This window comes from Tamandua tetradactyla, chromosome 20, assembly GCF_023851605.1.
Source record: "Tamandua tetradactyla isolate mTamTet1 chromosome 20, mTamTet1.pri, whole genome shotgun sequence".
Taxonomy (NCBI): Eukaryota; Metazoa; Chordata; class Mammalia; order Pilosa; family Myrmecophagidae; genus Tamandua; species Tamandua tetradactyla.
This window is the reverse complement of record NC_135346.1, coordinates 61,343,717-61,415,805: the sequence shown is the minus strand read 5'-3', so window position 1 is coordinate 61,415,805 and position 72,089 is coordinate 61,343,717. Positions and strand designations below refer to the sequence as shown.

Genomic DNA, 72,089 nt, shown 5'->3' with positions numbered 1-72,089 from the left:
AACGTAGCACTGCTAAGCAGCTCAGCATTCCCCATCTCAGCACCAGCAGCTCAGCCCAGGCCTTTGGAAATGCAGGAAGAAGTCACCCCAGGGAAAGTTGTTGGAACCCAGGGGCCTGGAGAGAAGACCAGCAGAGACCATCCTGTGCCTTCCACGTAAGGAAGAACCTCAGTGGAAAGTTAGCTGCCTTTCCTCTGAAGAACCAACAAAATAAATCCCCTTTTATTAAAAGTCAATCCGTCTCTGGTGTGTTGCATTCCGGCAGCTAGCAAACTAGAACAGATTTGGTACCAGAGAGTGGGGAGCTGCTGCGGTTTGCAAATACCAGACATGTTGGAACAGTTTTTGGATGGCTAAAGGGAAGATTTTGGAGGAACCGTGAAGAGAATGATGGAGAAGTCCTGGAGGGTTTGAAGAGACTGTTGGTGTAAATGGGACCACTGCCAATCTTGGCAAAGGAGGACACAAACGGGAAAAATTGGAGTTTGCAGAGTAAGAACGATGGAAGCTCGGGTCTGAAGCCAAGAAACCTCGGCCAGGAGAGTGGACCCACCCATATACATGGAGAGGGTGAGTTTACCCTGAAGGGCGAGGATGATTCTCCCCTCTCATTGCAGTGGAAGAGTTGTGCAGCCTCAGGCCTTGGAAAAGGCATAGCATGCTCCTTGGGGGACTGGGAGAGCCTGGCTGCCACCATGTGGAGGGGTTGAGCGTGTGCCCCAAAAATGGCATAGAGCCCAGGGGTGGCCCTGATGCCTGGAGAGAGTGGAGCCCAGAGGTGGTCTCCTCGATGTTCCCCGAGGTTGATTTGGAAAGAGGCCGGCCACTGCATATGCCCTTGGAAGGGGTGGGACTGCCACTTTCTATAGCCGAAGGATGAATGACTTTCAGACTTTGAGATCCCACGGCGCTTGCCCTGCAGGTTTTACATCTGTGTTCCAGTTTCTCCCTATGGAAATGACAATCTATATCCTGTGAATATCCTCCTTTGCATCTTGGCACTAGACAACTTGTTTTGAGATTCACAGGTCCACAGCAAGAGAATTTTTTACATCTGTGTAAGGTGATGCTTGAAGTTGCCAAGTTGACAAGGGGTGGACATGTGTTAGTTAGATTCAGTTGTCAACTTGGCCAGGTGAGCATACCTAGTCTTGTTGCTGCGGACATAAACCAATGGTACGTGAACCTCATCTGTTGCCAATTACATCTGCAGTCAGCTAGGAGGCGTGTCTGCTGCAATGGGTGATGTTTGACTTAATTGGCTGGTGCTTAAATGTGAGATTGCAACGTAGCACTGCTAAGCAGCTCAGCATTCCCCATCTCAGCACTAGCAGCTCAGCCCAGGCCTTTGGAAATGCAGAAAGAAGTCACCCCAGGGAAAGTTTTTGGAACCCAGGGGCCTGGAGAGAAGACCAGCAGAGACCATCCTGTGCCTTCCACGTAAGGAAGAACCTCAGTGGAAAGTTAGCTGCCTTTCCTCTGAAGAACCAACAAAATAAATCCCCTTTTATTAAAAGCCAATCCATCTCTGGTGTGTTGCATTCCGGCAGCTAGCAAACTAGAACACACACTCAGCATAATGTCCTTAAGGTCCATTCATGTTGTTACATACTTCATAACTTTATTCTGTCTTACAGCGGCATAATATTCCATCTTATGTAAATGTCACAGTTTGTTTAGTCAACTGTCTGTTGATGGACATTTTGGCTGTTTCCATGTCTTGGTAATTGTTAATAATGCTGCTATAAACATTGGTGTGTAAATGTTCATTTGTGTCCTTGGCCTCATGTCCTTTGAGTAGAGACAGCATATAGATGGGTCCTGTTTTTGAATCCATTCTGCCTTTTGATTGTCTTTTGATTGGAGAGTTAAATCCATTAACATTCAGTGTTATTACTGCATGGGTAATACTTTCTTCTACTATTTTGCCTTCTGGATTTTATATGTTGTGTCTAATTTTCCTTCTTTTTACCTTTACTCATAGTCTTCTTTTCTACACTCTTCTCCACACCTCTCTCTTCTGTCTTCGTATCTGTCTCTAGTGCTCCCTTTAGTATTTCTTGCAGAGCTGGTCTCTTGGTCACAAATTCTCTCAGTGATTTTTTGTCTGAAAATGTTTTAATTTCTCCCTCATTTTTGAAGGACAGTTTTGCTGGATATAGAATTCTTGGTTGGAAGTTTTTCTCTTTTAATAATTTAAATATATTATCCCACTGTCTTCTTGCCTCCATGGTTTCTGCTGAGAGATCTGTGCATAGTCTTATTGGGCTTCCCTTGTATGTGATGGATTGCTTTTCTCTTGCTGCTTTCAAGATCCTCTCTTTCTCTTTGACCTCTGACATTCTGATTAGTAAATGTCTTGGAGTATGTCTATTTGGATCTATTCTTTTTGGGGTATGCTGCACTTCTTGGATCTGTAATTTTAAGTCTTTCATAAGAGTTGGGAAATTTTCAGTGATAATTTCCTCCATTAGTTTTTCTCCTCCTTTTCCCTTCTCTTCTCCTTCTGGGACACCCACAACATGTATATTCGTGCGCTTCGTATCGTCTTTCAATTCCCTGAGTCCCTGCTCATATTTTTCCATTTTTTTCCCTATAGTTTCTGTTTCTTGTCGGATTTCAGATGTTCCATCCTCCAGTTTTGAAATCCTATGTTCTGTCTCTCGAAATCTACCATTGTAGGTTTCCATTGTTTTTTTCATCTCTTCTACTGTGTCTTTCATTCCCATAAGTTCTGTGATTTGTTTTCTCAGACTTTCAGTTTCTTCTTTTTGTTCTTTCCTTGCCTTCTTTATATCCTCCCTCAATTCATTGATTTGGTTTTTGATGAGGTTTTCCATGTCTGTTTGTACATTCTGAATTAATTGTTTCAGCTCCTGTATGTCATTTGAATTGTTGGTTTGTTCCTTTGACTGGGCCATATCTTCAATTTTCCTAGTGTGATTTGTTATTTTTTTGCTGGCATCTAGGCATTTAATTACCTTAATTAGTTTATTCTGGAGATTGCTTTCACTTCTTTTATCTAGGGTTTTCTCGCTGGATGAATTTGTTGTCTATCTGTTCTTTGACATTCTGTTCAGCTTTATCTGGACCTTTAGCTTAGGTTTTGTTTAACAGAGGAGAATTTTTCAGTTCTTGTTTTCTTGTTTCTTGCCCTGCCTGTGTGGTGCCTTCCCCCCCGACACACACTTAGGAGGGTCTACTTAGATATTATAGACCCCACCCAGATTTTCCCAGACCAAACTGGCCTCCTATCAGGAGGAAAGAGTCACTGCGTCGGTTTTCCCTGAGGGTGAGACCCAGCAGGTTGAAAGACTTTCCTGTGAAGTCTCTGGACTCTGTTTTTCTTATCCCGTCCTGTGTGTGGCACTTGTCTGACTGCAGGTCCCACTAGCATAAGATGATGTGGTACCTTTAACTTTGGCAGACTCTCCCTGCTGGGGGCATGGTGGAGACAGAGGAGAGGTTGTAGGCTGGTTTTAATGGCTACAAATTACCAAGCCCTGGTGTCTGAATTCCTTGATGGAGGGATTCCACCTGAGTTGGGCTTCACCCCTCCCCTGGGGAAGGCACAGGCTCCAGACAAGCCCCGAAAAGAGCTCACTTCTGCCTATGCCTGGGGCAGTTGCAGCCTGAAAAGTCCTGCCGCTGTATCCAGAGGCAGTCAAGCCTTTGTGGATACACAGCCACAAAAACCTCTGTTTCCTTCTTTTTTTTTTTTTTTACCCCTTTTTCTGTCAGTCCTGCCCCCTTGGCGCCGGGACAAAAATGAGCAACCTCTACTTTGATCAGGTTCACCTAAGCTGGGGGCCTATTTTTAGTAGTCAGAATTTGTTAATTAGTTCCACAATTGGCGTTTGATTGTGTCCAGTCACTGCTGCTGGTAAAGTCCTTTCCTTTCCCCTCTGGGAAGCGGCCTGTGGGGGAGGGGTGCTGGCCACCGCAGCTTTGGGAACTCATGGTTCGGGGGGGTGCTCGCAACCAGTCCAGCTGGTCCAGACTGGGGTACGCTGTGTGTCTGGTCGCTGACGTGGCCCCAGAGCTGTTCTGTACTGTTTCTGGTTATTTAGTAGTTGTTCTGGAGGACGAACTAAAACGCGCATGTTGTTAAGCTGCCATCTTGACCCGGAAGTCCCAGCAAGCATCATTTATTGAAGAGGCTGTTTTCTCTTGTTGAGTCGACTTGATTGCCTTATCAAAAATTAATTTTCTAGAGATGAGATGATCTAGTTCTGAACACTCAACTGCAATTTCATTTGTCAATACATCTATCTTTATGCCAGTATCATGATGTTTTAAAGCTGTTTAATGTGCTTTAAAGTCAGGTAGTGTGAAACCTCATTTCATTTTTCCTTCTCAAGATATTTTTAGCTATTCAGGGCACCCTGTACTTCCAAATAAATATGATTATTGTTTTTCCTATTTCTACAGTCAGTTGTTGGGATTTTAATTGATATTGCATTGAATCTATAAATCCATTGAGTAAAAATGACATCTTAACTTTATCTAGTCTTTCAATCCATGAACATGGTATGCCCTTCCAGTTATTTAAGGTCTTCCTTGATTTCTTTTCCTTTTTTTCTTGCATGGGCAGGCACCAGGAATCGAACCTGGGTCTCAGTATGGTAGGTAGGAACTCTGCCTGCTGAGCCACCATGGCCTGCCCCCTTGACTTCTTTTAACAATGTTTTGTAGTTTTCTGTGTATAGGTCTCTTATATCCTTCGTTAAATTTATTCTGAGGTATTTGATTCTTCTGATTGCTATTGTAAATGGAATTGTTTTATTGATTTCTTCCTCAGATTGCTCATTACTAGTGTACAGAAACACTACCGATTTTTGCATATTGTTCTTGTATACTTACACTTTACTGTACTTGTTTAATAGCTCTAGTAATTTTGTTGTAGAATTTTCAGGATTTTCTACATATAAGATCATGTCACCTGCAGACAGTGAAAGTTTTGCTTCTTCACTTGCAATTCAAATGTTTTTATTTCTTTTCCTTTCTTAATTGCTATAGCTAGAACTTCCAGCACAATATTGGATAACCGTGGTGACAGTGGACATCCTTATCTTGTTCCTGATCTTAAACAAAAAGCTTTCAGTCTTTCCCCATTGAGTATTACGTTAGCTGTGGGTTTTTCATATATTCCTTTATCATGTTATGGAATTTTCCGTCTATTCCTATCCTTTGAAGCATTTTCATCAAGAGAGGTTGCTGGATATGTCAAATGCTTTCTCTGGATCAATTGTGATGATTGTGTGGTTTGCGCCTTTCATTTATTGGTGCTGTATATTACATTATTTTATTTTCTTGGATTGAACCACCCTTGCATACCTGGAATAAAACCCACTTGGGAATGGTGTATAATTCGGTTAATATGCTGGTGGATTTGATTTGCAAGCATTTGTTGAGGATTTTTCCAGCTATATTCATTAAAAAGATTGGTATGTAAAGTTTTTCTTGTAGTATCTTTGTCTGACTTTGATATTCTGGTCATGTTAGCTTTGTAGAATGAGTTAGGTAGGTCTCCCACTTCTTCAATTTTTGGAAGAGTTTGAGCAGAATTGGTACTAATTCTTTTTTGAATGCTTAATAGGATGCACATGCGAAGCCATCTGGTCCTGGACTTTTTTTTTTGTGGAGGTTTTATTAAAATGTAATTTAATTAAGATATCTTCACACACCATACAATCCACCCAAATTATGCAATCAAAGGTTCACAGTATCATCGTATAGCTGTGATTTCATCACCATGATCATTTTTAGAATATTTGCATTATTCCAGAGCAAGAAATAAAAAGAAAAACCCCATATGTCCCATATCCTTTACCCTTCCTCTTATTGACCACTAGTATTGCAGTCTCCCTAACTTTAGGACTTACAATAAAGGTAGGTTAACTAAGACAGTGTAGTATTGGTGTCTATATATGCTTGGAAGAATATCAGGATTCTCCATGTGGGGAAATTTAATAGTCCAAAGTTTTGCCCATTCCCTCAAGGTGACTTTGTGAATGCATTTTAATTTTCTGCCCCAAATACTCTGGAATATATCTGTATATTACATTAACATATACAGAATAATAAGACTTCATTCCTTATTCTTGGATCCATGTAATTAGGTTGTTTAAATAAACTGATCATACAGATTAAATTAGATAGTGTGCTGCAGAAAATTTAAATGTTGGATTAAATAAACATTTCTTCCTTTGATCTCACACAGAAGTTGATGTTTTAAAATAAAAACAATACCATCCTTTACCCTGTATTCTAATTTACCATAGCCCTCATCAGGGCCATTTAATTCATGTCTAATTGGATTCTAGTCTCCTTTTCAGCTTCCTTATCGGTTGCTGTATGGTGTTATGCTGACTTTCATGACTGCGGAATTCTAATTCTGAGTCTCAGGTGTCACACAGATTCTCAATGTTCTAGGGAACTACCAGATTAAATACAAAGAGCATGTCGACTCAATTTAGGAGTAATAGTTAAAACTCAGTAATAGATGTGACTATTGTAAGAGTTTACAATCTAAGAACCTTTAAAATGAACCTCCTTAATTGAACCTTCTGCACTTCTTACTCAATGATAATCCAATCTCTGTCCACTTTTATCCTCTGATGACCTGTGTACTCAAATTCAATTCTCAGAGTTTACTCATCACAGTTAGTTTGTACTAGTGAGAACATAAATTGTCATTTTTGTGGCATATTTTAATCAGTATAATGTCCTCAAGTTTCATTCTCCTAGTTGAATGCCACATGACTTCATTCCTTCCTGCAGTTGTTTGTTGTCCTATTGTATATATACACATCTTCACCCTTCCATTAACCAGTCAATGTATTCTTAAGCTACTTCCATCCATTGTAAATCAGGAACTGTGCCATCATAAACACCAGTGTGCAAATGCCCATCCGTGACCCTGTTTTCCATTCTTCCAAGTGTTTGTCTAATAACAGGGAGAAGGATCATGCAGTGTCCCTATACTTAGCCTCCTGTGGACTGACCACGCTGCCCTCCAGGGGGGCTGCACTATGTTACTTCCCTGCAGTCTAATCACAGTTATCCCTATGGTATAATCACATAAGTACGCATCAACCACCACAATCTATAGAAAAACATCTCCATTTCTTCCACAAAGGGGAGAAAAGAAAAGAGAGACAACAGCAAGAATCCCATATCCCTTCATTATAGCCCCTTCATCCTTGACCTTTAGCCCTGGTATATTGCCTTTGTTACAGGTAATTAAAGATCACTACAATGCTACCATTAACAATAGAACTTAGACGCATTAATTATATTTTTCCATATATTTTAACACCTAACAATGGTGAACTTTAATTGTTCTCCTTCAAGTAAAAACCTTCTTACAGTTGAACATTTAATCACCATCATTGTCCACTCTAGGTTTTGCTATGTCATGAAGTCCCAGGTATTACCCTCTATCTTTTCTTTTAGTGTCATACATGTCCCTAGCCTTCCTATTTCAACCATACTCACTTTCAGTTTTGTTCACTATACTTACAATATTGTACAACATCACATAGTATTGTGGCATTCATTTCTGGATCTTTACAATCAGTCCTGTTGAACATTCTGTACTCTTTCAGCATCGAGTGCCCAAACTCTATCCTCCTTCAATCTCCTGGTAACCTGTGTTCTCAACTTCAACTCTCAGGATTTGCTCATTATATTTGTTTCTCATTAGTGAGACCATGCAGTTTTTTTTCCCTTTCGTTCCTGGCTTATTTTACTCAACATAATGTCCTCAAGGTTCATCCATGTTGTTGCATGCTTCATGAATTTATTCTGTCTTATAGCTGCATAATATTCCATTGTTTATATGTACCACAGTTTGTTTATCTTCTCCATTTGTGGACATTTTGGTCAGTTTCCATCTCTTGGTAATCATGAATAATGCCACCATAAAAATTGGTGTGCAAATGTCTGTTCATGTCCCTGCTCTCATTTCCTCTGAATATACCTAGTAATGGGATCATATGGCAATTCTACATTTAACTTCCTGAGAAATAACTTTTGCATCATTCTAAATTCTTCGTGAGCTTTTGCTGACTGATTTAATTTTTCTAATGTGATTGGTTTGTTGAAGACTTCTATTTCAAGTCAGTAAGGCTGTTTGTGTGTTTATAAAATTTTCAATTTCATCTAAGTGTATAGTATTTTGATGTATAGTTGTTCATAGTATTCTCTCATGATTTTTTTATTTCTTCAGAATCTATCGTAATGATTACCCTCTCATTTCTGATTTAATTTGTGTCTCTCTCTTTTTTCCTTCTTCTGCCTAGCTAAGGGTCCATTGATTTTATTGATTTTCTAAAAGAATCATTTTTTTATTACACTGATTCCCTATCTTTTTTTTTGTTGTTCTTCTCCTTCAGTTTATTTACTTCTACTTTAATCTTTGTTATTTCTCTTCTATTTGTTTTAGGGTTAGTTTGCTGTTCTTTCTCTAGTTCCTTGTGAGCAGTTAAATCCTTGAGTTTTGCTCTTTCTTCTTTTTTAATTTAGGCACTTAAGACAATAGATTTCCTTCTCAGTCCTGCTTTTGCCACACCCCATAAGTTTTAATATGCTGTAATCTCATTTTCACTCATCTCCAGATATTTATGATTTCTATTGTAATTTCTTCTTTGACCCACTGATTGTTTAAAAGCGTGTTATTTACTCCTCATATGTTTGGGAAACTTCTGGTTCTTTGGTGGTTATTGATTTCCAGCTTCATTCCATTGTTGTCAGAGAAAGTGGTTTGAATAGTTTCAATCTTTTAAATTTATTAAGATCTTTTCTGTGTCCCAGCATATGATCTGTCCTGGAGAATGTTCCATGAGCACTAGGGAGGAATATATATCCTTGTGTTTGGGGGCATAGCAATCTATATATGTCTGTTAGGTCTAATTCATTTATCGCATTGTTTGGGTTCTCAACAATGATCAGTTTCCTTATTGATCCTCTATCTGGTTGTTCTGCCTATAGAAGAGAGTGGTGTGTTGAAGTCTCCCACTATTATTGCTGAAACATCTAGTGCTCCTTTCAGTTTTGTCAGTGTTTGCCTCATGTATTTCAGAGCTCCTTGGTTGGGTACATACACATTTATGATTGTTATTTCTTCTTGGTGAATTGTCCTTTTTGTTACTATGTAGTGTTCTTTCTTGTCTCTTTGATATCTTTGCATCTAATATATATTTTTTCTGGTAATAGTATCTGCTTTCTTTTGGTTACAGCTTGCATGGAATTTCTTTTTCCATCCTTTCACCTTCAAGTTATTTCTATCCTTGGGTCTAAGATGAACCTCTAAACAGCATACAGAGATCATATCTTTAATCCATTCTGCCAAGCTGTATCTTTTAATTAGTGAGTTTAGTCTGTTAACATTAAAGTTTTTAATGTAAAGGCAGCTTTTGGATCCACCATACTATCCTTTGTTTTTTATTTGTGAGATCTACTTCTTTTCTCTTTCTCTTTTTATCCTTTATGTTACCATTGATGATACTCTTCAATTCTGTGCCTTCCTCCAGACCTCTCTCTCCTGTCTTTTCTTCAAGCAACAGATTTCAGTATTTCTTGTAGGGCAAGTCTCTTGTTAACAAATATTCTCAGCATTTGTTCGTGGAAATTTTTATCTCCTCTCTCTTTTGAAGGAGAGCTTTGCTGTGTAAAGAATTATTGGCTGGCAATATTTTTTTCTTTCAGAATTTTAAATATATCATACCATTGCCTTCTCACCTTCATGGTGCCTGTTGAGTAGACTGAGCTTAGTCTTATGTGGCTTCCTTTGTATGTGATGAATCATTTTTCATTTGCTGCTTTTAGGACATTATCTAAAGCATTTGATAATGCTTGCAGTGGGTTTATTTGGACTTATTCTATTTGGAATTCATTGGGCTTCTTTCCTTTGCATATTTATGTCTTTTATAAGAATTAGAAAGTTTTTTCCAATTATTTCCTCATATAATTGTCCTAGCTCTTCTTTTCTGGGATATCAGTGATTCTTATATTCTTGTGCTTCATCTTGTCCATCATTTCCCTGAGATCCAATTTAATTTTTTCCGTCTTTTTCATTGTTTTCTTTTGTTCATTCAAATTCATGTGCTCTATACTCTAGTTCACGTGTTCTTTTTTCTCCTCTTCAAATCTGCTGTTGTGTGTCTCTAGTATATGTTTAATTCGATTTACAGTATCTTTCTTTTCCATAAAATCTATTTTTTAATTTTATCTTTCAAATTCTTCTTTATGCTCTTCTAGTGTCTTCTTAATACCCTTTGTCTTTAGCCTACCCATTGAAATTATTTCAGAGATTTGTATGAACATCTTTGCTTAGTTGTCCCCAATTCTGTGCCTCCTACAATGCTTTAATTTGGTCATTTGACTTGTCCATATCATCTTGAATCTTCATATGCTTAGTGTTTTTTGTTGATTTTTTGGCATTTAATTATCTTGATACATTTATTTTGAAAGTTGATTTCCCTCATTCATTTAACATTATTTAGTTGCTGAGGTTTGCATTGAGGTCTCCACTTCCTCTTGTTTATCAATAGTTTCCTGCCAGCCAAGGTCAAGACCTCAAGCAGGAGATGCCATTCTAATTGAATATCTGTTAAAAACTAGGGAAAGGGTGCACAGGTGGTTCAGTGGTAGAATGCTCACCTTCCATGCGGGAGACCCGGGTTGGAATCCCAGACCACGTACCAAAAAAAAAAAACAAAAACAAACCAAGGAGAAAGGCAGGTTGCCCAAGTGCACATTTCCTGTCTTCCCAGCAGACGGCAGTCTTGGACCACCTCTTTCCCTCAGTCCCTCCACTCCTTGACTGTGTAAGTCGGCTGTGCATTATCAAGAGCAAGTGCAAATCCAGGCAAGGCCACAGATGTCTGTGTGTGTTGAAAGCTGCCAACCATGGGTGGGGGTGGGGAGTGGGGGTGGGCAGTGTGCACCTCAGTGGAGAATATGCTTGTGGGCATGAGGAGTCTGATTGCCCCCAGGCTCCTGTGTGCAATGGCCCTGTGCTGTGAGACTGAGTATTTCAATTTCTCCTGCCCACACGCAGCCCAGGTGTGCCTGGCAGTGTGGTATGGCTCACTCCCTCATCCCTGCCTCTCTACCCATACATGCTATGAGTGCTCCAGGCCTCTGTGGAGAAAGGATAGGGGTAGCAGGTCCCAGAGAGTGTATTTTGCTTGTCAACTCTCAGATCAGCTTTGCTCTATGTCTCCCCATCAACTCCCCAGGCTCAGCCAAAACCAGTGTCCACAGTGGCCTGCATCAGGGCTAGGGAGTTGGCACTGTGCACCAGCAGTGAGGTCTCTGTGCATAGGTGAATCAAGTCTGCTGGCTCCTGTTTCCTGTGGGAGCTCCTGGCTGCAGAGCTGAAAAGAAGCTGAATGAAGAAGTGGGAATTCAGGAGCGCACCATTCCTTCAGCAGCCACTCTTGCCTGCATTGTCACAACCTGTCCCAGGTGCAGTTGTGACTGAGTAAACTCACCCCATCCTCCCAATGATAATTTCTCTGCTTTTTCATCCATGTCCTCCTTATGTAATGTAGAAGTCCCTCTCTGGTCTTGTTTACCCTTGAACTGATGTCCCAGTGGTTTTCTGTCCTTTCTCTATTTCTTCCATGGTGTAGGAATGAAGATCCATACTGCTCTTAACTCAGCCCATTTTGAGTTGAGTTAATGAAATGCATAGTGCCATTTTCATCCCACAGCCATCAAGCCAGCACTAGCCCATGGAATCAGGTTAACTTCCCGTATATTAAGGTGCATTTGGCTCCCGTATTCTATTAGTGCTAACACTTGCTGCTAGTTAGTAGGGGACAAAGAGATGGTTAACTGTACATATGGTCTCTGATCCCCAGGGTACCTGGCTATTGTTCACGACCAGGGATATTGCCTTCCACCTTACATAAGAGGGAAAGGGGCTTGCCAAGCCTCTTTCAGGGGAGTGGGGGGGCCCCAAGATCTGGGCTCTGAATATGGTTTCTTTCCTGTCTTCCTTTCTCCCTCAGAAGCTTTGTAGCTCAATGTAGTAAATCTTTGGTCCTTAGGCAGTTTGCCCCATAGTTTCACTAGAACTGCATTAGTTTGCCTATGTATAGCCTCTATCTCTGTGCCTACAGGAGCAAGGAGATCCCCTCACATCTGCTTGCAGGATACCTGATTCGGGGTGTCATGCTCACAGAGAACCTTTCCAATTGCCCTTACTCCTGCCCCATTTCTCTGCAGCCTCTCCAGCTCTTTGAGGTTGGCTATAACCTGAGTACCAAGGGAAGTGGGCTGTCCTGCTATCAGACTTAGGACAGACATGAGAAACCCACAGTAATGCTTGGGGGTAGCATGCAATACTGTATCTTTCATTACAGTGGTATAGCATCAGTGTCAGGACCTATGAAAGCCATCACAGAAATGGTGTGTTTCATTCCCAGCCATCTAAAAACATCTTGTATCTCCTCTACATTCTGCCAATGGGAGTACTGTGCTGTATCACCTCATTAGTTCATGCAGCCTTACACCTGTCAATCAGCCATTCCAAAATGGCTAAATGCACATCAGCTGAAGTAGTGTACGAGTGTCATCATAACAAAGGATGGGCTGTAGTAGATGCCAATTTACTCATCTCCACCCCAAAAAGGACTAGCCCCTCTGCTTTGGTGACCCATAACCCCAGAATCCAATTGGGTAGGGACTCCCTAGTTTTTTTGTCTCTACCACTGCCCTAAATTGCCAATTCGGCAGTAGCATAATCTTTTATAGTAATATGTAATTGTTGTGCATGAGGTTGGAATCACTGAATCCCAGGAGGTTGATCCTGTGATGCCTTCCAGTTCTGTTTTATTATGGGGCACAGCTGTTGGGGCTCTTCATTCTCCTCCACCCCCTGCTCCACCTCCTCCTCCTCTTCTGAGAAGGAGTCTATGGGGTCCCATACTTTGGGGTCCCATCCCAGAGTAGCCAAAATCCTCTAGACTCAATCCTGAGACAATTCACAGCCTCTGACTTGGTCATATCTGCATGCCAGAGTCTCTAACTGATGGTCCACACAGAGCAGGCGGTCAGTGAGAGAGTCCTTCATTTCTGCCTGGGCAAGGAACATATTCCTTCCTAGTTTTAATTCCTCTTCTAAATGATGGGCAGGGCTTTTTTTTTTTTTTTTTTTTTTTTTTTTTTTTTTTTTTTAAAGACAGAGAGAAGGAAGGAAGGATGGAAGGAAGGAAGGGAAACATCTTTAAACATTTTCTTGTTTTATTATATTTTGTTTGTTTGTTTGTTTTTTACATGGGCTGGGGCCGGGAATCGAACCAAGGTCCTCCGGCATGGCAGGCAAGCACTCTTGCCCGCTGAGCCACCGCGGCCCGCCCATGGGCAGGGCTTTTGCCACCTGTTCTTCTGTGGCCATAAGTCTCCCAAAGGGGCCAGGCCATGGCTGCTGCCATTTAGTGTTCTTTTCCTTTTTGCTAAAATGTAATTGAACTGCTATCTTCTGAAAGACAATCAGCAATCCTGCTGGAGTTTTTCAGGTGTCCCCATGGTGGTCCTCATTCACCCAGGAGAGCAGCTACCTTTCCACACATGGACATATAGGCCAATTTGGGATTTCCCCTTATGGACTCTCCCTTTCCAGACCATTGCCTGCTACGGCCAGTGGTTCTGCGGTCTCCAGGCTGACTCACCAATTGCTCCAAACCAGCTCTTGAAGGGCTGCCATTTGTTTTTGCAAACTTTCGAGTCCTTCCGTGTGGTCACCCAGTGTCTTCTATAAGGATTTCATTATCTCTTTTACCACATTTTCCTTCAATTCATTGAATTGATTTAGAAGATTTGCTTGAACATCTTTAACTAGTTGCTTTAATTCCTGTATCTCATTTGAAGTAGTAGTTTGTTCCTTTGACTGAGCCATACCTTCATGCTTCCTAGTATGACTCATGAATTTTTGCTGGTGTCTAAGCATCTGATTTTCTTTTTTTTTTTTCTTTTTTTTTTATTAATTAAAAAAAGAATTAACAAAACAATTAGAAATCATTACAATCTACATGTACAATCAGTAATTCTTAATAACATCACATAGTTGCATATTCATCATTTCTTAGTACATTTGCATCGATTTAGAAAAAGAAATAAAAAGACAACAGAATAAGAATTAAAACAATAATAGAAAGAAAAAAAAACACAAAAACAAAAAACCTATACCTCACATGCAGCTTCATTCAGTGTTTTAACATAATTGCATTACAATTGGGTAGTATTGTGCTGTCCATTTCTGAGTTTTTATATCCAGTCCCGTTGTACAGTCTGTATCCCTTCAGCTCCAATTATCCCTTCTCTTTTTTTTTTTTTCATTAACGGAAAAAAGAAATTAACCCAACATTTAGAGAGCATACCATTCTACATATGCAATCATTAATTCTTAACATCATCACATAGATGCATGATCATCATTTCTTAGTACATATGCATTGGTTTAGAAGAACTAGCAACATAACCGAAAAAGATATAGAATGTTGATATAGAGAAAAAAATAAAAGTAATAATAGTAAAATCAAAACAAAACAAAACAAAACAAAACAAAAACCTGTAGCTCAGATGCAGCTTCATTCAGTGTTTTAACATGATTACTTTACAATTAGGTATTATTGTGCTGTCCATTTTTGAGTTTTTGTATCTAGTCCTGTTGCACAGTCTGTATCCCTTCAACTCCAATTGGCCATTATCTTACCCTGTTTCTACCTCCTGCGGGACTCTGTTATCAAGGACATATTCCAAATTTATTCTCGAATGTCTGTTCACATCAGTGGGACCATACAGTATTTGTCCTTTAGTTTTTGGCTAGACTCACTCAGCATAATGTTCTCTAGGTCCATCCATGTTAATACATGCTTCATAAGTTTATCCTGTCTTAAAGCTGCATAGTATTCCATCGTATGTATATACCACAGTTTGTTTAGCCACTCTTCTGTTGATGGAGATTTCGGCTGTTTCCATCTCTTTGCAATTGTAAATAATGCTGCTATAAACATTGGTGTGCAAATGTCCGTTTGTGTCTTTGCCCTTAAGTCCTTTGAGTATATTCCCAGCAATGGTATTGCTGGGTCGTATGGCAATTCTATATTCAGCTTTTTGAGGAACCGCCAAACTGCCTTCCACAGTGGTTGCACCATTTGACATTCCCACCAACAGTGGATAAGTGTGCCTCTTTCTCCGCATCCTCTCCAGCACTTGTCATTTTCTGTTTTGTTGATAATGGCCATTCTGGTGGGTGTGAGATGATATCTCATTGTGGTTTTGATTTGCATTTCTCTAATGGCCAGGGACATTGAGCATCTCTTCATGTGCCTTTTGGCCATTTGTATTTCCTCTTCTGATAGGTGTCTGTTCAAGTCTTTTTCCCATTTTGTAATTGGGTTGGCTGTCTTTTTGTTGTTGAGATGAACAATCTCTTTATAAATTCTGGATACTAAACCTTTATCTGATATATCATTTCCAAATATTGTCTCCCATTGTGAAGGCTGTCTTTCTACTTTCTTGATGAAGTTCTTTGATGCACAAAAGTGTTTAATTTTGAGGAGTTCCCATTTATTTTTTTCCTTCTTGAGTGCTCTTGCTTTAGGTTTAAGGTCCATAACATCTGATTTTCTTGATTAGTTTATTAGGGTGATTATTTTCTCTCTTTTGCCTCAGCTTGTTGGTTAGCTTCATTCTCTGTTATTTGATTTTCAGCTCAACTTACTCTAGACCTCTATCATAGCTTCTGCTTAACTGATAGTTTTTCAGCTCTTCATTTTCTTATTCTTGCCCTGCTTATCTGGAAATTTCTGAGGAGGGTCTCCTCAGATATGGCTGCCCACAATCAGATTTTCCCAGACGAGATGGGCCCAGTCCAGAAGGAGGTGTAAGCAGTATCGAATTTTCCAGAGGATGAGACCCAGCAGGTTGCCAGTCTTTCCTGAGCAGTCTCTTCCTTCTGTGCTTTTCTTGTCCTGCTCAGCTGAGGCACTTTCCAGCCCGCTCTTCCCCACTGGCTTCAAGTGGTGCTGTGCCCTCATTCTCAGTAGGAAGGGACAGGGTGGAGACAAAAGCTGAAGCTGAAGGGAGTCTAAACTGTCTCTGTTTTCAGCTTCTGGGGTCTGAATTATCTAATTAATAATCACTGTTTGTGCTGGCTCTTGCCCCCTCTTTTTGGGGGGAGGGGGCAGCACTGCTTTTCAGCCCTTTGCTCACTTCAGGCTTTAAAAGTTAACGGGTTTCTCAAGTATTCCCCTATTTCCCCTGTTTGGGAGTCTGAGTTCCACTTTTTGTAAGGTGAAACTTTTGTGTGTTTGAGACAGTCAGGTCTCCACTTTTTGTAGGCTGTAACTGCTGCTCACATCCCAGCTCCTGGGTCTAAATTATCTGAATTAACCCCACCACTTTCACTGGGCTCTGTACCTCCCCCTTTTCTTGGGGAAGATACAACCATTAGGGAACTATCTCCCTCACCTGATTAGTTACTTTGTGTCTCATGTATTCCTTAATTCTGCCCTTGCCTAGGGCAATGCTGAAAACAAGAAATGCCTGCTGTTTTCTTTAATGAGCTGCTAAAACGGAAAAGAAGAAGAAGGAGGAGGGGGAGGGGGAGGGGAGGAGGAGGGGGAGGGGGAAGGGAGGAGGGGGAGGAGGAGAATAATCATAAGAAGAAATCATTTCCAGAGCTAGCTCCCAGTCCCCCAGCTTTGCCATCAGGAGTGGAAGGTGGGCTCTATGAGCCCCTTTCCTAGACGTACAGCCCTTTTTCCACATTCTGAGCTCAGCCAACTCCAAAAACCTTATTTTTTCATCAGCCCTGCCTGCTCATGGCTAGGGAGCAATCTCCAGGTTTCTTTCATATTTGCCTTGTAGTTTATGTGTACTCAGAGTTTGTATTCAGCAGTCCGAATTTGTTAATCTAACCCACAATTACAGCTTGTTGAGCTCTGCTTCCCTTGCTCCTAGCAGAGACGGCTTCTGTTTCCCACTGGGGAAGGACTCCAAATCAGCCTCCCAGGCCAGTGGGGAGGGGACATCAGCCTACACAGAGAGGGAGGATTTACTTACAGTTCTGTGCTGTGATCTGGGTCCTTGCACATGCTCCAGGCTGGTGCACAATGTGCAGCACAGAAGTCACTCAAACTGTTGCTCTAGACAGTCCCCACATATGTCCTAGCTGCCCTAGAGGATGACTAAACCCCACACCTCCCTACACTACCATCCTTGGAAAAAGCTTTAACATATGAAGCTGCTACATTTACTTCTGTGAATTGGTAAATAATTATTTACGACTTCTTTTGTGTCATGATGCCAAACTTCACCATTCTTTTCTTTTCTTTTTTTAATTTTAATTTTTAACCTATTCCTACAAATGAACTTTATTAAGTGCATTTACATGGGTTAGAGGTGGGCAGGATTTTTCCTTTAAATTCAATGAACAAGTTTTTCATAAACCAACTTAATTTTCAAATTGAAGGTGGCATCTCAATTCTTTCTTACAGGCTTTCCACTTTGACTGTGTATCAAGGAAATTGATGATCCTCTAACTGATGGAGAGTGTTCTTTCCTACAACCATAGAGAATTTGCAGTGGTAATTATGAATTGCATCCCCACTGCATGGTTGTGGTCCCATTGGGATTATCCAGAGATCGGAAGATTGTGCCCACATTGCGGGAAGCATGTTCATTACTTTCACATTCAGTGTCATTCCATAGGTTAGAAAAATTACTGTAATTGCCTCTCTAAAATGGAAAACAACGCAAGAAAAATGAACTTATAAATATTGGAGTTTTTTCCACCTACATATTGATTCAACCAGAAATGTATGAGTCACCTTGGACTCGGGCTCTTTTTAACTTTCCCTGTCAAATCATCCATTAAAGCCCACAGCTGTTCCTTCCTTGTAAGTCCCATAGTATTTCACCATCCTTGTCTAATTTAGAAAAGAGTGTCAAGTGCTTATGCTAGGCTTTATAAATACTTGTTGAATAAGTGAATGGATTAAAAGAGAGGCACATTTTGTAGCCCTGCTAACTTCATTAACTCAGAAAACCCAAGAGAAATGAACTAATAATGATTAGAGCACAGTAAGTTAGCTAGTTAGTAATGGCTTACTAAATTCAATAGGCTCATTCATTCAATTATGTCATGAATATAAGTTGTGCATTAACCATTTTATTATTTTCATATCTTATAACGGCTACCTGACCACTGTTATTGCAGCCAGAAGTAGCGATTATTGCAATCATTCTTCCTGATTTTCTTAAATCTTAAACAGATTGTGTTCAAGTTTTCCCACTAAATATGATGTTAGAAGTATATTTTTAAAGATAACCCATAAGATATAGATGTTCCTTTTTATTTCTGCTTTTCTGAGAAAAAAATACAAATAGTTGTTCAAAAATATCAAATCAATGACATCAATATTTTCTGAATTTACTTTGAAAGTTGTGTTATTTTTATTTTAGACCATTATGAAATGAATCATATTCTTATACTTACTGAGTTTGAGACATACTTGCAAATCCGGAATGAGAACTATTTGATCATGATTTTTAAAAGAGATATTTGGCTGAGTTTAGTTAGTGACTGTGTTATTTATTGATTTTGAGTCTATGACAGTAAGTGCTCACAGTTCTTTCTGGACTAGTACTTTTCTAAGATACAATCCTGATGATCATAAAGAATACCATTAATGTTGTCCCTAATTTTAAGTAGATTACAAGAAAAAGAAAACTTTTTAAAGAAGATTATGTAATTCTATACTTAGCTTTCTGATGAATAGTCAAAACATCTTTCGGGGTGGCTACACCATTTTATGTTCTCACCAACAACGAATGACTGTTCCTATTTATCCACATCCTCTCCAGGAATTATAATTTTCTATTTTTTTTAAATAGTAACTCCATATTACAGTGTGTGAAATGGTATTTCATTGTGGTTTGATTCAGATTTCCCTGTTGGAGAATAACATTGAGCTTCTTTTCATGTGCTTTTTGGTTATTTGAATATCTTCTTTGGAGAAATGTCTATTCAAGTTCTTTTGTCCATTTTTAAAATGGTTTGGTGGTTTGGAGCTGTATGTACCTAAGAAAAGCAATGTCCTTTTTTTTTAAAATGCAATTTTATTGAGATACATATTCACATACCATATAATCATCCAAATTATCAAATCAGTGGTTTACAGTATATCAAATAGCTGTGCATTCATCATGGCAATCAATTTTTGAACATTTTCATTACTCAAAAAAAATGAAGTAAAAAAGAACACAAAAACAACCCATATCCCCTCCCATTATTTATTTATTTTGTCTTTTTTTTTTCTTACTTGTCTGTCCATATACTGGATAAAGGGAGCGTCAGTTACAAACTTTGCACAAACATATGCTCTCACCTTAAAGGATCTATAGTTTTTCAATGATCTTCAAGAATCAAGGCTATTGAATTACACTTCAATAATTTCAGGTATTTCCCTCTAGCTACTCCAAAACACCAAAAGCTGAAAAGGGTTATCGATATACTGCATGAGAGAAACCTCTAGAATGACCGCTCAGCTCTATTTGTAGTCTCTCAGCCACTGTTTCATCTCTCTCCATTCTTTTGGCTAAGAAGGCTTCCCCACTCCCATATTGCAAGGACCAGGCTCATCCCCGGAGTCATTTCCCACATTTCCAGGGACATTTACCTGGGTGTCATGTCCCAAGTAGAGGGGAGGGCAGTGAGTTCACCTGCTGGGTTGGCTCGGAGAGAGAGGCCACATCTGAGCAACAAGAGGGTCTCTGGGGGTGACTCTTAGGCATAATCATAAGTAGGTTTAGCTTCTTCTTTGCAGGAAGAAGTTTCATAAGGTCAAGCCCAAGATTGAAGGCCTGGCCCATGAAATTAGCAGACCCTAGTGATGGTGTGAGTATCAGGTTATCCCCGCAAATGGAAAACTTTATATTGTGACCATTTTCCCCAGCCCCCTCAAAGGGATTTTGCAAATGATCTTCTGCCAAGATGATTCTGGGATGTATTAAGGCATCATACCAACCTGTACAAACCAAGATCCCATTCCCTATTCAAGGTTCCATGTAGTCATGGTGTTTGAATTAGCTGACCATAAAAGTCAATTCAGATAGTGTGCTATTGAAAATGTAAATTTTGTACCAAATAAACATTCTACCTGTGGTCTCACACAGAAGTTTAAGTTTTAAAATGCAGTCACCACCATCCATACCCTTTTGGTCTGCTTTACCTTTTTCCTACCCAGATCATCTTCATTCACATCTGTAATTGAAGTCGCATCGCTTTTTCAGTGTGAAAACCATGTTCTTAAACTTCATCTATTCTTCTGGGTGTGAATCCATTGTCAGCAGTACTTTTGATGAGGTGACTTCAGTTAAGGTGAGGCCCACCCAATCAGGGTGGATCTTAATCCTATTACCGCAGTCCTTTTTAAATACAATTTTGTTGAGATATATTCACATACCATATGATCATCCGAAGTGTACAGTCAGTGGTTCACAGTATCATCATATGATTGTGCTTTCATCAGCACCATCAATTTTTGAGCATTTTCATTACTCCAAAAAATACAAGTAAGAATAAACATAAAAATAAAAAGAACACCAAGAAGATCCCATAACTTATTCCCCCAATTATTTATTTCTTTATTGTCTTTATTTCCTTTCTTCATCTGACTGGGGTCCTTTTTAAAAGGATGAAATTCAAAGAGGCAAAAGTAACAGAAAAATCAGCCAAAAGCTGAACATCAATGGAATCCCAAGGAGAAGGGAGAGATCAGAAGACACTCTCATGTGCCTTTCTATGTGAAAAGCTAAGGACCAAGTGTCGCCAGCAGCCAACCCCAGAACAGCAGTTCTCCAGAAGAAAGGATTACCTTGATAAAGACTTGATTCACACTTCTGTCTTGGCCTCAAAACCATAAACTAATTAATTCTCATTGTTTACGCTCAAGCAGCCTAGCAAACTGAAACAATTGAGTTGTCTTTTCAATGTTGAGTTGAAAGATTCTTTATTTCAGATATTAAATCAGTATTGATTATGTGGTTTCCAAATATTTGATCCCAATTTGTAAATTGTTGCTTTACTTTCTTGATAGTGTTCTTTAAAACATGAATGTTTTTAATTTTGATGAGGTCTCTTTTATTTATTTTTTCTTTGTTCCTTGTACTTTGGGTATAATGTCCAAGAAACTATGGCATAACAGTCATAAAGATGCTGTTCTCCAATTTTCTTCTAGGAGATTTAGAGATCTGGCTCTTATATTTAGGTCTTTGATCCATTTTGAATTAGTTTTTGTATCTGGTGTGATATAGTGGCCCACCTTCATTTTTTTTGCATATGGAGACAGTTTTCTCAGCGCCATTTGTGGAAGAGACAATTCTTTCCCAATTAAATTGTCTTTTTCTCCCCTTGTCAAAAAATCACTTGACCATAAATATGACGGTTGATTTCCAAACTCTCAACTTAATTCCATTGTTCTATGTATTTTATCTTTTGCTAGCACCATTGATGTTTTGATTATTGTGGCATTGGATTAAGTTTTAAGATTTGGAAATGTGAATCTTCCAACTTTATTTTTCTATTTAAAGTTAGCTTTAGCTATTCAGGGCCCTTCCATGTAACTTTGATGATTGGCTTTTCCATTTCTACCAAGTAGGTGGTTGGGATTTTAATTGGGATTGTACTGAATCTGTAAATTGCTTTGGGTAAAACTGACATCTTTACAATATTTAGTCTTTTACCCATTAGCACAGAATATCTTTCCATTTAATTGGGTTTTCTTTGAGTTTTTTTTTTTTTTTTCTGGGTGGGAAGGGTAAGTGCACTCAAACCCAGGTCTCCTGCATGACAGGTGAGTACTCTACCACTGAACTGCCCTTGTACCCCCCAGGTTTTCCTTGATTTTGTTTAGCAATTCTTGTAGTTTTCTGTGTACCAGTCTTTTACTTTCTTGGTTAGATTTATTCCTACAATTATGTTTCTTTGTGCTGCTATTGTAAATGAAATTTTTCTCTTGATTTCTTTTTGCAGTTATTCATTACTTGTGTTTAGAAACATGACTGATTTTGGGGTATTGAACGTGTACCCTGCAACTTAACTGAATTCATTTAGCAGCTGTAGGAGCCTTGTGGTATTTCTTTTTGTGTATTTCCTTCATCTCCTTGAGCATATTAAGTAACGTTTTAAAAATGTCCTTGTCTGGTATATCCACAGTTTGTTCTTCATTGTTGTTTTCTGGATTTTTTTCCCTTTCCCTATGAGTAACTCTGTTTACAAGAGTTTGAATGCCCACTCTACTACTTTCCAGGAGACAGAACTTTATCCTTTCCCGAGTGTTCTACTGCAGGATTTAGAGCATGTAACTCTCTACCCCAGGCTGCCTGCCTCCGTGTTTCTATACTGCTTCAGTTGTCTCAAGCTGCTTTTTACATGGAGTCCAAATTCTGAGAAGGGGGCAGCCAGAGAGGCGTTTCCCAAGTAGGTCTTTTCAGCCTTAGTCAAGGCCAGGGCCCATGAAACTAGCACCGGTCAGAGTAACTTTCTGGGTGGAGGATAAGGGATGGGGCAGAAAATGTGTCAGGGTCTTCTTCCATGGCTCAGAAAACTGTGTTTCTTCACATGGTGCCTGCCTAGCAAATGCAGCCCTTCAGCTGTCCCCTGCAGTGTGAGGAGATATTCTTTCTCCAAGTCTCCTCTGCCACTTTCCTCAAGGGGGCATTGGGACAATGGTGTCCTCAAAACCAGATCCCTAGCGGCCCAAAGTGCTAATCAAAGTAGTGGTCAACTATGGGACTGTGCCCCACCTGCTGATCTTGGGGACCAGGTCTCTACGCCCCTCTCTGGCACCAGCAAACCATGCCAGGGGCTGGGCCCCACCACTGCCTGCTGCAAGAGTGAGAGATGGGCATCAGAAACTCCTGAGTGGACAGCAATTTACTTCTGCCTACCACAATTTCCCAGCCTCTTCCTCCAGCTTTTCTTTGGTTCATGCACAGTGTTCCACTGGAATACAGTTTTGAAATAGTTGATTCAGACAGTTTCTGCCTGTTTTATAGTTGTTCTGGTGGAAGGAGCTGATTCCCGGAGTTTTCTAATTGACCGTCTTCTCACAATTTCTCCCTGTTCATGTGTGTATTCTTGCATGTGTCACTGCATACTCATGCCCAGCTTTTTCTAGGAAATTAATGGCAAAATTGTTAGGCCATTGTATATGCAGCTACTCAACTTTGCTATAAAATGCCAAAATGACATCTAAACAGTCCACCCATTATTTGGTCCCAATATCAGTGTATGATAGTCTGTATTGCTTCACTTAATTTTTGAATGTCATGTTATCAACCTTTTAAATTTTGGTAAATCTTGTACATAGTATATAATTGTATCACCTTTTAGTTTCCGTTTAGATTTGCCTTTGAGCACCTTTCTTTTACTTAGCGAATTCTTTTATGATGTACTTGTTTAGTTATTTTGCCCAAGTTTCTTATAGGATTGCATGTTTGTACAGATTTCCAGAAGGTGTTTATATATGATGGACTCAAGTCCTCTGTCATTTATATATATATGTATATATAATGCTAATGTCTTCTCTAACCACTTAGATTCTCTTTTTTGTGAGATTATTATCTCAACCACTTTATTAGTAATAGACTTAGATGCAAATATATTTTAAAATAAGCTATGAAATCATAAGAAAAATAGATAACACCAAAAAGTGACAAATACCTTTAAAATACATTTTACAACAGAGGACATTAAAATGGCCAAAAACCTATGAACAATGTTCTCAAAATAATTTGTCATATGGGAAATGCAAAATAAAACTACACTAAGGTACTAAACATACAATGGAAGACCAAAAATAATTCAACAATAACATGTACAACAATGTAGCAAAATCATGTGTTGACAAAAAATTGGAGCAAGAGAATTCTCATGTCCTGCAATTTGGAGTGTAATAGAGGCTATGACTCAATATTCTGCTCACATGTTCATACCTAAAGTAACTGCTGACACTGAGTACCAAAGCACACCTCAGTATTATCATAGCAGTATTAGTTGAGTTTTATTTTCTTCATGGGCAAGCACCAGGAAGCGAACCTGGGTCTCCAGCATGGCAGGTAAGATTTCTGCCACTGAGTCACCATTGCACTACCCCATACCAGTATTAGTTTTAACAGCCAAAGAATGGAGACAACTGGAGATGGTTAACTGTAGGAGTATGAATATGCTATGAATATGCTACATGTCGCAGTGGGCCAAAATAATGACCAAAATAAAGTGATGAATGTCACAGAAATCATAATAATGTTCAGAGGAATAAATGAGGGACAAAAGAATGCATATTGCATTGTTGTTTATATATTCAAAACCAGACAGAATTAATCTATGGTGATAGAAGACTATTTACGTGCCTCAGGTTTACACTTACCTACCTGCTTATGATTCAAAGTGTTGCTCAAAGGAGCCCAGAGAAGCTCCATCTGCTTTGCCTCCGAACACCACCAGCCGCCTCTCTCTACCAATGAAGAAGGTCATACTTAGCTTCTCTCTGACATTCTTTATATTGTCTTTCATTACCCAGATCTTCTTAACTTTTTTGTCATCAAGTTTATCAATCTTGATTTTAGTCGCTAATATAACTTCTGTGTCTTGTTTAGAAAGAAGCAAAATAGGTTAATAAATTCCAATACTACTTTGTAGTCTATCTCTTAAATTTTGTTTGTAATAGACTTGGCATTTTATTATGCAATGTTGATACAGATGTGCAATTAAATTTGTATGTGGATCTACTGGTTCGAGAACTAACTATATAGTAAACTTGCTCTTCCCCTACTGACCTGCAGTGTCAGTCTGGTCATAAATCATGAGTGGGTCTCTGTTTCAGGGCTCCTTCTTCCTTACACCAGCTGATTTGCCTATTGGACCTTGTAATCACAACCTTGAATTATAGTTACAGGATGTCTCTATGCTGTGGTAGAACAGGTTCCTCCACTTTTTCTTCTCTTTCAAGTGTTTTGGTTTTTTGAAAACCATTGAATTTCCATATAAATTTTAGAACTGGTTTGTTAAAATGTCACTGAAGCTTGCTTTTCTTTTGATTTTGCTATCACAATGCATGTATAACTCATTTCAAAAAAATACCTTCCCTCATTCTCTTCATCTTCTTTGGTTAATACCTTAACATTTCATAACAGTGTGATTGGAAGGTGGATGAGGTAATCTCAGGTGCTCCATATGCTTTAGTTCTCTGCAGTTCTAAACTATTTTTTCCATTTTTGCCATATGTCAATATTTTAGATAATGATAATTAAATGCCCATGTCCCTACCACTCAACTAAAGATACAGAATATCACCAGTAGCTCCTACGTGCAGTAGCGTTTCTTTCTTTCCTCAGAAGTAAAGTATAAATTTTCTATTAAAATAAGGAAAAACTACAGTATTTCTACTTTACTTCAGATTGTTAATGAGCTTATTTCATAAAGGATGGAGTCAAATAACATTCTATGACTCTCATCTGGCTATCCCTGTTACTTTCTCACCACTATTACATGCCCCTTTGAGCTCCAGCCTTGTATGAAGACACATACTATACTTTTTCCTTGTTGGTATTTTTGTCCCTTATAATTCCTTTATTTGGATTTTTTTCTTATCTATGGTTCTTATTTATCTTTCCTCATATTACTGGCTAGTTTTTACTTCTCAATACTCTCCTCAAGTACCCTCTCCTTCAGATAGCACTCTTGCTTTTTTCAAAGTGTAGATTAAATGCTTGTTCTTTTCTCTTACTTAGCAACATAGTAGTGACACTGTGTCAGATGCAAAAACTTTTATCTCTCTTCTGCTAGCATGGGATCCACCTGAAGGCAAGTCCATTATCACAGCTCCATTTAATGACACAGTGACTGAAATGTACTCAAGAAATGACTGTCGAAAGAAATTTTGCTTAATAAGGCTGAATACATTTTACTCACTTAATGTTTGATTTAATTCAGTATGTATTTTATTGGTATTGAGGAATAAAAATGATTAGGAGACATGAATCCAGCCTTTATGAGCTCTAAGGAAGTACCATGTTTACACAAATAGTTATGCCATATTATTAAGTTTTATATAAGTTCATATAAAAGTATTTCAAATGTGAAGTAAATTTCAGTTGAAATAATAGTAATATGGAGGGATGGGTTCAAATAATTCTCTCAATTAACAGCATTTATTGAGCTATTGCTATATGCCAGATACTCAGCTAAGTACTACAAATATGATTGTCGAGATATCTGCATCTTCTGCCATCACAAAGTTTGGATTCTAGAGTGGCAGCCAGGCATTTCAAAATTGTTATGTGATATTTCAGTTGTTTTAACATGGTAGGAAGTAAAATAAACAGCATGGTGATAGATGGGTTTGTTTCAGATTGTGATAGACTAAAATGCCTCATTATGGGAGAAAAACTGAAATGTGAGGAACGTAAATAAACACTAAGTAAGACTGGAGCAACTAGAACAGAAGATATAAGCAAGGGAACATCGTGCTGAGCCTTGTAATCTGTGTTAAGAACTTTGACATCAATTTAAAAATAATGAGAAACCATTGAGGGGTTTTAATGAAAATGGGAGATGGAAAGATGGATGGAAAAATGCATGGATGGATGCGCAGATGGATGGATGAGTGGATGGATGCACAGAGGACTGTGCACATGTACTCAACAGAGCCTTGAGAGAATTTTCAGAATGGTTATTGCAATTTCATAGTCTAAAAACAACGTATCCAGTGATGAAATTTATGACTCGAGGGATTAAAATACTGTGGTCTCCTAGGATGCTTTTCTTCGACCATCTTGTCTTAAATTAGAATTTCCTGGTGGAGAATTAAATCCCAGGGGAATAACCCATGAGTTCTCTATATAGTGTGCAAACATCCATGCTTAAGGGGAACAGACAATTTCATGTCTTTTCTCTGGAAGTCAGGAAAAGAAGTGCATGTATACCTACTACCAAGGTTGTGTGTCTCTAAATATGGTTTGTTAAAAATAAAGCAGTTTTTAGTGACACGATTTTCTAGAAAATTGGAAAGTGCTCCAAAATCTGGAGGGATAATATGTTTGCAATGAATCTTCTGGTTGAACTAACATACTGGCCAAAGGGAACTTCCCAAGATTTTAGAGTTGGATACAATGAGGAAGTTCATTCGATTGTTATCTAGTTATGATCATAACTATCTTGCTTCAAAGACATCTGTTTGTAGCAGCTTCATTTCTGACCCATACTTTGGTTTATTAATAATGCTTAATCTGTTGACTTTTTAAATGATTTTAACTTTTCCATAGATTTAAATGGTTTTAAGTTTCCCACAGAAGGTATCTTAATTTTGTTTTCTATTTTCTAGGGGAGGAAGCAGAACCATAGAGATGAAGGCATGAGGTCAAAGACCCGCAATGAGTTGCTGGCCAAGCATTTTGGATTAGTCTCACCCCGGAGCAGAGTGAAGGTAACTGGGCTGTGTCTTTCCAGAGATAAAAATCTGTGGGTTTGTGAGAGATGGCTGCAGAGTGACTTCACAACACAGCATTGCCTTTGTGAGATGTTGACAATATGGGGTCTTCTCCCTCAGTGTTGGGCTCACAACACCGTTTGTGATGACACCTCCTTAATAGGGACGCACACAACACTCAGATCCGATATCCCAATACATTTTACAACAGAGGACATTAAAATGGCCAAAAACCTATGAACAATGTTCTCAAAATAATTTGTCATATGGGAAATGCAAAATAAAACTACATTAAGGTACTAAACATACAATGGAAGACCAAAAATAATTCAAAAATAACATGTACAACAATGTAGCAAAATCATGTGTTGACAAAAAATTGGAGCAAGAGAATTCTCATGTCCTGCAATTTGGAGTGTAATAAAGGCTACACTCCAAAGGTCTCCCTTTCCCATGGATAATGCTGGAATTGTGGCTCTGATGAGCCACTTTTATAACCCAGAACTTACACAGTTCAAGTCTCTTCTCTACACCTTTATTCCACTTTAGGACAAAGTGGCAACCAGTCAACATATTAAAAAGATACCTAGGGTGGGTCACGGCGGCTCGGTAGGCAGAGTTCTCCCCTGCCATGCCAGAGACCCGGGTTCGATTCCCAATGCCTGCCCATGCAAAACAACAACCAAAACAGATACCTAATCACTGAGATCACTCTGTAGGACTCTTGTAGGAATGCTGTTGTGTCCCTAACCAGAACAAGGTTCAGCTAGGGGCTTCCACTGGGGAGCTCAGAGCATCAATTTCATGTGAAGTCCTTAACAAATTTTTAAGGAGTTTTTGTAGGATTTCCAGTAGGTATTCTCCTGTAAGTACCATTTCAGTACTTCACGATGTCTATCCAGTTAACCCCATAACACAGATTGAAACAGATATGCTGAGACCTAGTAGATTTAAGAGTTCCTCATGTTAAAGGATAGAAACATTTTGGGGCTCTCTCCACACATTGTATGAGCACTTGTGAATCAGAAAATAATACCTGATATTAAACCCTATATCTTGGCCTCCTTCATGCCAGATTTTACTCAAGTGATTTGAGTAAGGTAATATCCCCAACTCCAGAAGCTGCCAAGCTTTATTATATCTGTTAGTTCTTTCACATTCCATTACTTATACTCTTTGTCCCTTTTCTGGTGCCCCTGCCCCTAATATTTATCAGGAGCCCAACTGCCACCAGTTCTGTCTACATAGTGTATTTGTAGTCAACCTCTTTTCCTCTCCTTATCCAAAAGCAGGCATTCAATATGCACCTGTGAAATAGGAATTGTTACAGCACCAAGCTAACACTGTTTGCTATACAGTCTTGCAGTGTGAAGGTATCCAAAAGATATTGTAAGATTCAGCGTTGAATTGCTAAATATCTGAGGTTTCTCCAAGTGATCAGCATAGGCTATGAAACCCAAAACTGAACCTCAAAATAGAGTAACTTTTCATTAAACATTTAATTTAAGGAAAAGCAGGGAAGAACTTTGGTATATGAGTTCCTGGGCTCAAATTCTGCCTCTCCCAGAAAGTCTCCTTGGGCTAATTTCTTCACTAAATAGTTTCATAGAGGTCAAGTTCTCAGAACAGAGATTGGCACCCTGTAAGTCCTATTTAAATGTTTCCTAGTATCATCATGACCATGAGGAACTACAGTCATTTTCCTGACTCACAGTTCATGGGGTCCTGCTGAGAAATATTTTACAGCTAATGTGGTTTCAGTTTCTCATAGCAAGATATCTTAGATGCATCAAGAAACTGATGTTAACACCCTTATGTGATATATGGAAAAAATTGTTTCTGAGAAAATGAAATCATTTTCTAATGTGAGTGACTGAGTCAGTGACCACACAGAGAACAGTATCCATATCTTATCTTCCCTCTCTTGAACCCCTGGGCAGTGCAGTGAGCTGACATTCAGGTCCTGGCAATCCCTCAGGATAAGTGCAGCCTAAAGAGGCAGGACACATTTCTCTTTTTCAAATCAGGATAGAGTAGACACACACTTTCTATGCTACAACATCCAAACCAGGTAGAGCATTCTGTTGCAAAGCAACTCCCAAACTCAACAATGTAGGAGGCACCACTATGTTTATTTTCTAAGTGCCTGTATCAGACCTGGACATTGTTCTAGAAGTTCTTTCAGAGGAATATGTTGGTGATGCATCCCTGCAGATACAGGCTAGAGCTGTCACTTCACTCCCAAGTGACTCTGTGCATAGTGAATGTGTCTCCAAGCATATTCTAAGATGCCCAGTTTGTAGGTACCCTGGAAGGACCCCCACTGGCTCCTGCAAGTAGAAAATGTACCAGGGTATTTGAGGCTGCAGAGAAACATTGATTCATACAGCTATTCAAAGTAGCAACATCAACTTTATTTGTACCCATTCCCAAATGACCCGATGACATTTATGAAATTTTTCTTGAAATCAAGGAGTTATGTCCTCTCTCAAAAGCCATGGAAATTGGGTGGGCCACAGTGGCAGAGTTCTCACCTGCCATCCTAGAGACTCAGGTTCAATTCCCAGTGCATGCCCATGGGAAAAAAACAGGAAATTACTCTTTAAATCTCTACCAAACATGTCATGACTTTCTTCCCCACACTGTGATCTATTGATAATGATTGAATCCTTCTTATATTTCTATTGCTTGCTTAACCCTTAGTAGTTTTTCCTCACTTTTTTCACCTTTATACACATGTCTAGGTTCTTATCTGCGCATGGTTACTATGAAGGGAGAGTTCATAGAGATGGCCTGAGGCCATTTTACACCCATCCAACCTGATACAAGAAATCTTAGGGAGGTATGTTAGTGTCACAAATACGTGTGAATAGGTAAATGTGTAGTTGGGCCTATAACGGCTTCTTTTATTTATTTTTGGGCAATGTATTTTTAATTCTATATTCCAGATAATAGTATAGGACCTGGAACACAATGTTCATCCAATAAATAATGACAGATAGATTAAGTGATTTCTTGTCCAAAGGCAAATAGCTAAGTAATAGTTATTTATCTAAGCAGTGTACAATACTTTAAAATGTGCTGTTATGGAAAAGTGTTTATAATTGAATGGAACAGTGTGTGAAAATTAAGTAGAGTATAACATATGATGAATATAATGATAAGCTTTTCATATACATCACATAAATATATGTTTATTGTATAAACACAGTTTCTGTACTAGAGTGGTTTCTGTTTTAAATTGTACTACACTGTGTAGATACATTTATCTCAAAAAGGAAAATTCAAACAAAACCACATCCCTCCTACAAGGACTTTGCTTGTCTTTTACTAAATGAATAACATCCAAATCAGTTCACTGGCATTTAAGGTCTTTGAAAAATTGACTCAAAATACTTTAATTTCCATATTGCATTATTTAATTTAGCTCATATATGCAATAACTGCTCTTCAAATTTAGCTACTTGCATATTTTTTTCTCTATTAGAGAAGTTGTGAGTTGACAGAACAGTCACACAAAATAGAGGATTCTCACACACCACTCCACCACCAACACCTGGCCCTGGTGTGGAACATTTATTACAATTAACGATAGCACATTTTATAATTGTGGTATTAACTGTATTCCGTAGCTTAACATAAGGCTCACTGTATGTATAGTGTAGTTCCCTGGATTATTTTAAAATTTTTATTCTACTACCAAAAAGACAATATAATATTTCCTCTTTTAATCACAGTCAGATGTATATTTCAGTGCTATTAATTACATTCTCAGTTTGCACTCCTATCACCACCAACCATTACCAAAACATTTACATTATTCCAAATAGGAACCTTGTACATTTTAAGCCTTAATATGTAGGCCATCTCCTCTCCCCACCACAAACCTGGGAGCCTATATTCTAGAAACTGGCTCTAAGAGTTTGTGTATTCTAATTAATTCAAATCAGCAGTGAGTTACTTGCTTTTTTATTTTCCTATGCCCTTCTATAATATAACCTCCCTTCTAGACTCATACAATTCTTTAGGCCTGGATGTTTTTCCACCTCATTGCTTTAAAAACAAGTTGTCATTTTACCCTTGAACTAACTTTGAGCTTACCGTTCCAAAGTTTCCTTATCTCCTCTGTATTCTCAAAATGTAGTGCATGCACAAATGGGATAGTGTGCATTCTGATATATTTCATCATTTGTCTACTTACTTTATCTATCCATTTGGTAGATTTTGCAAATGCGCTATATTTCTCTGGTGTTTTTAGTTCCCACAATTCCTACACAATGCTATTACCTTTATACTAACAAATTTAACATTGATGAATAAAGTAGGAAAAACTTCAATCATTGTGCAGTCTAACTTTATAATCTTTATGACCTCTTGTCTTGTCCTCAAGGTAAAACTTGAAAACTGGACAACTTAAGGCCAACAGACAGTGTAAGACGCTTCATGGGGTAATCAAAGCTATCATACTCCAGTATTCTCTACTTTGACCTTTTCTCTTCACCTATTTCCAAAGTTCGATTTACCAGCAGTAGATCTTAATCATCAAGAATTTGACATACAATTCCTGAGGTCACTGCTTTATATGACTTCATCTGACAGGAGTGAATGATCAAAGCAAGAGTAATGCAGTGGACCAACAGGAGTGCCCTCCCTGGGTTCATTCTGATAGGTTTTTCAGACAGGCCTCAGCTGGAGCTGGTTCTCTTTGGGGTTATCTTGTTCTTTTACCTCATGACCCTCCTAGGCAACACTACAATCATCTTAGTGTCCGCCTTAGACCCTAAACTTCACACTCCAATGTACTTTTTCCTCTCTCATCTCTCCTTCCTGGATCTCTGCTTCACCAGCAGTATCATTCCTCAGCTTCTAGTCAACCTGCAGAGTTCAGATAAATCAATCACATATGGCGGCTGTGTGATTCAACTCTACGTCTCCCTTGCTCTGGGCTCCACAGAGTGTGTCCTCCTGGCTGTGATGTCCTATGATCGCTATGTTGCCATTTGCCGTCCTCTGCATTATGCTATTGCTATGCATCCTCGGCTCTGTCATATCTTGGCCTCTATGGCATGGCTCAGTGGGGTGGCCACCACTTCGATTCAGTCCACACTCACCCTTCAGCTGCCCTTCTGTGGTCATCATCAGGTGGACCATTTCTTCTGTGAGGTCCCTGTGCTCATCAAGTTGGCGTGTGTGGACACCACATTCAACCAGGCTGAGCTCTTTGTGGCTAGTGCATGATTCCTGGTGGTGCCATTATCACTCATCCTAACCTCCTGTGGGTACATTGCTCAAGCCATTCTGAAGATCAAGTCAGTCATTGGAAGACATAAAGCATTTGGGACCTGCTCTTCCCACCTGATGGTGGTCATCATCTTCTATGGAACCATCATCTTGATGTATCTACAACCAGCCAAAAGCAGATCCAAGGACCAGGGAAAATTTGTTTCCCTCTTCTATACGGTGGTGACCCCCATGCTTAACCCACTCATCTATACCCTAAGAAATAAAGAAGTAAATTTGGCACTGAAAAAAATTCTGGGGAAAACTTTATGACTTTTGGACATGATTATCTAGGAACAATTAGGACAGACCTACCAAGGGTAAATCATTTAATGAATGACGACTCAATAAATAGTTTGGTTTTGTTCATCTCCTTATAAATGGATTTCAGTAGAAGAGATTAGCTAGAGCTTGTATTTCAGAGTCAGAAAGATCTGAATTTGAGTGTCCATTTCACCGCATAAGGGCAGTGGGACTTTGCCAATTCATACCACCATTACAGTCTGTCTAAACAGGGCTGTGTACCAGGACCTGACATGGGACAATCAAAACAGATCACTGTTCAAAGGACTTTACTGTGTTCAAAGCTTGTTTCTATAACGTTTATTTTACTTAACAGTCATAGCTATATATGAGATGGCCTACAGAAAGTTATTGTTGAATTATAAAATTATTTCAGTTTTCCTTTTTTAAAGATAAAAATATGTTGGTGGGTGGGGTCTGGATAGAAAAAGCAAACATTAAACTTAAGTGACATTGTTATTTCAATTATAGCTATGGATTCCTGAACATCTCAGGTCCCCTTTATAAACCCTGTTACATTCTGAGTTCACCTCTATTGCTGCACGCACACACACACACACATGCACCATTCCTATATTATAAGTTCCTGTTTTTTTTTTTAAATACATATTTTACCTCTCACTAGGTTTTTTAAAAATTGAAGTTGAAATATGGGGCAGTGCAATGGTGGCTCAGTGGCAGAATTCTCGTCTGCCATGCCAGCGACCTGAGTTAGGTTCCCGGTGCTTGCCCATGTCAAAAAAATAAAAATAAAAATAAACTTTAAAAATGGAAAAAAAAATCATCACTGATCATATCCCATTAAAAAAATGAGATATGTCAAATATTCACATACCCTACAATCGTCTAGAGTGTACAATCAGTTGTTCACAGGGTTGCATGGAATAGGGACAAGGTTACAAGCCTCTAGGAACGTTACACGGAAACAGAACAAACTGGGGTGAGGCACTGAAGTTTTAGGAAGTAGGTTTCATTGTCTATGGCCACTGGGCTCATCTGAGTAGCCTCTGAAAATCTGAGCTCCAAACAAAAGGTTAACATCAGTTTTTATGGACATGATGACACATTAAAGACAAGATAAACAATTGGCTGGTTTAAATCAGGAAGGGTGCAAAGCTGGGTTTACAGAAGTGGATGAGTGGTTAGGGGAGGGGTTCCTTTACAGGAATTTGTCTTATCATGCCTACATGCAGTTTTATCCATTTTAGGGGCAAGCATCTGCTTACATGTAGTTCTGACTGCTCAGAGGAATTTGGGGAATTTTTAAAGAGGAAGTAGTTTAAATGTGCAAGGATGGGTGAGGGACCCACCTGCTGCAAGGGGCCTACTTGTTACATTTCCCCCTTTGATGCTTACCCCAACTCAGAAGATGGGGTCATAATATCACCTATATTTTGTCTTTTTCTTGTTGCAAGTGGTGTTGGTATGCCCTGATTTGAGCCGGGCATTGGAAACAAGGCAGCCATGCAGGGTTTAGGCCCCTGCAAAGTTGGAGGGGGGGGTGAGGGTCTGTGCCCCACATCTATTGGCCCCAAGTTTTCTCCTGATGGCACCTTTGCAGCTGTGCCTGCTTAGGTTGTTCCTTCCCTGAGGAATCTTACCTGTCTTTGGCTAACCAGCCATCCTCTGGGGCCAAGCAGGGTGATGTGAGGTGTGCAAGTGAGGGAGGGGCAAGGCCCCCGGAGAGGGTCTTATCTGTTTCCTTAACAGCCTATGCCCCTGGCCTCCATGCCCAGTACCTGCTTTGGGATTTCCTTACCTGCTGGTGGGGCTCTGGCTCTGGTCACATGTTTTGGGGAACACAGGTTTTTTTCTCCAGTGAGCGCCCAGCTCATCGCTTTGGGCAAGAGACAAATTACATGGTACCAGCTCCCAGGAGGCCTCCACCTCAGCACAGCCGAGAGTTTCCCCCTGATCTCCTATGCATTGCACTACCAGGAGGACTGCACTGGAAAAGGTGTTGGATTTGGTGGGAGGTAAAACTGTACCTGTGTTGAAGGTCAGGTGGACTTGGGAACTGTTTCTCTTGCTAGGGGTTAGGGCAATTGCCTTGCCACCCTAGAGTAACAAAAACAGCACTATTGAACCTGGCAAGGTGGATTATGGCATACTGGGAGGCCTTTCTTTAGGGTGCAAACAGAATAATGCAGTTCTGAGAATGGCCCTGGCATAAATGCTGGTTATAGTTTTCACTTTTTTCCCAGTATAGGTGGTCTTGAGACATGTGTGGCATGCGTCATTCCACTTGAAAGGGCTTTTGGCCATGCTGAGCAGAAACAGAGGAGTGAGGCACGTGGTGCTGGCTATGGGGAGTGCCAACACATGAACGTGCCATTAGCCTCAGGGAGGAATGGAGACACACACTCTGGGCAGTGGCTAGGAAGGGGGAAGTTACCTGGGTAAAAGGGATCCCACCAAATTGGAGTAAAGTTGGTTTTTAGGTAGAACTCCAGGTGACCTGTTTCCAGGAGGACTAAGACTGCTAAACAGAAGACAAATGCAAAGAACAAGAAAATACAATTAGTCCACAAGCCCAGAAGGTCAGGATGTCCATGTGTCGATTCCAAACTCTTCAGTCATGTGTAGATCAGTCAGCTTCCAGGGTGACTGAAGCAGGGCTTGGAGGTGTCCGCAGGCTTTGGCCATGTGTTGACCAGCTGCTTCTGGTGAGCTAGAGCAGGGCAATGATGCTCATTTAGGCTGCAGTCGTGGGCTGGTCAGCTGATCTTGGCTGTGGTGAGGAGGGTGCAGTGGCTTCCAGAGAACGAGGCACATCAGATGTGCAGGAGGGGGGGGGCATACCCAGGGGTCATCTGTGGTGGCCCTCTTGATCCGAGAGTGGTGAATCCACAGGATGATCTCCGCAACTCTGACAGCTGTTGGGGTTTCTAAGACAACACAGTAAGGAACTCTCCATTGAGGCTGGAGGGAGCCTTTTGTTTTTCTCCATTTTTTTTACCCCCACCATGTTCCCTGGCTCAACCTCGTGTAAGGGAGGGTAGATGCTAAAGCGTTCGGGTACTGCTGCCAACACCTTCCCTTTTAGTTCACCTAAAATTTTTCCTAACTTTGACCATAGTTTCTTTTTTCCACAAACCTTCGGCAACTTAATATATTTGTTCAGGTTTTGTCTTACCATTTCCTTATTCTGTAACAGCCATTTATTTTATGTTAGAAAAAAACTACTCATTTTTTCCTTTTTGTAAAAATACATCCTTTATATTCTTCATACTTAAGTCATTACTTTAAGCAAACATTTCACCACATACAATTACAATCAAAATAGAAATTGTCAGAATAATGCTAAATACTTAAAATGCTTTAGTTAATGCATGTTTGAACCATCAGTATACAATTTTTAAAATAAGAATTCATGCCACATATCAAGACTTGAAAAAAACTGTAAGGATAAAACTTACAAGCAAGGAGTTTCTCTATTTTAAACAGCTTCCCCAATTTAAAATTATGAAACATAAACCCAAAGGGGAGTCACAAATTTGGAGTCAGAGATAATGGGGTTTGACCTAATCCCTTTGTCTGGAAGAAACAGATTAAATGAGAGTACAGAGATGCCAAGGGAGCTGGATGCAAGTCTTCTGCCTTGCCAGGAGTAGGAGCACTATTTATTTTATGATTATAATTTGTTTTACATTTTTCTTCATACATTCTCTGTATCTCATTATTTGACAAAACGTTGATACTTTTTCAGTTGACCCCACTTTCTAGCAGGGCTTGGAGCACGTCTCTGTAGGAAATTCTGCTACTAGTATTGGGGAACCACCTCCCTTTATATCTTTTGACCTTTTCTTCCCCTGTATTCCAGTCTCCCATGTCTTCCAGCTCTGCCATTTTATTTAAGGCACTGTTAAGTGGATTGCCTGTTTTTCTTAGTAATAAAATCATTATCAAGTGTCTTTATGCTGGAAGTGCTGCCTTAATGATAGCATTTCTCTGTGAAACATTGACAGGGAGGAGGTGGTACATGTCAGCCTCTCCCAATGCAATTGCTGACTTAATAGCTTCCTTTTAAAATTTCTGCATAGCATCTCACAAAGCCTACCAGGGTCAATGATTTCATGGCCACATAATGTCAGCAGGGCATTGTTTATTCCACCTTTGTGCAGCCAATGCCAGCAAGTTAGAACTTTTTCCAGTCTGCCAACTAAACTCCTGAAAAGCAGTGTGTATAAAGGGATTGGTGCTAATTCCTACAAGTTTTATGCAATCAGCATAGTCCAGCACCATTCCTCCAGCCCCTGCACCAGCAATCCTGACCATCCAGATAATTAATGGCTCACCAGTTTTCTGAGTAAAATGCTTAAGAATGTCAGTTATTTTTTGTTCTTTTATAGTGGTTTTGAAAGTAATCTGATTGCCCTGTTTCTTTTCTTTTTACCTTTGTGTTGGGTGAGCTCCTATTTCTGGAGGATATTTAATTTTTCTTTCTGACAAGCTTTCTCATCTAAAATATTCCCATCTTTTTCATTATCTGCTTCATCCCACACATCACCATCCCACTTATAGGGTCCCAATCAGCAGTGGCAGTGGCTAGTACCATATGTACTTTCCCTTTGTTCTCTTTACCTCATCTCTTTTTATATTTATATTGGGCCACAGACTAAATGGTAAAGGATGATATTGACTGTATTTTAAAACTTTAACTTCTATGACAGACCAAAGGTAGAGATGTGTATTTTGTGCATAATATATATTTTGCAAAGCACACTATCTAATTTATTTGGTTGGTCATCCGTTTTGAACACCATGATTGCAGGTCACCTTGAATAGGGAGTGAGATCTTGTTGGTTTACTACAGGTTGGTGTGATGCCCCAATACATTCCAGAGTAATCTGGGCAGAAGATTAAAAAGTGTTTGCAAAGTCCCCTTGAGGGACTGGGGAAAAGGGTGGAAATATTAAGCTTTACTACCTGGGGAAGACCTAATATTCTCACAATCATTAGGTACTGCCAGTTTGATGGGCCAGACCCTCAATCCTAGGGCTTACCCCTATGAAACATTCCTGCAAAGAAGAAGCCAAACCTATTTATGTTTATGCCTGAGTCACCCCCCAGAGAAACTTTTTTGTTCCTCAGATGTGGCCTCTTTCTAAGCCAACTCCACAGGTGAGCTCATTTCCCTCTGTCTATATGGGACATACCTCCCAGGTGTGTAAATCTCCTTGGCAATGTGGGACATGACTCGTGGGCAAGAGCCTGGTCCTGGCATTGTGAGAGTGAGAAAGCCTTCTTGACAAAAAGGTGGAATAGAAATGAAATAAAGTTTATTTTCAGTGTCTGAGAGCTATCAAATACAGTTATGAGGTGATTCTGGAGGATATTCTTATGTATATAACTATAGCCCCTTTCAGTTTTTAATGTATTGGAGTAGCTAGAGGGAAATACCTGAAACCATTTAACTGTAATCCAATAACCTTAACTCTTGAAGATGATTGAATAACTATATAGCTTTTAAAGTATGCTTGTGTGATTGTGAAAACCTTGTGATTGACACTCCCTTTATCCAGTGTATGGTGAGATGAGTAAGAAAAAAAAAAGACAAAAAATAAATAAACAATGGGATGGATTGGGGGGTATCAGATGTTCTTTTTTACTTTAATTTTTAATTTTTATTCTTATTTTTGGAATAATGAAAATGTTCAAAAGTTGATTCTGATGATGAACACACAGCTGTATGATGATGCTGCTGCAGCAGGCAGGCCCCTTGCAGAAGACGGGCCCCTAACCCCTCCTTGCACATTTAAACCACCTCTTCTTTAAAAATTCCCCAAATTCCTTGAACAATTGAAACACAGGGAGCACAGAATGAGGGAGAGGTCCTTTGATCCTGTGCAGATTATTGTAAAGCCTGGAATCATCCTAAAGTATATTAACCAGATGATCAGAAAATATTGGCAAAGTCCCCTGAGGGAGGGGAAAGGCTATGGAACTATTAAACCTCACCATCAGGGAGTCCCAGGATTCTGTGTCAAACTTTAGGAATACCCAAATCAATAGGCCATGCCCTCGGTCGTGAAGCTTACTCTTGTGAAGCTTATGTAGGTAGCATAGAAGCTTAGACTACCTATAGGTATGCCTTAGAGTTACTTTTGGAGAACTTCTGTTGTTACTCAGATGTGGCCTCAGTCTCTCTAAGCCTAACTCTGCAAGTGAAATCATTGCCTTTCCCCCAATGTGGGATATGACCACCAGGGGTGAAAGTCACCCTGATAACATGGGAGAGGATTCCCAGGGGTGAATCCAGACCTGGCACCATGGGTCAACAATTCCATCCTGACCAAAAGGGGAAAAAGAAGTATAACTAATAATGAATGAGTGTCAGAGAGAGTTCACATAGAGTCTAGAGGCTACTTTGGAGGTTGCCCTTATGCAAGCTTCAGGTAGACCTTGCTACCTATCATAACCTGCCAACCCCCAACCAGGACCATAGCAGCCAATCCTAAAGAACACCTAGGGCAATTTATAAGATTCCACAAGGGTTCCAGGTACTAGAGTAACTTGCCAGAAACCTACAATCTCCAGATGGGTCCCTGGTCCAGATACATCCTGTAACCTAGCCCAGCCTCTCCAGAACATCAGATAGTTCCACCTCCCTACCCCATATTAGGGACAGACTCTTCCAGACTCCTTGGATATAAAGTGAGTCTCTTTAGAGCATATAAATAGGTTCTGTTTTTCAATCCATTTTGCCTTTCTATTTTTTTTTTTTTTTGTCATGGGCAGGCACTAGGAATTGAAGCCAGGTCTCCAGCATGGGAGGCAAGAAGTCTGCCACTGAGCCACCATCACATTGCCCCAGTCTATGTCTTTTGATTGGGAGTTTAATCCATTAATATTTAATGTTATTCTGTAAAGGCAGTACTTCACCTGCAGTTTTGTATTTGGGATTTTATATGTCATATCTTATTTCTTTTCTCTTTTTATCCTTAATGGTAGTCCTCATCTCTACACTCTATTCCAAACCTCTCTCTCCTCTCTCCTATCTGTCTGTAGTGCTGCCCTTAGTATTTCTCATAGAGCTGGTCTCTTAGTCACAAACACTCTCAGTGACTTTTTGTTTGAAAATATTTCAGACTGTCCCTCATTAGTGGAGGAAAGTTTTGCCAGATATAGAATTCTTGGTTGGCAGTTTTTCTCTTTTAGTAATGTTAAATATATCATACCACTGTCTTTTTGTCTCCAAAGCTTCATCTGAAAAATCCTCACATATGCTTATTGAGCTTCCCTTATATGTGATGGAGACACATATAGAAGACTTTCCTCTTGCTGTTTTTAGAGTTCTGTCTTTGTCTCTGACATTTGACATTCTGATCAGTAAGTATCTTGGAGTAGGTCCATGTGGGTCGATTCTGTTTGGGGGTGCGCTGCACTTCTTGGACCTGTAATTTTATGTCTTTCATAAGAGTTAGGAAATTTTCAGTGTAACTTCCTCCATTATTCCCTCTGCTCCCTTTTCCTTCTCTGCTCCTTCTGGAACACCCATAGCAGGTATATTCATGTGCTTCATGCTGCCATGCACTTCTCTCAGACCCTGCTCAGGTTTTCATTCTTTTTCCTGTCAGTTCTTTTGTGTGTAGGATTTCAGAAGTCCAGTCCTTTAGTTCACTAATCCTTTCTTCTGCTTCTTCAAATCTGCTATTCAAAGTCGCCATTGGGTTTTACATCTCTTCTATTGTGCCTTTCATTCCAATATGTTCTGCCACTTTTTTTTCAAGCTTTTGAGTTCTTCTTTATGGTCACCCAATGTCTTCTTTATATTCTTCACTTCTTTTGTCGTATCTTCTGTCAACACATTGATTTGATTTTGACTTGCTTCAGTATGTTTGGTTAAACATTAACTAGATATTTCAACTCCTTTATTTCACTGGAAGTGTTAGTGGTTCCTTTGACATGGCCATATCTTCGGTATTATGACTCATAATGTTTTGCTGTTGTCTAGACATCCGATTTCCTTTATTAGTTTATTCTGGAGGTCATTTTCTCTCTTTTACATAAGGTTTTCTTGTTGGTTGGCTTTGTTCTCTATCTGTTTTTTGGCATTCAGTTCAACTTATTATGGACTTCTAGCATAGCTCCCATTTAATTGTTCAGAAATTTTCAGCTCTTGTCTCTTTGGTTCTTTCCCTGCCTTTATGGAAACTTTCTTTGAGGAAGGTCTCCTCAGATGTATTGACCCCAGTCGAATTTTCCCAGGCCAGGCAGGCCAGGTATCAGGAGGAGGATGTATAGAGCACCAAGTTTCCCTAAGGATGAGGCCCAGGAGGTTGTCTGATGTTCCTGTAGAGCCTCTAGACTCTGTGGTTTTCCTAGCCTTCCCAGAAGGTGGCACTTCTCAGCCCACTGCTCTCAACCAGTGTAAAGTGATGTGGAGCCTTTATTTCTCAGTCTGCCAGGGGCATGGTTGAGAAGGAGGTTGAGGTGGAAGTAGGTTTAAGCTGTTTCTGGCTCCCAGCCCCTAGCGTTTGATGGCCACTACATAAGCTTGGCCTAGCCCCTCTCTTTTCCTGGGGCAGATATAACTTTGTTTTACTTTACTAAAGCTGGCAGAATGTAATATGGCAGAAATTGCCTGGCTTTTATAAAAGGGATTTATTAAATTACAAGTTTACAGTTCTAAGGCCATAAAAATGTCCAAATTAAGGCATTCCATGAAAGTTACCTTGACTCTGAGGAAAAGGCCAATGGTCTTCCAGGTTTCTCTGTCACATGAGAAAGCACAGGGTGACATCTGCTGGCTTTCTTTCACAGCTTCTCCTTCAAATGGCTTCCACAGAGGTATTTTCTTTCTGCATCTCCAAAAGTCTGGGTGTTGGCACTAAGCTTTTTCCAAAATGCTTCCCTCCTAAAGGGCTCCATTAAGTGGAGTAAGACCCACATTGCATGGGTGGAGACACAAGTCCATGGAAACTGCCTAATTGAAAAGTCCCACTCACAATTGGGTGGGTAACATCTCTATGGAAGCAACTTAATGAAAAGTTCTACTCTACAATCTTGAATCAGGATTGAAGGAACATGGCTTTTGGGGGGCATACAACAATTTTAAACCAGCACAGCCCTTTAGGGAATTATCTCCTTCACTTGGCTTTTTACTTTGTCTCTTAGACCTTTCTTAGATCTGCCCTTGTCTAGGTCAATGCTGATAATTTAAAATGCCTGAGGTTTTCTCCAATGAGGTAGTTAGAATACTTAAAAAGAGAGAGAGAGAGAGAGAGAGAGAGAGAGAAATAAAATGAATACAATAAAATCTCTTTTCAGAGCCAGTCCCCAGCCACCAAGTTTAGTCAGTCAAGTCCTGGAGTTGGTACCCATCTCTAAAGGAGCACAGCCCTTTTCCAGTATTTTGAACTTGGCCAACTCTAGAAGCCTCCATTATTTTTCACTTTTTTGTCATTTTCTTGTCTTCTTCTTCGTCAGCCCCTTCATTTCTGCTGGGAGAGAGAGACGTCAAGGTAACTTTCCCACTTTCTCTGGATTTATCTGTACTCAGAGCTTATATTCAGCTGTCCAGATTTGTTTATTAAAACTGCAATTGGGGCTTGGTTGAGCTACTTTCCTTATTCCTAGTAGAGTCTGCTTTTTCTCCCCCACTGGGAAGTGTCTCCAGCAGCCTACCATGCCAGTGGGGGAAGGTTGCCAACCTCCTCAGGTCAGGGGTATACTTAAAGTTCCATGTTGTGATCTCGGCTCTTCTACTCATTCCTGACAGTTGTATGATGTGTGTCTGATCTTAGATGTCCCCCAAACAGTCATTCCATACAGGTCCTGGCTATTACTACCTGCTCTAAGGGACTAACTATATTCCATACCTCCCTAGACCACCATCTTGCCCTCCCTCACCACACTAGGTTTTTGAGAACTACATCATAATTTAAATATAGTTTAAATGAAACCTTTGCATATGACTTTACATGACTCTCAGCATTCTCTTTAAGCCCAGACCTTTCCTTCCATATCCTCATCTTTAATAATGTATTTATCCATCCTCAGTGTATTAAAGCAATCTCAAAATTGACAAATCAAATATACCATAACAAGCTCCCTAAATTTCTGTTTGCTTCTCACTGTGCCTGATATTAGAAGAGGGAACACACACCATCCTGTCAACCTATGTAGCATCTGTAACCTCTTCTCCCTCTCACTTGTTATGTGTAACCTATTCACAATACTGTAAATTTTACCTTTTAATTATATCTCTAGCATATCTACTTTCCAATTTAGATTTCAACCACTGTCATGTGGACTGCTAAGATGGTTTTGCTACTAGACTGACATAATAATGAATTGATCAATGATACCTTTATCTTTTCCCACATTTCCAGGTACACAAAATTTTTTTTAATGCATCGTGGAACTTGTGCTTGTTTGTTTTATCTCTTTCTTTAAAAATGGGTCCATTTATTATTGAGGCACTGAGGACACATATGTGAACAAAATGGTACCCGTGCCCTAATAGAGTCACATACGAATGGCTCAGTCCACCTTACTTTATTAATAGATTTTCACTACATGATCATATCTATTATGAAAAAAATGGAAGTCAATGATAAGGGAAAGTTCTCTCATTTCAATAAATTGTTAGATATTTATCTCAATTTTACTACAATATTGTTACATTAAAAGTTGTTTGGATTTTTAATATTGAATTGATATTGTTGCAAAGTAACATTATCTAAACAGTGGTGACTCATTTTGAAGAAGAAGGAAAGATTTTATGTTTCTGTTTGATAAATGGCAGGTACATTATTATATGCTACTGTTTGATAAAAGGCAAGTACATTATGACATGTACAAGAAAGCAAAGAATGCATGGTGAATTTTAAAGAGGTGACAGTCTTTATAGGAATCAAATAGTCTCTAAGTGGTCAGGATCTGTTTTAAGGCCAAGGAGAATATTTCCTTGAAAGTTATTAGAAGAGTCAGAAGATACGTTCCCACAATATAACAGGGCATGGTGGAAATAGAATGCCTTAAAGGCACAAAAGTCTCTGAATTCCAAGTAAAATGAGAAGTGGGAAAGCAAAAAAGACTTCTTCCTTATGATGTAGGTTTTTGAAATTGTTGATAAGCACAATTGGATAATTAGGTAACCATGTGAAAATGGAGACTCTTCTATTTTGAATAACTATGAGACAACTAATTTTTACAATTGAAATACTTTAACATTAGAAAAGAGGAATAGAAATAGAATTATTAATCTAAAGGCTGCTCAAAAATGTAAAAGGGACATTTTAAAGTAGTGAGAATGTCATACAGTATGAAAATGCCTGTTTGTTCATTTAAAATTCAGTCAGTTGCCAACATGGTACTGTGGGCCAGTTACTCAAGGGATTTATGCATGAGGCTCTTTCCCTATAAATTACAGAATGATACTGTTTTTCTATGACATGATAATGGGGCAATCAGAATGCATTTAATTAGCAAATGATTGGGGACATGCCAAGGTAAGTTACTGATACCTTAGTGTGTGGATACTTCAGTGATAGGCTGAAATAAAGGCTGCAGAGTCTGTTTTTCCCCATGACCATGTCTCAGGACCCTCTATTACAGACGTATTGATTAGCCACATATTTCCCACAGAGGAAAGACAACAGTTCTCTTGCCCTTCTGGGGATGTGATGATGCCACATCAACAATCACTTTTTCCCCCTTTCTTGCCTTTCTCCCAGCACAAGTCCCATTCCTCTCAAGTTGGTAAGTCACTGGGGGTTCTCATTGTCAAATTCTTTTTCTCAGGAGTGAGGGCACTAGGTTCACTTTCTCCAAGCACATTTCCCAGGAAGCCCCAATATCTACTTTGGAAGTCATTTGATTATTTCCACTATTTGGAATAAGCATATCCATATTGCACCATAAACTGCATATACCAAGAACAAGATCTCCTGGAGAGGTTGTAGAGAGATTCAGCCTTCAGAGAGACAGCTTCCAGGCATGAGTTCACATTGTGGTACTTCTTACTCATAACTGAGGGTCAAACCTGACCCGTGTACCAAACTCCCACAAGATGACTTTTAACTTACTCTCACAGTCTTCCAGAGAAGAGAGAAAGATGCACAGTTCATGCATCTTTCTGACATCCAATTTGTGCAGGAAATTAATGATAAAATTCTACAACCACCTGACTGCTTCTCATTCTCAGGACTTTACATTTGTTGCCAAATTTGTTCTTTCTCCAATATCTCCTGTGACAGTGGGAACTTGATCTCTCCTTATTTCCTCTCCGAACATGGCCACTGGAGATACTGTGAACCCAGAAGTAACTCCAGGGACCTTCCTGGTTGGAAGTAGGTTTGGGGAAAAGAGTGATCATTTTCTTCATCATGATGATCAGGTTTTATGTTTATTACACAGAGAGCAACTGGTGAGTTAAAGCTACCAAAGAAATCCAGACTGTGGATTTCAAATTAGTCTTTTCACATTACCTTAGAGTATTTCAGAATGTTTTCTCTTATGAAATAGAAATTATCAGTTCTTTTTTGTTTCTTATTTTTTTTTCTTTTCTTTTCTTTCTTTCTTTATTTTTTTAATGTTCAATGGTACCTCTGTGAATGCTCATCAAAGTATGGGTTTAAATTGACCATACCTGAATTTTTTTTGTATTCTTCAAAACAGAAAAAAATATCTGCTAACCTTAAGCTTTCTCCATGTAATACACACTCATGAAACATCTTTCCAAAATCTAGAGGCAATCTTGTTAATATAAAAAGGAATGAAAACAAGGTATATATTATCTGCTCAATCAGTCAATCTTACCTATTGACCAAAAGGAGAATTCAGCTCCAAAAGGAAATGAAAACATGGCACGCACCTCAACCTGCCACATTTTCTGCCCCTTTATGTAATTACAGCTTCAATCTCCTGACCAGCTCAGGGCAATAATCACTCCTATAGACAAAACGATGATCATCATTCTTCCATGGCATTATCTGGTTTCTTCTCAAGTTACATCCCACAGTCTTCCCATCTTATTGATAGGATATTTGGGGTCAATTTTAAAAATTGTTTTCAATGCCACTTCAGTTGTTTTTAAAAGGCATAATTAGTTAGGTGACAAGATGTGTGGGCTCCTGTCATAGAGTTATCTCTATACTGATTGGGTAAAAAGTGATGTTTAGAATTAAAAAAAAATTTTTAATTTATGTTTTGTTGGTGTTTGAGAAGAAAAAAGAATCTAATAGAATAGACTAGAAGTATGAACAATTCATAGCAACACTTGTACACTAATAAAAAGTATTTAAGAAAAATAATAATTTATGGACTTAGTACTAAGGCAGTATGCGCAGCCAATGACCTGCAACCACACTGTAAAAAAATGATGATATACTATTTTCAAAGTGAAAAATGATTAGTGCTACAGGACAAGTCACACTGTAGGAGTTTATATCATTTGCTGATTTCTTTGATTTCTGGAAACAACCAAGAGGGACAAACTGGGGAAGTGGGGCCAGGGACAGACTCTCGTGAATGATCACAGTTTCACGTGCGAGAAGAGCACCAGGTGGGCATGAGGCGGTCTGAGGGCGTCCAGGACAGCAGAGATGTGGCTTTCATCAGTGCTCACGATACACTTGGACAGGACACGACATGAAAACAACTAGAAGTTTGCCAGTACTTTGAGGCAGGGTACACCCAGCACTAACTTTACTATGAACAGCTCCTTCTCTGAGAGTGGAATGAATAATCAGTGTTCCTTAAAAAATGATGCGTGACCGTGGGGACGCAGAAAGCAGTGTTTCCAAGAGTTAGGAAAACCCTAGTTCGTGGGATGTTCCAGGGTCACTGTTGGTTGGTTCTGGGAAATGGTCCAAAAAGTGTCCACATTAGGAAGCCTAGTCCCAAAGTTTGGGTTATGCTATGGTTTAGGGCTCACGCCTAGTATGTATGGGATCCATAGAAGAATATTGCACCAAAAGAAGAAAGAGAAATACGCAGGGTTTGGGAGAACCTGGGTGGTTGTGGGATTTGTTGGTCCTTCAAAGAGGCGCCTTAGGTGGAAGGGGCAATTATTGAATGATTCATTGTCTTCATTAGACAACCTAATTCTTTCCAGCATACATTTGTATAATTAGGGAAATCAATCAATCTACAAAAAAAATGTCATTTAATTTAAAATTGTAATGATGTTTTGCAGTGCATATATTTTATAATTTTTAAATTAAAAATGTAAATTGTTCATATTACAATGTTTTAATCACTTTTTATATGGAAATCTCTTTATGAAATAAACTGTATTAACAGTTTACCTTATTTGCTAATTTTGTATTACTATCTTTAAAGTACAATTGGATTTTTTTCCTGTATCCTTATTTAAGGATTTTTCATCAATAGTTACATTTACTTTTATTTTTAATTAAAATTAATTTTTAATTTTTTTGCTTTTCATAAGTTTTATTTTATAGTACTTTTCTAAGTTCTTTAACTTACTTATTTGTTTATTTTATGTTGCTTGACAAGCAGTTTGGAACTGTTACTATTCCTACATTTTGATGTTCAGGTTCTTTTTGAAAGGTACATTCTAATAACCTCTAATTGAAATTTTGACATGTACTAATGTTTTGTTATTGATTTCAGTTTTACCAGTGATGACTTTAGAAATATAAAGATCAGAAATTCTACTCTACATGTAATCAGGGTTTTCATTAAGACTTAAAACCTTGTCAGTGACATAAACCTTATATTACCCACATGCTTATGATACAGTTTTTTTGCTATATTTTATGCATGAAAATGTCAGTGATGTCTTCAGTATGAACTGTGTAATAAATGATTATAAAATTACTGCAAGAATTACTGCTTTAGTTTTGAAATAAGCTTTTATGGTATTAAAAAGTGACTTTCAGGTATCAAGAATAATTACTGTGAGGAATTTAGGTTATACTGTATTTTTGCTGCTTGACTATTTTATACTCACCTTTCTAAGTATTTTTTCTGTATTTATTTCCATTAAATCTGTGCAAGTTACTCAAGCTTATCCTTATTTAAGCTCTATTTCTGCCTTCTTAAATATGGTTTACTTCTCCCTAATCATTAATAATTCCTTAATTAACTTATACAGCTCAGTCAATCTCTCCTTTTAAATCTGCTTTTGTTTCAAGTCATTTATTTCAACAACCCCAGGTTCTTTAATAATGTTCTTAGTTTTGAGGGAAAATTTCACCTTTTCAATGTTTGTACTGCTTCCTGGAGCAATTTTCCTTCAAATACACATTTGTAACCCACTTTTTATCTCTTAGGGGCTTTCTGGTGTGTGTGTGTGTGTGTGTTTTGTCTTGTTTTTGTCAGGCATGAAACTTGGGTCTTATGCTTTATATTTTTTGTATATTCATCATCTCTGGTACTAGACGGTGATCTAGCCTTGCTCTGTCTCTAATATTGGGAGAGTTCGCATTGTCTTCTTTCTTTGTTTCCCTGGGTGCTGTTTTACTTGGATTTTTAAAACCTGAACTGGAGAATAAATGTGGGTTATTTTTAGTTTATGTTATGTCCTACAGTCACTCAATGGGCAAGTGTGGCAGATAAGTAGAAATTCCTACTTATAAGAGTAGGAAAAAAGAGTCACTTTTCCTTAAAATAAATGAAATCTTTTCTCTGAACTGGGTCCAGCTCCCCTTGGCTCCCAGCCATGCTTAAGGACAGAGCTAATTTCCCAGCAATGGAGCCATTTACTATAGGGAACTACTCCTCTAGTAGGATATTTGATGTCCATGGCTTGCTACCTTCTATATTTTATGTTTACAGTGTTGATGATCCATAGAATGGTGCTTAGAGAAGAGGGTTTTGTTGTTTGTGACCAAAGCTTTTTTTAATTAAATTTCAACGTATCAGGCACATAATATATGGAATGTGTGATATAGACTTATGGGCATTCCATTGTTTTAGGACTGATCCTGTTTAGATAGGTATTTCTTTTATATTTCCATTTCTTTATTAAAGTTATCAGATTTAAAAGGGGGAAAGACATGGAAATATCACATTCACTCAACCAGTATCAACCTCTCCTTAAAAACAAAGTGTTTTTAGAACTCATTTTAAACTTTTATGCATTCAGTCATGTATGATGTTTGTAATGAACAGTGAGAATGTTAGATTTACTTACTCAGAAAAACATTATTATTATTATTATTATTATTATTATTTTGACATGGGCAGGCACCGGGAATCGAACCCAGGTCCTCGGGCATGGCAGGCAAGCACTCTTACCTGCTGAGCCACCGTGGCCTGCCCAAAATCATTATTATTAAACAGCTTCAAGTTAAATGGTATGCGTATGTGGGATTAATTCATTTCATTGTATTCTTCAATGTGCTTGTGGGAAATACCTGGATATTTCTACTCTTCTCTCTGAGGTTTCCCGTGAATGTTTACTCTGAGGACTTTAATGGTTCATAATTAATGGGGATGTGCTTATTGTGGAAATATGTACATAAAATATAAATCCAGAGATTTGGGGACTCAACAACAGGAGTGGGCATCATGCAGGGTCTGACCTGCAGTGACAAAGAGAGGATTAATAATAGTTAATGTTGTACAAAATTTATCAGAAGAAAATAAATTTTAAAAGAATCAGTTGTAATTGCAATAGAAATGAAATGTTTGAAGCTTCCTGCCTGGAGAGAGTGGGGAAAAATGAACAAGTTAATAATGAGGATATTGTAATTCCATTTTTGGAATTACGATATTGAGATGGAGTTGATGGAAAGTTGCCACATTTATAAGTGTCCTTAGTCACATTAATTCTATGAATAACTGTAGAATTGCATGTGTTGTGGCATTTTCAATTCATGGGGGACACTAGAAATTTGAGTGAGGTTTAAGCAGAGGGTGAAGATGAGAACATAAGTAAATGGATTGGGTTATAAATTCAGGAAATTTTATGAAGTCTCTCACTGAGCATTTACCAAGATTGAGCAGAAACATTTTATGTCCCACAGATCTATCCCAGGGACAGCTCTGTCATCATTGCTAGTTCTACTGGAGACATCACTAGGACCCTTGAGGAGCCCTGGTAATGTGCCTTTCCCTGGTGATTTCTAGGAATAAGCACAGGGTCCTCGAGATTCCTGCTGCTATTTCCTTGTTTAGTGTCCCTGCATCATTTCTGATATTCTTAAGGCCATCGCCCCCCAAAAGCAGTAGGACAGACACAGAGGGGCATTAACAAAGTTAACTTTCATCTAAGACTAAGAGATCGGGTCGTGTTTCTTGGGGTTAAAAAGAACTGGCTCACCTTACTTCATTACTACATTGTTTAAGTGAATTTAATTACTAAAATGGAAGTATCATGAGGACCTACAAAGGTCAGAGGCAAGAAAATAGGATCTATCAAGAAAATGCCATATCTAGGAAAGTAGTTATCACAGAAGATCTATTTACATAAAAAAGGATTTCTAATATTATAGATACTATTTTCAACACTTTTCAAAACCATTAAAATATTACTTTCAAAAATTTTAATTGAAAATATTCTGCTGAAATCCCTCAAAATATATTTTGAGATATCATTCCAACATGAGGTAAATAGGGCAAATATTCTGCAGTGGAAATAGTAAATATTAATTATCATGATCATAAATTACATTCAGGAGAATTAAAAATGTATTTCCTACTACATTGTTAAGCATCTTATTCATTCGATGATGATTTCTACTATCTGCTAGTTGACTCATGCTGTTTAAGATTCTCTTGGGAAAATAAAAGAGGTATAACATGATGGCTGCAACTTGTGCAGATTGCTAAATTGATTTTTGGGATATTACTGTGTGCTAAGCACTTTAAGGTTTGGGTTCTGGGAAATCACCACCTATTATGAAGAGACACACATACAACTTAGTCAAATCAAATATTTAAAAACAAAGGTCATGGGAGTGTATATTATTAAAGTACTGTTTTTTAGTGGGACTGGGGAAAGGGTCCTTTGTGATGGGAGATTTGAAGAAAGGACTGGTCTTTCTGTGGAATGACCATAATTAGCAATTTACTGAGTAGTGCCATTTCATAAATCAGATTGGTTTCCTCATTTGGAAGCAAAGATCCTTTTACTTGCTTGCTTCCTTTACCAGGAAGCCCATTTTGCATTCACACTTTGAATGATGGTTAGAATGCAAATGATTCTAGGAAAAAAATGTAAATGCATAGGGATGTATAAATAACAGATAACATTTCTTGTCCTAAAAAGCAGGAAGATCCTTGGTCTCTGAAAAAGAGACCAAGCAAAAACCAAAAGCAAATCAGCAAACAAACACCAAGGGAAGAAAGAAGAAAGGTGGCTAGTGTATAGAATCAATCAGGCCATGGAGTCAGAAGAAATGGATCCAAATGTTGTCTCTTTCAGTAAATAGATGCATGTGATCATGTTATATAGGCTCTCAGGAGCTGGTTTTTAGTTAACGTTAATCACATAACATTTTGTTGAAATAGATTACAACCATGTAACCTTAGAAATAACTTCCACAATTCTTGGGGATGAGGAATCTTTTTCCAATAGAAGATTTCCTAAAAATTCAGCTTTCTGTCCTTAGTTGGAATTATCTGAGTTCCAACTAGAAAAACATGTTAATATAAATGGGTAAATTTGGTGGAGTTGGAAAGAAGCAGTCCACTGAAGTATTTCTTATCACAGATGATGGTGTTTGAAAATATGTCCACTCTACTTTGGAGCACATTATAAGACAACTAACTGGTGAAATGGGTAGGAAAATGAATAGCTCTATTACTAATCTAAGAACATAAACTTATACCCATTTAACATAGGATGCTTTTATAAGGGGTGACTTTGCCACTCACTTGACCTTGTGTAATATGCCATCTTCCTCAGCTATGCATTAGCATTCTGGAAACTACTTTGCAAGTGGGCATGGTGAGGAGTACCAATGAGAGCAGCCTGACAAGTTTCATCCTGTTGGGCTTTTCCGATCATCCTCAATTACAGAAGGCCCTAGTTGTAGTCATCCTGGTATTGTATTTATTCACCATTTTGGGTAACACTATCATCGTACTGGTATCTCATCTGGAACCCAAACTTCACACTCCAATGTACTTCTTCCTTTCTCATCTCTCCTTCCTCGACCTATGCTTCACCAGCAGTGTGATTCCTCAGCTATTGGTAAACTTGTTGGATCCCATGAAAACCATTACCTATGGAGGCTGCGTTGTTCAACTCTATGTCTCCCTTGCACTGGGTTCCACAGAGTGTGTTTTGCTGGCAGTGATGTCTTATGACCGCTATGTTGCTGTCTGCCGCCCTCTCCATTATACTGTTTTTATGCATCCCCGTCTTTGCATGGCCCTGGCCTCCATGGCGTGGCTCAGTGGTGTGGCCACCACCCTGGTACAGTCCACTCTCACCCTTCAGCTGCCCTTCTGTGGTCATCACCAAGTGGATCATTTCATCTGTGAGGTCCCCGTACTCATCAAATTGTCTTGCATAGACACCACTTTCAATGAGGCTGAGCTTTTTGTGGCTAGTATCCTCTTCCTCGTAGTGCCTGTTTCATTCATCCTGGTCTCCTATGGCTACATTGCCCAGGCTGTTTTGAGGATCAAGTCAACTAGTGGGAGACAGAAAGCATTTCAGACTTGCTCTTCCCACCTGCTGGTGGTCATCATCTTCTATGGAACCATCCTCTTCATTTATCTGCAGCCGTCCAAGAGTAAATACAAGGACCAAGGAAAGTTTGTTTCCCTCTTCTACACTGTGGTGACTCCAATGCTAAACCCTCTCATTTACACTCTGAGGAACAAAGAATTTAAAGGGGCTGTTAAGAAACTTCTAGGGAATATTCTGGGAGTAAATTTTACATGACTATCAAAAAATTCCTTAAAGTGTTACTGTAATAAAAACATTTCAGTAGGACCACACTTTGGCCATTTTATTCCATTTTCTTTTAGTTAGCTCCTTTCTCAATTTTTAACATTGTATAAAATACAATGGCATGTATGCCTCTAGTCCTGTCTTGCTATGGCTTTGCTGTAGCGTACACTGAAATGTTTAATCAATCTATGCTTCAGTGCTTTTTCTTCAGAATGTATTATTTAAGTATCAACTATGAGAATCCTTTTAAAGGCTAAACCCTTTATAAGATTAAGATGAATATACAAACATTCAAGGCATTTATAAGGTTCTTTGTTCTGTCCTTTGCTCATTTACCAATAATGTAGTCTCAGTCTTTCAGCTTTCCCTTAGTTCTAGATGTGGAGGTAGCTTAATACTTTCCAGGGATTCAGAGCTGGATGTAGCTAGGATGGCTGCACCTGGAACAAACTGTCATGAAGCGAAAGATTTTTTATTTCACCCTCTATTCCATCCACTTAGAACTCCGAAGAGATGCATGGAGGTGCAGAGGTACCATGAGAACAAAAGCCATGCATTAAAAAAGATGGACAACGTAGCCGGAGGGACGGAGCCTGCTTCTCTAACTGTATAGTTGTGTGTACAGTTGAACCAATGAACTTGTTCTAACTGCCTAACAATGGATTATGTTTCCTGAGGCAAATCACAGCTGTAGAATTTTTTTGTCTTGCAAACACATGAAATTAATAACATTTATTATTGTTAGTATAAACTATTTGTTTATGTATAAAACATTTTGTCATCATTTTGAATTTTATTTTACAGCTAAAAATCAAGCAGTGGGTGGGCAATGGTGGCTCAGTGGCAGTATTCTCGCTTGCCATGCCAAAGACCCAGGTTCGATTCCTGGTGCCTGCCCATGTTAAAAAAAAAAATCAAACAGCTTTCATTACTTGCTATAAAACTCTGATCATTATTTCTCATGGTTTCACTCTAAATTGTCTTTTCATGTAGCATTCCTTTTCTGAAAATGAAGAATTTTCCATGTTAATTTTGGGAAATTTTGTCTGAATGCCTAATTATAGCAAGTTTGCGGTTTTACAGACTATTGTGGGCAAAAATACTGGGTTCAAACTTACATCAAGATAAAGTAACAGTTTAGTGAGATGAGAAAGAATATTGTGGGAAGGTCTTGTATGTACCAGTGTGTTGATCATTTCATACAAAAAGTAAAGCAGTCAGGGAATGACCTACCACTTATGACTTATCAGAAGCAGAGGAAAACGTCCCAGAGAGATCTGAAGGATGTGAAAGTCTAAGCTAGCTGAAAAAGAGTTTCTAAGAGTGATATATAGAGAGATTAGCATGTTTACATGTACGAAATAAATTTAAAGGTGTGAAACTATTGAAGAAACAAAATAAAATCTAGTGTTGCAGAAACAAAGATTTAGAGGCGAATGAGAAGATAGAAAACTGTCTGAATTGGTCAAAAATGAAGGGCTATGTGTGTCAGGTAAGGAGTTGGAACAGTACAAAATAGGAGGTGGAAGTCCTCGGGGTAGTTAAGTAGGATTGTGTTGTAGAAATATGACCACAGTTAATGTTTTCATTCGTCAAATCTGACCCTCTTGTCATTGACCAGGCATGGGACTGTGGCTGAGTAACTTCCCATCCTTGGAATTAGTGATTGCCCACATCGGGTGTCAGGCCAAACTTTTGAGAAATGAATTGGACATCCGAGTTGTTGGTAACTTACTTCCGCAGTTCTCCCGGATGGATGTTGTCATAAAAGAAGAGGTTACACTCTGAGGAAGCAATTAAATTCAATCGATTATAATCAATGAATTATTATAGCACATATTTATTAAACATTTCAAATGCCAAAACAACTGAAGGAAGATTTTTTAAAGTGTGCTATGATGCTTTTTATTCCCAAACAATTATACTATGAACACACTGGCTATCTCATATAAGGCAATATTGAAACCAAAAAGCAGGCTATGTCTTTAGAGTGGAGAGAGTTTAAGTAAGGCTAAATCAATATAGGGATAATATAAGGGCCTGGATATTGAAGGAGGGATAGAATTTAGACATATTAAAAGTATAAATTATTTCAAAATCTCAACAATGTTGATGTAGTGAGAAGAACACCAGACTCAGAAGTCTTGGGTTTGAGCTGAGCCCTAACATTTCTCATACCTAGAACAAACCCCCGTACTTACTTTGGACACATGTACCCTTTTATTTAATGAGATAATTGCATTAGAATGTAAGACATCTTTCAGCTTAAAACTTGCAACTACCCTTGGAGCTTGGGGAGCTAATACAATGTGGACAGATTTGAGAGATACTTAGGTGTTATCCGTAATTTGGGGGACTAGATATGAAGGGATAAAAAATAAACATATTGACAGTTACATCAAAGATGTAAGTTCTTACATCAAAGGTCTAAGTTTCAAGTTTGCATAAATTGGACTGATGGTGATCAAGCAGAGCAGGCTTAGATTTGAACAAAGTGCATTTGCAAAGAATCTCCAAGTGGAGATGTCTGGTTGAAAGCTGGATATGAGTATCTGGTCCTCACTAGAGGAATCTACAAATGTAGTGATTAGCAGATGTGCTCAGAGAGAAAGTAAATAGTGATGAGGACTCTGGCTGACGCTTGAGTAATCCAGCATTTACAGGCATGGGAGAGAAGGACAGGATTACAAAAGAAACAGTAAATCTAGACATCGTTACTGACAATTTTACTATGAAGTTTCTTTGCACTAAAAGATAAAGATGTCGCTAGTTTTAGGGAGTTATATGGGGAAGGTAATGTAAAGTACAGATGAAGGGATTAGCTTTAAATGGGATGAAAAGATTTTCTATACTGTAACTGGAGAGAAGGAAGAAGGAGCCACCACAGACAAGCTGTTTGCTTATTTTTTATGTTGAGACATCTGATGTCTTCTTTTATGAAGTAGGAAGTCCCCAAAATGATACTGTATCAAGAAAGGAAATTTTCACAATAGGGAAATATGTACATCCCTTCTCTGTGGATACTCCCTTGAATTTAGTTACTTCCTCTGCTAATTGCCTTCTGGGGATTATCCCAGAGGACGGAGAAAATGTAAATAAACCATGGCTTTTCACTGAACTTGTCATAAAGGGATTCCCCTCTCTCCCAAATCTCATTACCACTAAAGCAGTTTCTTCAGGCTCTGTTCCTGTGAGAAATCTGAGTCTCCAACAGACATTTGTCTGAAGCTAAGTTGCCTGCTGGGTTTGGAACCGGGTTTGCTGCAAAAATACAAAGCTAAGGAAATGTTGTATACTGTGATTCCTGAAGATGTGGAAAATACCGACATTTAAATAGCCCTGGTAGTAAGTAAGACTCCATTTCGATTTAGCTTTTTACTTGAGTGTACTTGTACCTTGAAGGAAATTATATAAGTTATTGAGGTAGCAACATTATAGTTTTCTATCACTACTGGGTTTTTTTTGCCATTAATGTAACATGAAATGTTGGGTGAGAAAGCTAAACTTTAGGGCTTCATGTTTGGTCTCTCAATTATAGGGATGTGACATTTCTTGTTACTATTCATAAGTGCAAGGTAGTGTCTTACATGTAATCAGTATATTTGATTGTCATTTTAAATTTAAGTAGTATCTTACAGGAACAAAAAAGATGATAGATAAATAGAGCTAGATATATATATAGATAGAGAAACCTAGATACACAGAAGACATATGATAGATATATAAATAGATACATAATTAGATGCGTATATCCTGGAGCACTCAATTCAAGGCTTTATCAGCCTTCTGTAAAAAATTACTTAGGAGAATTACCATAAAGGTATATAACTCAAGCTGTATGTCATTGCAAGACTTTGAACTCTGGACTCTCAAATGGAGAAATAGTGTAAGTAAAATATCACTAAGATGAATTATTAGGTTGGAATATATTAAGAATAAAATGTTTTCTAGTGGATCATTCTCTATGGACTCTGTTAACCTGTGGTCTAACTTTTAGTTTCCTCAGAGATAAGTAATTACATTTTAATGATGCTTATAGGGGTCAGCAAGATGAGGGTGGGCATAAATCAGAATCTGAACTGCAGAGGACAATCGCTTATGCGTCACATCAGGCCCTTCACTGCTCAGGTGGGTCACTTCTGAGCAGATCTGAGCCGATGTTGAGAAATCTAAACCACAGCTCTTGTACTTCACCAAAGGGCAGGATAGACACAAAGGAACAGCACATCTGGAAAATGGACTAGGCCAGAAGAAACATCAGTTTTATATTGGATTTCTTCAAATTGAGATAGGACCTGATTTTTAATTTTCAGCCTGTTTCGAAGATTTCTACAGGCAGGTAGTTTGAATAATGAGCAAGGGTTGAGTGTCATAAAAGCAAACGCAGCATAGTTCTCTCCCCAATATCTCCTATTCAGAAAGACCCAAGAAAGAGTCTGGTTATGGGAAAGAGGGTAACTAAAATGCATTTGTTTACTCAGCAAACATTTCTCATTCCCTATGCATCTGATTTCATGCAAATTACATATAATAAAATCAATAAAACATGAGCCTTCACTTTAAGGTGAAGACTATGATTTAGTAGAAATATACGAGTATAAAAATTTAGGTTAATACCACCTAGCAGTTTCTATGACAGAAGCAGATTTAGGATAAAGGATGGACACAGGATGAGACTTGGTAAATCCCATATGGGTGGGGAGTGGGGAATGTGATTGCTAATCAGAGTCAAGGAGGGATTGGTGCGTAAGTGACCAGCATCTCATCCTTAAAAGGGAGGAGAAGCTTTTCACGCGATGGGAGCTGGAGGAGAATATCTTTGTCATAGGAAGAAGCCTAAGAAAAGGAATGACTGATGATTGGGTGAAAGGACAAGCAGGGGGAGTGAAAACCCTCGGAATGGTCACAGGTATGTGGGGAGGGGGGTGGATGTAGGGGAGGGCATAAACCAGCACAATGAGGGCCTTGAACGCCTTGCAGATAGTGCATATTTTTCTTGTAAATACTGGGAATCATTAAAAGTAAAGTACCATATTTGAGAGACAAAGATAACTGGCAGCTGTGTGAGGCTTAGAGACGAAGAGAATGAACTTCACTACAATCTTTGATCCTTACTATAGCCTTTTGTCTTTTCTCTCTTCCTTCCTTCCCTTTCTCTTTCACTTTCTTTCTTTCCTCACTACTCTCTCTCCTTGATTCCTTTCTTCTCTCTTTCTTTCACCAATCCATTGTACACAATCAGAAAATATGTTGTGAAATATGAGCACCATACATTCCATTATATTAAAAAACCATCAATATTTCTTGAGTCTTAGGCTGATTTTCAAAGCCTTTCACTATCTGAACTATAGAGTTCTTGAGTTTTGAAACTTTACTGCTTCTCCCTTCACAAATATACAAACTTATTAACTATTATCCTAAGAAAACACAAAGAAAATCCCCATATTGTGTGAGAAACTGTATTTCTCAGTTTTCCTCTACTTGAAATATCTTTCTTATCTGCTATTGAGTCCAGTCTGTGTTGGAAAGCTCAGCTTTCTGTTTGCTTCCCTAAATGTGGTTGTGATCATTTTCTTCTATGAACTTGCATCGATGCCGTATGTTTTTTTCTATTTGTTATTCATTTTTTCGTGTTTGGTGCACATATCCTCACCTCTAGGGACAAACAGGCTGTGCGAATGTGTAAAAGGTAGAGGATGGCTTTTGAGGCTGGCATGAACTGACATTGCGTAAACATCTCATGCAACTTCCTAACGGAAGAATTACACCTCACCCAGCTCTGCAGGGAACACAAATATGCACTAGACATAGTCAGTTTATTCAAATCCCATGCTATTGTTTCAGAATCAAGAGAGGAGAATGCCTCTGGCTAATACTTCTGTAAGTGAGGGTGAAACAAATTTTGAATGGGAAGAATTGGTAAATCAGGCAAAAATGTTTCAGAATGAGAAATACATTCTGTCGTTTTATATTTTCCTAGTTTTCTCATATGAAGGTGTAGAATAGAATTCATTATATTCCCTTTCCAGTAAAATATCATTATTCAATTAATTTTTATACTTTTGATCAATATCAGTCTATTCACCCTATATAGCCCTACATTACAATGTATTAAGTTTTCAGAAAAGCTTTTGAAATACCCAACATTTGAACTCCTTGACATCAGTGTCTTCCCCAACCCATTGTAAAGCACTGCCGGATCGATGTTTCCAAAATAGTATTTGAAAATGTCACTCTCCTTTCTGTTCAGAGGCCTGTAGTGATATTTCACAGCCTTCACTTCAAAGACAAAAACTTTATTTCACTCAATGATCTCTAAGGTTGGGCTCCAAATAACTTTTTCTAAGCATACCTTCAAAACTCACCTTTCTGAATCTTCTCATTAAGACAAGGACTCCATCCACACACTACAGCCAATGGCCAGTTCTAATGACCAGCTGACTTCAAATGTTCTTCCCCTTTCAAGTGAATATTTGTCATTTCTGCTTAAAATTTTTCTTTTTTTGTCGTGTTGCAAGTTGAGTTTTAAAAGATTTATCAATGCTCTTTTTGAAACACATGTTCTATTTCTAAGGAAAATATAACACTTTCTGTCAATGACGATGCTGTGTTGAGTATGTTTTTGTTTTAGGATGAATATTAACGACTTCAAAGCCCTGCGCCGCCCGCCCTGCCCCTCCTCGTCCCGGCCTTGCAGCGCTGCGGGGCGGCTGCTTCCCTCTCTCCTCTCGCGACCGCGGCGGCGGCGAAAGGGGCGCGGGGCGGCAGCCGAGGGCCGCTCCCGCAGGGGTCGGCCGGGCGGCGGGCGGAGCGGGGCCGGGGCTGTGCGCCCCGCGGGAGCCGCCCGGTACCTGGTTCCCGGCGCGGCGCGGCCAGGCGCGCGGGGGGCGCGGGTCCGCGGGGGGAAGCCGCCGCCCCGGCTGGCGGACCCCCAGCTCGCGGGTTCTCCTCGTCGGCTCTGCGGCGCGGACGAAACCAGCCCGAAGCGGCTTCACCGAGACGCCGTGGGCTGTGACTTCAAAACCACAGCTGCGGCGCGAAGAGGAAGGAAAGTCGGGTGCGGATCTGGGACGCGGCGGGTGGGAGCGGCTCGGCAGCATCGCCCCAGCCTGTCCCAGCGGCGCCGAGGGGCTCCCGGGAGCGTGCGCGACCACCGAGAAGGAGCCAGCGGGCGATCTGCCCGGGTCCACGCCGAGGACTGAGACGCGGCCTCTGAGGACGCAGAGCTTCTCGTGGCTTGAGATCAGTGGGACCGTGAAGCGCACGGAGATCACCAGGCAGCAGGGTGGAAGTTGCACAGCTGGTAACAGGGGCGCGGGTCTGTGAAGCAAGTGCCAAGGATAACTCCAGTGTGGATGAAATATTTCTGAAGCTTCTGGATAACATTTCTGAAAAAGATGCCTCTGGATACTATAAGGAATAAGTTGTCCAATAATATCTTCTTACGTCCAGAAGAGAAATTCCTCCAGAACTGCCTCCGCCAAGACCCGGCGTTTGATGCTGTTGATTTGCTGCTTCGGAGACAAAGTGGAAACGATTCCTAGGAAGGGAATAACTCTATTTTGCACTACAATCATTTTCACAATTTCCTTCTGCGCTTTGTAATCCAAGTGAGAGCTGTACATTCACTTGTAAATATACAAATATGCAATCCGGGGTAAGTTTGGGTTATAAATTCTTTATTTCCCTTAAAATTATTGTATTTCATTCTTGACCCCACTGTCTGGTGCACATACACTGGGAAATGTAGACCTTCTGATACGAAGAACAGGAGACATTCAAGCTATAATGTTTCTTGACATAAATAATTTAATTGTCTTTGTTAATTATAGTATGAGGACAGAAGCTATTCTGGTAAGAAGAGAGAACTTGTGCTTTGCTTACTGTTATAAAGAAAATTTGTAAAACTACAGGCTTTTTGAAAAATGCTACCTTAAAGTGCTTTTTCTTTATTTACAAGATGTTTTCTCCACTACTGTAGCATCTTTGAAGTATTAGATTATTTCTGCCACAAAACTGAAATCCGTTTCCAGCCATCATTTAACATCATCAGTGTTAGGAAATGGTAGAATATTGTAGTTTAGAGAGATTGAATTTGACTTGGTCTAAGACTGCAGAGTCATCACCATGGTTTCCTAATGTACAGGACTTACCCTATATTTGTAAGAACTACAGAGATTCAATAAAGAAAATTTTGAAACTGTAATAGAAGATTTATTTTAAAAACTGCTGCTGCCTGCACACATGCTGTTTAAAGGAATTTTAAAGAGATGCATTTTACTGTATCAAAGAGCATAACGGGTATTTGCCTAACATTCTGTACCTCTGCAATGATAGCACCTCCCCCTCTGGTAAATCTTGTTCAGAGTAAGCCTAGTCTGTGCTCAGTTTTTTTGGGGGGTGGTGGTGGTAGGGTGTCTGGTAATGAATTTGTGAACTCTATCTCTGGTATATTTCTTATTAAACAGCACTGTTTTGTTTAATCAAGGTAAATAAGTAATTATGAATTTGAATAACTTGGCGTGTCTTAAATGTTGTGGTGTTGAGAAGCCTTGTGGTCTTTCTAGGCTAATGAAGTGCAAATAAAAGTTTGTATTTATGAATGATGGCGAGCTGCCATATTTAATTGTGTAGTTGTAAACTGTATATCTGATGATATTATAAATGTCAGACATTCATGTTTTGAGTGTTTTACATGTGAAAAATATAGTGTCTCCAAGAAAAAAGAGTTTGTTTGAACAACATTCAAAATGTACTTTTAAAATAATTTTCACTTTTGGCAGTTAATCATTGAGTCAATATGTATGCTATAAGTTGAGTTTATATTATATATCTTGCTTCCTCAAACACATCTTTCCTTTTCTTCTAGTTATCATAATATGTCCCACATGTCAAAAATGATCTTCTATCCTATTGCATCCTGATAGTACCCATTTGAAAAGGCTTTGCTTAGTTTCATCAATAAAAACTTCCTCAGTTTCCACATTTCAAAGCAATTTCTTTCTTGTGTTATTTTGCAAAACATATTTGAAAGGTATTTACTTTGGTTCAGCCTTAGAATGTCATTTTTAATTCTTCTTTTAAAGTTTTAATTATTCAATAGGTAACTATTCAATTTTGCTTTGTATCTCTAGTAAACTGTTAGATCAATGATCACTGATCCCTGTTGAAGCAGCGCATAAAGAGAGTCTGTGTGTGTGTGTGTGTGTGTGTGTGTGTGTGTGTGTGTAGTGCTGGTAACATGAGGAAGGTTTCCTGTCCTTGTTTGTGCCTAGGATCAAATCTGAACATAGTAAACTCTGTACCTGCTTTTGGTCCACAGTTAAAAACCATGAAGATGGTAGTTTCTTCTTTTTCATTTTGAAGGGCACTTATTTTCAGCAATAGATGATAGAACATTTCTACATAGGCATGCAAATATCCACCTTGATTGACTTTAATTATGAGTTCCCAGAAAAAACAGAGTTGAAATTATTCATGATTTTCTAAGGAGAGACATTAGACTGAAAGATATGGACCACATTAGTGACCCAAAAACCGAGTTGGTGGAAGAAGTCAGTGCTATAATCCTTTCAGTTCTTAAATTTTTTGATTCTCAGAAAAACTGTTTTGAACTTCTTCCTTTTCTCTTAGCAGGTGATGCCCCCTGCTGGAAGTATAGGAAGGGCCAATGACAGTTCCCTGGTGGGTTTCATCCTTCTTGGCTTCTCAGACCACCCTCTCCTGGAGGCTATCCTCTTTGTATTTGTCCTTTTCTTCTATCTCCTGAACCTTGTGGGAAACTTCATCATCATCATCTTGTACCTCGACCCTCCTCTCCACACCCCCATGTACTTTTTCCTTGGTAACCTCTCCTTCCTGGACCTCTGCTTCACCACTAGCCTTGCCCCTCAGACCCTAGTTAACCTGCGAGGACCCGAGAAGACCATCACTTATGGAGGGTGTGTGATCCAACTCTATATTTCTTTAGCCCTGGGCTCTACAAGAGTGTATCCTCTTGGCTGTGATGGCCTTGGATCGCTATGTTGCTGTGTGCAAACCTTTACACTATGTAGTCGTCATGAACCCATGGCTATGTCAGCAGCTAGCATCCTTCTGCTGGCTCAGTGGTTTGGCCAATTCTTTGATCCATGCTACCTTCACCTTGCAGTTGCCGCTCTGTGGCAACCACAGGCTGGATCATTTTATTTGTGAAGTACCAGCTCTCCTCAAGCTGGCTTGTGTGGACACCGCCATCAATGAATTGGTGCTCTTTGTTGTTAGTATCCTGTTCCTCCTAATCCCCCCAGGACTCATTCTTATCTCCTCTGGCTTCATAACTCAAGCTGTGCTGAGGCTCCAGTCAGTGGAGGCAAGGCATAAAGCGTGCAGCACGTGCTCCTCCCACCTCGTCGTGGTGGTCATTTTTTATGGCACCATCTACATGTATCTCCAGCCAACTGACACTTACACCCACGACCGAGGCAAGTTTATTTCCCTTTGCTACACCATGGTGACTCCCACCTTAAATCCTATCATCTACTCTTTAAGGAACAAGGAAGTGAAGGAGGCTCTGAAAAAACGGACCTCAGGAAAACTGTGCTCTCTATGGAGGTGATAAAACGTCTCCAGCCATGTAGTTATATTCAAATTCAATTTAGTTCTGTATTTCACACCAGTTGTATTACTTCTCCCTTATTGGGCGTTTCCCCTTTCTTTTATGTAATTAAACAAAATGTATATATGTTCATTTAAATGAGGTCTTGAGACAGAGAAAAGAGAGCTCTGTATGGGCATAAATTGTGATTTTTACCATCCAACCCTTTTATTTGTGCCACTTATTTCCCAAGGCTTCAAAAAAAATCATCAGATACTTGCCAACTGTTTACCTAGATAATGAGGAGTTCTCAGTTTCACTGAATTCCTTAATATTTTTGTCAGTTTTCTAAGTAACAACTATTTTATATTTGCTTATAAAATCTCCCATTAAAACTTAGTATTTCAGAGAAAGAAATTTCTATTTTTTATTTTTACCAAGGTGGAAAAATGTTGGCTCATAGTTTGGCTATATTAACCAGTAGAATATCATGTTAACTGTTATTTTCCTTAACTTGTTTATCATTAAAAATTCTTTTTGATTCCGGGAGAAGATGGCGGCATAGTAAGACACGTAGATCTTAGTTCCTCCTCCAGAACAGCTACTAGGGGAGTAGAAATGATACAGAACAGCTCCCGGAGCCATGACAGAGATCAAAAAGACAGCATACCCCATCCTGGAACAGCTGACTGGTTGAGAGAACCCGCTCCGGTGAGATCGCCGAGGGGTGTGGGGTTCCCCGGGCGGGGCAGCAAGCGGCCGGAGTCCCTCCCTTCCTCCTTCCCAGGCCAGCTGGCAGAATTGGGCAGGCGGTACCCTCAAACTGCGGCGCCTGGTGCCCACACCACGAGCGCCCCCCCGGACCAACTGAGAGAATTGGATCAGAAATCCCCAGGCCGCGGAGAACGGTGACCGGGGTCCCTTCCAAACATGTGACTCCCCAATCCGGCTGGGAACGGTGCACTCTCCTGGGCCGCGGCGGCGGGCGCCCTCCCGCCACGCTTGGCGCCCTGGGCTGACTAGGAAATTCGGACGGGTGCTCTCACGGGCTGCGGCAGCCGGTGAACCTCCCCGCATTTGGACCCCCGGGCCGGCTGGCACTCTTCCAAGCCGCTTCAGCTGGCGAACGCCCCACCCACGGCGAGAGTTTTCCAAAGTTAAAGGACCCACAGCACCTTTTACTGGTGGGACCCGCAGACAAACGTGTGCCACGAGCGCCACCTACTGGGCAGAATAAGAAAAACAGAACCCAGAGATTTCACAGAAAAATCTTTCAACCTGTGGGGTCGAACACCCAGGGAAATCTGACTAAATGCCCAGAGGCCAGCAGAAAATAACGGATTATGCTAAAAAAATTGAAAATATGGCCCAGTCAAAGGAACAAACCAATAGTTCAAATGAGATACAGGAGCTGAGACAACTAATGCTGAATATACGAACATAAATGGAAAACCTCTTCAAAAACGAAATCGATAAATTGAGGGAGGACATGAAGAAGACATGGGCTGAACAAAAAGAAGGAATAGAAAAACTGAAAAAACAAATCACAGAACTTATGGAAGTGAAGGATAAAGTAGAAAAGATGGAAAAAGCAATGGATACCTACAATGATAGATTTAAAGAGACAGAAGATAGAATTAGTGATTTGGAGGATGGAACATCTGAATTCCAAAACAAACAGAACTATCGGGAAAAGAATGGAAAAATTTGAACAGGGTATCAGGGAACTCAAGGACAATATGAACCACACAAATTATGTGTTGTGGGTGTCCCAGAAGGAGAAGAGAAGGGAAAAGGAGGAGAAAAACTAATGGAAGAAATTATCACTGAAAATTTCCCAACTCTTAAGAAAAACCTAAAATTACAGATCCAAGAAGTACAGCACAACCCAAAGAGATTAGACCCAAATAGGCGTTCTCCAAGACACTAACTAGTTAGAATGTCAGAGGTCAAAGAGAAAGAGAGGATCTTGAAAGCAGCGAGAGAGAAGCAATCCATCACATACACAGGAAACCCAATAAGACTATGTGTAGATTACTCAGCAGAAACCATGGCTGCTAGAAGACAGTGGGATGATATATTTAAATTACTAAAAGACAAAAACTGCCAAGCAAGACTCCTATATTCAGCAAAATTGTCCTTCAGAAATGAGGGAGAAATTAAAACATTTTCAGACAAAAAGTTACTGAGAGAATTTCTGACCAAGAGACCAGCTCTGCAAGAAATACTAAAGGGAGCACTAGAGTCAGATAGGAAAAGACAGAAGAGAGAGGTATGGAGAAGACTGTAGAAAGAAGGAAAGTCAGATATGATATATATAATACAAAAGGCAAAATGTTAGAGGAAATATTATCCAAACAGTAATAACTCTAAATGTTAATGGACTGAATTCCCCAATCAAAAGACATAGACTGGCAGAATGGATTAAAAAACAGGATCCTTCTATATGCTGTCTACAGGAAACACATCTTAGACCCAAAGATAAACATAGGTTGAAAGTGAAAGGTTGGGAAAAGATATTTCATGCAAATAACAACCAGAAAAGAGCAGGAGTGGCTATACTAATATCCAACAAATTAGACTTCAAATGTAAAACAGTTAAAAGAGACAAAGAAGGACACTATATACTAATAAAAGGAACAATTAAACAAAGACATAACAATCATAAATATTTACGCACCAAACCAAATGTCCCAAAATACGTGAGGAATCACTGCAAACACTGAAAAGGGAAATAGACACATATACCATAATAGTTGGAGACTTCAATTCACCACTCTCATCAATGCACAGAACATCTAGACAGAGGATCAATAAAGAAGTAGAGAATCTGAATATTACTATAAATGAGCTAGACTTAACAGACATTTATAGGACATTACATTCCACAACAGCTGGATACACATTTTTCTCAAAGCTCATGGATCATTCTCAAAGATACACCATATGCTGGGTCACAAAGCAAGTCTTAACAAATTTAAAAAGATTGAAATCATACACAACACTTTCTCGGATCATAAAGGAATGAAGTTGGAAATCAATAATAGGCGGAGTGCCACAAAATTCACAAATACGTGGAGGCTCAACAACACACTCTTAAACAACAAGTGGGTCAAAGAAGAAATTGCAAGAGAAATTAGTAAATACCTAGAGGTGAATGAAAATGAAAACACAACATATCAAAACTTATGGGATGCAGCAAAGGCAGTGCTAAGAGCGAAATTTATTGCCCTAAATGCCTATATCAGAAAAGAAGAAAAGTAAAAAATGCAGGAATTAACTGTCCACTTGGAAGAACTGGAGAAAGAACAGCAAACTAATCCCAAAGGAAGCAAAAGGAGAGAAATAACAAAGATTAGAGCAGAAATAAATGAAATTGAAAACATGAAAACAATAGAGAAAATCAATAAGACCAGAAGTTGGTTCTATGAGAAAATCAATAAGATTGATGGGCCCTTAGCAAGACTGACAAAAAGAAGAAGAGAGAGGATGCAAATAAATAAGATCAGAAATGGAAGAGGACATAACTACTGACCTCACAGAAATAAAGGAGGTAATAACAGGATACTATGAACAACTTTACGCTAATAAATACAACAATTTAGAGGAAATGGACGGGTTCCTGGAAAGACATGAACAACCAACTTTGACTCAAGAAGACATAGATGACCTCAACAAACCAATCACAAGTAAAGAATTGAATAGTCATTCAAAAGCTTCCTAAAAAGAAAAGTCCAGGACCAGACGGCTTCACATGTGAATTCTATCAAACATTCCAGAAAGAATTAGTACCAACTCTCCTCAAACTCTTCAAAAAAATCGAAGTGGAGGGAAAACTACCTAATTGATTCTATGAAGCCAACATCACCCTCATACCAAAACCAGGCAAAGATATTACAAAAAAATAAAACTACAGACCAATCTCTCTAATGAATATAGATGCAAAAATTTTCAATAAAATTCTAGCAAATCGTATCCAACAACACATTAAAAGAATTACACATCATGACCAAGTAGGATTCATCCCAGGTATGCAAGGATGGTTCAACATAAGAAAATCAATTAATGTAATACACCATATCAACAAATCAAAGCAGAAAAATCACATGATCATCTCAATTGATGCAGAGAAGGCATTTGACAAGATTCAACATCCTTTCCTGTTGAAAACACTTCAAAAGATAGGAATACAAGGGAACTGCCTTAAAATGATAGAGGGAATATATGAAAAACCCACAGCTAATATCATCCTCAATGGGGAAAAATTGAAAACTTTCCCCCTAAGATCAGGAACAAGACAAGGATGTCCACTATCACCACTATTATTCAACATTGTGTTGGAAGTTCTAGCCAGAGCAATTAGACAAGAAAAAGAAATACAAGGCATCAAAATTGGAAAGGAAGAAGTAAAACTATCACTGTTTGCAGATGATATGATACTATACGTCGAAAACCCGGAAAAATCCACAACAAAACTACTAGAGCTAATAAATGAGTACAGCAAAGTAGCAGGTTACAAGATCAACATTCAAAAATCTGTAGCATTTCTATACACTAGTAATGAACAAGCTGAGGGGGGAATCAAGAAATGAATCCCATTTACAATTGCAACTAAAAGAATAAAATAGTTAGGAATAAATTTAACTAAAGAGACAAAAAACCTATATAAAGAAAACTACAAAAAACTGTTAAAAGAAATCACAGAAACCTCCAGAACAGGAACTAAAGAAACAGAAACAATACGAAACAGCTCCCGGAGCCACGACAGAGACGAAAAACACAGCGTACCCCATTCTGGAATGGCTGAACGGGCAGGGAGAATCTGCTGCGGTGAGATACCCGAGGGGCGTGCGTTTTCCTGGCCGGGGTGGCTGGCGACTGGGGTCCCCTCCACGCACGTGCCTACCCGGTCTGACTGGGAACGTTGGATAGCGGGGCCCTCCCACCACGCTTGGCGTCTCGGGCCAGCTGGGCAATTTGGACCAGCACTCCCCCAAGCCACGGCGGCTGGTGACCCACCCTCCACGCGCGGTTTCCCGGGCCGACTGCGAGATTCGGATTGGCAAGTTAAAGGAGCCACAGCATCTTTTACTGGTGGGACCCGCAGACAGACGAGTGCCATGAGCGCCACCTACTGGGCAGGAAAAGAAAAACAGCCCAGAGATTTCACAGAAAAACCTTTCAACCAGCCAGGTCCCACACCCAGGGAAATCTGATCAAATGCCCAGACACCAGCAGAAAATAATGGATGACGCTCGGAAAATTGAAGATATGGCCCAGTCAAAGGAACAAACCAATAGTTCAATGAGATACAGGAGCTGAGACAACTAATGCTGAATATACGAACAGAAATGGAAAAACTCTTCAAAACCAAATCAATAAATTGAGGGAGGACATGAAGAAGACATGGGCTGAACAAAAAGAAGAAATAGAAAATCTGAAAAAACAAATCACAGAACTTATGGGAGTGAAGGACAAAGAAGAAAAAATGGAAAAAACAATGGATACCTACAATGGTAGATCTAAAGAGACAGAAGCTACAATTAGTGAACTGGAGGATGGAACATCTGAATTCCAAAAAGAAACAGAAACTATAGGGAAAAGAATGGAAAAACTTGAGCAGGGGATCAGGGAACTGAATGACAATATGAAGCGCAAAAATATACGTGTTGTGGGTGTCCCAGAAGGAGAAGAGAAGGGAAAAGGAGGAGAAAAACTAATGGAAGAAATTATCACTGAAAATTTCCCAACTCTTATGAAAGACCTAAATTTACAGATCCAAGAAGTGCAGCGCACCCCAAAGAGAATAGACCCAAATAGGCGTTCTCCAAGACACTTACTAGTTAGAATGTCAGAGGTCAAAGAGAAAGAGAGGATCTTGAAAGCAGCAAGAGAAAAACAATCTGTCACATACAAGTGAAACCCAATAAGACTATGTGTAAATTTCTCAGCAGAAACCATGGAAGCTAGAAGACAGTGGGATGATATATTTAAATTACTAAAAGAGAAAAACTGCCAACCAAGACTTCTATATCCAGCAAAATTGTCCTTCAAAAATGAAGGAGAAATTAAAACATTTATAGACAAAAAGTCACTGAGAGAATTTGTGACCAAGAAACCAGCTCTGCAAGAAATACTAAAGGGAGCACTAGAGTCAGATAGGAAAAGACAGAAGAGAGAGGTATGGAGTAAAGTGTAGAAAGAAGGAAAATCAGATATGATATATATAATACAAAAGCCAAAATGGTAGAGGAAAATATTATCCAAACAGTAATAACGCTAAAAGTTAATGGACTGAATTTCCGAATCAAAAGACATAAACTGGCAGAATGGATTATGACCCAGCAATACCACTGCTAGGTATCTACTCAAAGGACTTAAGGGTAAAGACACAGACGGACATTTGCACACCAGTGTTTATAGCAACATTATCTACAATTGCAAAGAGATGGAAACAGCCAAAATGTCCATCAACAGACGAGTGGCTAAACAAACTGTGGCGTATACCTATGATGGAATATTATGCAGCTTTAAGACAGAGTAAACTTATGAAGCATGTAATAACATGGATGGACCTAGAGAACATTATGCTGAGTGAGTCTAGCCAAAAACTAAAGGACAAATACTGTATGGTCCCACTGATGTGAACCGACATTCGAGAATCAGCTTGGAATATGTCATTGGTAACAGAGACCAGCAGGAGTTAGAAACAGGGTAAGATAATGGGTAATTGGAGCTGAAGGGATATAGACTGTGCAACAGGACTGGATACAAAAACTCAAAAATGGACAGCACAATAATACCTAAGTGTAATATAACTATGTTGGAACACTGAATGAAGCTGCACCTGAAATATAGTTTTTTGTTTGTTAAAAAAAAAAAAAAAAAAGAAATCACAGAAGACCTAAATAGATGGAAGGGCATACCGTGTTCATGGATTGGAAGACTAAATATAGTTAAGATGTCAATCCTACCTAAATTGATTTACAGATTCAATGCAATACCAATCAAAATCCCAACGACTTATTTTTCAGAATTAGAAAAACCAATAAGCAAATTTATCTGGAAGGGCAGTTTGCCCCGAATTGCTAAAAACATCTTGAGGAAAAAAAACGAAGCTGGAGGTCACGCGCTGCCTCACTTTAAGGCATATTATGAAGCCACAGTGGTCAAAACAGCATGGTATTGGCATAAAGATAGATATATCGACCAATGGAATCAAATAGAGTGCTGAGATGTAGATCCTCTCATCTATGGACATTTGATCTTTGATAAGGCAGTCAAGCCAACTCACCTGGGACAGAACAGTCTCTTCAATAAATGGTGCCTAGAGAACTGGATATCCACATGCAAAAGAATGAAAGAAGACCCATATCTCACACCCTTTACAAAAGTTAACTCAAAATGGATCAAAGATCTAAACATTAGGTCTAAGACCATAAAACAGTTAGAGGAAAATGTAGGGAGATATCTTATGAAACTTACAATTGGAGGCGGTTTTATGGACCTTAAACCTAAAGCAAGAGCACTGAAGAAGGAAATAAATAAATGGGAGCTCCTCAAAATTAAACACTTTTGTGCATCAAAGAACTTCATTAAGAAAGTAGAAAGACAACCTACACAATGGGAGACAATATTTGGAAATGACATATCAGATAAAGGTCTAGTATCCAGAATTTATAAAGAGATTGTTCAACTCAACAACAACAAAAAGACAGCCAACCCAATTACAAAATGGGAAAAAGACTTGAACAGACACCTATCAGAAGAGGAAATACAAATGGCCAAATGGCACATGAAGAGATGCTCAATGTCCCTGGCCATTAGAGAAATGCAAATCAAAACCACAATGAGATATCATCTCACACCCGCCAGAATGGCCATTATCAACACAACAGAAAATGACAAGTGCTGGAGAGGATGCGGAGAAAGAGGCACACTTATCCACTGTTGGTGGGAATGTCAAATGGTGCAACCACTGTGGAAGGCAGTTTGACGGTTCTTCAAAAAGCTGAATATAGAATTGCCATATGACCCAGCAATACCATTGCTGGGTATCTACTCAAAGGACTTAAGGGTAAAGACACAAACGGACATTTGCACACCAATGTTTATAGCAGCATTATTTACAATTGCAAAGAGATGGAAACAGCCAAAATGTCCATCGACAGAAGAGTGGCTAAACAAACTGTGGTATATACATACAATGGAATATTATGCAGCTTTAAGACAGGATAAACTTATGAAGCATGTAATAACATGGATGGACCTAGAGAACATTATGCTGAGTGAGTCTAGCCAAAACTAAAGGACAAATACTGTATGGTCCCACTGATGTGAACCGACATTCGAGAATAAACTTGGAATATGTCATTGGTAACAGAGTCCAGCAGGAGTTAGAAACAGGGTAAAATAATGGGTAATTGGAGCTGAAGGGACACAGACTGTGCAACAGGACTAGATACAAAAACTCAAAAATGGACAGCACAATAATACCTAATTGTAAAGTAATCATGTTAAAACACTGAATGAAGCTGCATCTGAGCTATAGGTTTTTTGTTTTTTTTTACTATTATTATTACTTTTATTTTTT

At 39.2% G+C, this 72,089-nt stretch overlaps 2 protein-coding genes, 1 long non-coding RNA gene and 1 pseudogene across 3 annotated transcripts; all 4 read left to right on the top strand.

Moving 5' to 3' along the window:
• Positions 1 to 17,527: 17,527 nt before the first annotated feature.
• On the top strand, positions 17,528 to 30,502 carry LOC143664656 (uncharacterized). The gene is made up of 3 exons (XR_013166568.1): positions 17,528 to 17,606; positions 27,408 to 27,509; positions 30,257 to 30,502. It is a non-coding gene; the product is annotated as an uncharacterized LOC143664656 (long non-coding RNA).
• Positions 30,503 to 31,949: 1,447 nt separating this feature from the next.
• LOC143664654 (olfactory receptor 2G2-like) lies at positions 31,950 to 33,065 on the top strand (annotated as a pseudogene).
• An 18,898-nt stretch (positions 33,066 to 51,963) lies between these two features.
• Positions 51,964 to 52,911, top strand: LOC143664653 (olfactory receptor 2G2-like). The gene has a single exon (XM_077138117.1). It carries the CDS (start codon positions 51,964 to 51,966, stop codon positions 52,909 to 52,911), a length of 948 nt encoding a protein of 315 aa, XP_076994232.1.
• Positions 52,912 to 62,559: 9,648 nt separating this feature from the next.
• LOC143664370 (olfactory receptor 2G3-like) lies at positions 62,560 to 63,605 on the top strand. The gene is given in 2 exon segments (XM_077137999.1): positions 62,560 to 62,904; positions 62,906 to 63,605. Coding segments are annotated over 2 exon segments (957 nt in total). The 3' UTR covers positions 63,518 to 63,605.
• Positions 63,606 to 72,089: the final 8,484 nt, after the last annotated feature.

What these genes read in the sequence shown, in the direction of transcription:
- LOC143664653 (XM_077138117.1), top strand. Translation starts at nt 51,964, where the DNA reads ATGGTGAGGAGTACCAATGAGAGCAGCCTGACAAGTTTCATCCTGTTG.